Source organism: Halichoeres trimaculatus, unplaced genomic scaffold (genome assembly GCF_033239565.1).
Source record: "Halichoeres trimaculatus isolate MK-OKI-2021-1 unplaced genomic scaffold, fHalTri1.1 fHalTri1_scaffold_8, whole genome shotgun sequence".
Lineage (NCBI taxonomy): Eukaryota > Metazoa > Chordata > Actinopteri > Labriformes > Labridae > Halichoeres > Halichoeres trimaculatus.
The window spans coordinates 24,370,877-24,431,824 of NW_027437186.1; the positions used below are offsets into that span (position 1 = coordinate 24,370,877).

Sequence of the window (60,948 nt, forward strand, 5' to 3'; positions counted from 1 at the left end):
ATCTTAAAGCTGTTTGCTGACCGTGTTACACATCATTAAAAGAAGAATGTTAACTCAACCAAATAGCTATGGAAAAAGAAATAATAAGTGACAGTTGCTGGTAAGAGAACTGAGAGTCAGTAATGGAGAAAACTGAAGAAACAAAACATAGCGTTAGATGTGTTAAAAAAAAAAAGAGAGAGAGAAGTGATGGGAGCAGATTACAGTTGTATGTGAAAACATGCTTCAAAAAGAAAGATTAAAGAGCAAATAAATAATCAGCCACACGTAAGATAAAGTGTAACCAAAGCTACCCATGATAAAAATCTCGGTAGTAATTAATACATGCGATAAACTTCAATTAACTGATAAGCCTGTAATTCACTTGATTCATTTTTTAACGTCTTGATTGCACTGGTTGCATAAAATATGCTCCTTTTATAAAATTCATAAGATTAATTTAAAATCCAGCTAAAATCTCTGTTAACAGATAAGAATGTAATTTATTTATTGAACCACCTAAGTGCGACAAGCATACTTATACCACCACAGTGATAAGTGAGGCCCAGTGAGAGTCACTCCAACCAACAAAACTATGAACCTCAACCCACTTTGGAGTTTATCTTGCTTCACCATGTCAAGAGAAGTCAATTATAACCACAGATCATGTCATTTATTTTTAACTGGTTTAATATGTGTACTCTTTTACCTTTAAACAGCAGAGTTGCAACATGTTGATCTAACTCTGCGGCTCCTCCACACATGCATTGTTACAGCAGAAGCAGCAGGAGTAGTAAACTCTGAATGTTCTCTTCCAGTGCTGCTCTCAGCTCTGGACTCTGACAGTCCAGTTGAAATATGGATTCCACTCCACAGGGACAGAAAAGGGAAGTATTCTCTGTCTATCCCAGCATCAGTCTGCGCTAATACTGATGGGCATCCTGCTATGGTGCATAATGGATACCACACACCTTTACCAACTCCCCCTATAGCTTTGACTAATGATCCACCTTGTGCTCTGTCTGTTTATTCAGCATGTGGGTGGTTCAGCTGGGGTTGTGTGTGTGTGTGTGTCCATTCGTGTGTGGTGGTATGTGGACACCATAAATACAAAGACAGATAGCAAATGCTGAAAATGGTCATGCTCTGTATCCACAGTGTTCACTCTTTGTTTTCTGTCCCTCTTGACATGTACCATATGTTAGAAGTATGACCACAAGCCAAACGGGTTCTCACTTGTCTGAAGTGTCATCTTCAGGTACAGTGGATTACAACATAGACTGATAAATTGGCTGTCAGAATGTGTCACACCTCTCATTCCTCAGCAAAGTCACAGCTTCCACAACTGAGATAGAAACTGTTTCAGTCATAATAACTCAATTTTAAAGGGCCAAGCAACAAAATAATCTGAGCTAACCAATATGTGTTGAATAATGCAGTATATTTCTTAAATTTTAATGAATGCTTGGCCTAGAGGCCTAAACTTTTTTAAATAGTAAATTTAAAACATATTTATTATTGATGCAATACACAAAAACAAGATCCAAAAGTGCTGCTTAAAAATATGCAAGTCTTATTTTGATTCCTCTTGTAATTAAGGATAGAGGGGGCTGCTGCATATTGACCACTACCCCACTGCTTCTTTTTTTTGCTACCTTTGCGGGCATGAATATATCCTCCACTGTCATTACAAATCATTTTCATAACCAGCTAAGAGACAGGCTATGTGAAAAGATGGAGTCTGACTTGCGACAAAAGACCATTTACAGGGAGTGAAAGTAACTACCAGCCTCACATATGTGAGCCCTTCAGCATCACATATTTGCTGTCTCTGGACTTTTTTTTATACATGATGGTGAGGCAGGAGAGAGCAAAATTATTTATCAAGTTAGTTATTTAATCAAGTTAAGTCTGTGCCCATGGCTCAGTCATTAGATGACTTATTAGAGTGGAAGCGCTAAGCTAGCAAGCCAGGTATAATGAATGCATATATTGTTACCTGCTCATCTGTGCTAACATGTAAATGGAAAATAGATTACTTGTTACACTGGGGATGTAAAAGTACCTCACAGGAAATTTAAAAATCTGTACTCCTAGGAGTCAAATCAACCCTGAACCCTGGCAACAGCAGATGAAGATTTTTCTCACTCACCATTTGCCAAGAGCTGTTAAAGATTAAGTTGTTGTACAGGTGAAATGAAAGAAAAATAGGGAAAAAGTAGAAGTGACAGTTGATCTAGAGCAGGATATTTGGGCCAGTTAAGGGCAGGAAACAGCGGACACTGTACAAAAACCACGATAGCTATGAGAAAAAGGATTGTACGGTGAGCATCCCAAGACTCTGATGAAAACAATTTTTACATGTCTTTAATATAGCAAAGATGTGACTGGGGGGGTTAAAAGTGGTTAGGAATAGTAGCAGCGATTTCTTATCAGAGAAAACATTTCAGTCAATCCGAGCAAAGACAGGGTTTGTTCTACAGTTGGCCGTATACTGTGAGACAGCTTAATCTAGGCGTTTCAGATGTCGATTGGGCTGTTTTCAACAATGTGCACAAGCCTCACACCAACATAATTAAAAAAAAAAACTTTTTAGCCTTTTTTTTTTTAAGTAAGTAACAAAATGATTCTATTATAATACAATACAATTATATTAAATTATAATATATTTTATTATAATATATAATAAAAATATATTTTTTATGCTTTCTTTTTTTGTCCATTTTTTTAATCATTCAGTGATCTCTAAAAACAAATGCTTTTATTTAAAATAACCACGTCCCACAGACTCATATAATTGTCCTGGTTAGTTATCAAAACGGTCTGCACATAGAATGGGATTATTTGACACCCTACCTCTTAATACTTTTTGTGAACAGAATCTTTCAGCCGACCCAATATAGACCCAATTAACTGTTGTCCTGCATGCAGCTCTAAACCTCAGGTTGTTCTCAAAGGCTTTCTCAAGATACAGAGAATTTGAAACTTAGCCAGTTAATACATAATGATTAAGAATCAAAACAACTCACATTAGTTATCCCATGCATAGTTCATGGTGGAACCAGTGATGGAACCAGTGATGTCGAATTGGAGACAGCACAATGTGAAATAACGAACAAGAGCAACAATTTTACACTTTTGAAGATTTGAAGAACACAGAAATACAAAGGGGAGATAGCAATAAAGCTGTGTTACAAGAAAAAAATATGTATTTTAACATTTTCCATTTTACAAGCCTATTTTTTGATGATTTACACTTTCAACTGTCCTTAGTGGGTTGATATGCCCAATGAAGTAGAAATATTTCAGTAAAATTGCGTAACAAATTCTGCTTGCCCAGCAAATTAACCAGACATAACCCACCAGAGCATCTCATGAGGATGTAAATATCCTTAACTGTTTGGCCAGACTACAAACAGATTCACTGTATGAGTACAATAACTGCTGTTTGAGTCCATGTAAGTTTACAACAGGGCACTGACAGTGTCAGGTGAATTTATTGCAGATAAGCGGGTGTGTTGATGTCATGCTGTGTTGCAATCTTTCACTGCTTTCCTGTACATCGCCCTTACAGCATTTGCCAGAATTGTGTAATAACCTGATACACAACAGGACTTTGTGCTTTTCCTTTCGTTTCCTGAAAAAAAAGAAGAAAAACAGAAGTCCATGCATAATAATGATTCAAAAAAGTGCCTGACTGATGTTTAGTTCTAATGTTAAGTTATTGTTAATTTGCAATTAGTTGAATTGCCAAAATATTTTTCTGGTAAATTTAAGTATTAATTATAATCATCATGATAGGATATGGTTTAAATTATTAAATAAATAAATAAATAAATAAATAAATAAATAAATAAATAAATAAAAAGTGTTAAAAGTATTTCCGGTGCGTGAGAGGAGGAGAAAGTGAGCGGCTGAACGACGCAGGTGTGACGCCGCCCATCTGCCACGCTGGGTCGTGCAACATTAATTCCAAAAGTTGCTAGTTTCTCTTCTGTATTGGACAGCAAACTTTCCGCCCTTGATCACACTTCTGACTACGTGATTTTGACTGTTTTCTGCTGACGGAACGTGTGTTTTTGCACTCTAAACTGTAAATCTAAAGCTGCCGCGTCGCTGGGAGTGATGCCGGGGCCAGCATTTGGACACCGCGAAGCTCCACCGGACAACAGGTGTGGGAATGTCCGTTTCTGCACCTGGCGGTTTAGACCTGGCTGGTTATCATTGCAGTGCTACTGCGCGCTGAGGATCATCTGAACAAGGTAGGAGCTGTTCAAGTTTTACCTAAAGGAGGTACTGTTGCTTCGTCATGTGCATGAGCTCAAAGCGCGTCAACGCTTTTGTGTTTCGTAACAAGGCAATAAAAGGGTTCATATAGTCGTATTTACGTTACGTAGAAGTTGGTTTACCAGTTTCCTATTAGACTCTAAGTAGTTATGAAATTAATATTTACCCTTGATAAATATAACATAAATATTTTGTTTCCACATCAGATGCTATTTAAGTTGCCATGAGTTTCAAGCCCCATTCAGGCCTGCATTATAACCCGGAAAGGGTTATGATTGCAAAAAGTCATCATGAAGTCCCAGACAAACTTAACCCAGATACCTGATACCTGCTGGCACAGGCCATTCTTAACATCCAAAGTTTTCAGGGGATGACATCATTTTTCTGAGTGCTTCTCTTTCTATCAGTATATGTTGAAGTTGGACATCACTCTTTTCCTCAGACAATGTGAATGTGATAGTGGTTGGGGAGCAGCGGACTGTGAGTGAAGAAAAAAAAAACAAAAATGAAAGATGAGGGACTGAGACAGAGCACAAATCCACAAGATGAACAGCAGCTCTTGGTATTCCCCTTCCTCTCCTTGAAGTACAACATTGCACTGGTGCTGTCCTGATTTCAAGTCTCCTTTGAACAATTTATCCACTTCACTTCTTGCAGAGTAAATTTACTGTCCCTGTGCACCCCCTGTGTGTGATGACTGGGTAGGTGGTCTTGAAATTAATTTGAGCACCGCAGCTTTCATCCCTCCTGCTCACCTCTCCTCGCTGTCTGTTCCTTCTGCTGCTTCGGAGGGTTAAATGGTTTTAAGAGATTGCTGCCAGTGGCAGTAAAGTATGCTGACACTGGGAAGCAGGCATGGAGGGCTTGCATGACAGGGAAAGGAAGGCCTTTGCTTTGCTAACACTGGAATGATGCATCTGTTTGTGGTCCTAACTCCAGAGATGATCACACTTCAAAGAATTAAGTCAGCACCTCCTGCTGCGAAAGAGTAAAGCTGCATCTACACTGTATCAACTGTGAACTGAGTTTTCAGAAACATATATGCTTATTGGAACTCTTCACCTGCTGTTCTTGCGTGTTTATATCTTGAGTATCTGTGCACCCCTCCCTGATTTGGAGAGGGTAGTCTAACTTCATATCAGGTCTTAAGTTAGCAGACTTTACATATCTTATTTCACAGAAGTATTTTGGAATGAGGTTTTCTGTTGATTCGAACGATTTGTTCAAAATAAACAAATCATCTAGGTGAACTGAACTGAATCACTTAATGAAAAGAGTCGTACATTTCTCAACTCCAGTTGCGCTCTCCTCTCTCCTATCTTGTGTCGGACTTTCTAGGCCATGAGACTCTCCTAAGCCCAACTAACAAGACAGAGTCGGTCTGGAGCCCTGTATTGCTCCAGCCTGCCCCTACATCTTCCTCTCATGTCTCATGTTCACTCACTGAACAGGAGCTCAAACACAACTCACTCCCTCACTTCCCTCACTGAACGTATTGAACAGGAGCTTCACCTATGAGTGTCTCTTACTCTCAGTCAGACAGTCAGTGATTGATTTGTGTACTGAATGTAACAAACAGAATGGTCGGGGAAAATATATGGGATTGTTTTAGCAATTTTCAGTTTGCAAACTGGAGCTTTATCCAACTAAATTCTCAGCTCATTAGCCTATTATTTACCACTGGTCATTCTCAGCACAATTGGGCCTCTTTTCAGCTTATGAAATTCTTAGTGGGGGAGAAAAAAATCGATATGGGATATACCAGGATTTTTTTGCTTGACAATATCAAAATCAAGATTCTTTAAATCAAATAGACACCCCAACACCTGTAGCATATCGTCTCAGCCCTGTTAAATTCTGATTCGCAGGCAGAAGTTATGGAGAAATACTGAACTATTCAGTGAACACATCTTTCAAATGAATCACTTTACTAAGCTGATTCTGCTGATTCAGTACACTGAAATGAACTGCTTTTCCCATCACTTGTCTGTTCCCCTTGAGCATCATGCAAAGGAAAGAAATGATGGTTTTTGGTTACATCTGATCACATGAGGATCATCCATTGTGCAGGTTAAACAGCTGATTGTGTCTGCACATGTTCATTGAACTTTTGTTTGGTAGTGCTCATTTCTGAAATCTATATCACCAATAAGGTTACATGTGACATGAGCCATGCATCCTAACGCTAGCATGAATAAAACCATGGGCATGTACATGATTGCAGTCTGTTAAGCCTGAAATAGCAGAGAAGGAAGCTGTTTCTGATGCCTGTTCCTGTTTTTAACAAACAGCTGTCCCTGCATCATTATCTATAACTAATGCTGCAGCATGCACCCTCATAATGCTCCTCTGCTTCCCCCTGGAGATTTCATTCCCCTCCTCTTGTGCCTGTGCTTTTGGATGCATGTATTTGTTTTGGATCTGTTTTTTTTTCTTGTGGTGTTCATGAAGCCAAGTTTTAAAGTGCCCAGTGAAAAAAAGTTGTATCGGGTACAGATTGTTTTGTTAACAGCGTCCCTCTCCAGCAAAAACCAAAGTCGTGTCTCGCAAGGTAGACAAGCGCTTGAAAAGCATTTTATCAACTCGGAAGAAGTGATCTGATTAAGTGTTTACCTAGCTTTTAATCTGAATTACAGTCAGCATAAATTTCTTTACGAGAAGGCCTGTCGTTCTTCAGTCTCTGGTTAGGATGTTTACATGAAGCATTTTCATTCTGATCAGGTTATTAATCTGAGTAGTTTATATAAACAGAGCTGTAAATATCAGTCTCAGAGCAGGGCTGCTCACTCTTCAAAATTTCACCCACCAAACAATCACCTGCAAATTAAGAACAATTTACTCTCCATATTTGTTTTATAATGTGTGCTGAGTGCTCCTCAGAGGAACACTGTGAATATGTTACTTTTTATTATTATTTGTGTCTGTTTATATGCACTCTAATTGTTATAACCACAATTTAGGAGCTATCACTCTCATGTGTGACTTATTTCTGTTATTATAATGTTTGAAGAATATAATTGTTATCCAAAGCTTATTTTTGTAATTAAAGAAGACAGTTGTGTAAGGTTATGCCATCCAGACCTGTAGTAAAAACATCTTTAATGAGATGGTGATTAAAAAAAAATCAAATTACTACTAACCATTACCCTGGTCTTATCACCAGCTGTAAAATACAGAAGCTTTCCCGTCATTCCCTTTCAGACTGACACAAATAAGTTTATGCTGAGCTTATAAGGCCTGTTTCCTTCTTTCCCAATATGAGTGCCAAGTTCCAGTAAATGATGAGTCAAATGTGATCATCTGCGAGATCTTCTCTGACACTGATATCCAACAGAAAGGGGGTGTGTCTGCTGGTAAACACTTTCAGAGAAGATTCCACTGTGGCATAAGTATCCTTGGACTTTGCTCCTCAGTGATATCTCCTCACTTCCTGGAGTACTTTAGGTCAGCTTACAAGATGATTTGGTGATATTAAATGCAAATTTGAGACACACCTGCTTTGCACTGTTAGGCACTCAAGTGCAGCTCTCTTGTTCTTTTTCAAATTTATTGATCTTTCTCTTGATTTTCCCTGTGAGCCGCTGAAGTTGGACTTTGGGTGTTTGCCTGCATCAAGGATTTGTTTGTCATTACCTGTTTTATCTCTAAACTAACAGAATCAAAAATATGTCCTTTGTGGAATTCTTTGAAGAATAACACAAAATTACAGTTGTTCCTGTATTACAGATATAGGAACAGAAAGTAATAAATGGGTGTACGGAAAGGAGAACAGAGACACTTCTCTCTGTGTAACGTCATCAGTGTCATTACCCACAGTGACTCACTTTGACCTTTCAGATGAATCACATGAACTTTTGTAAAAGAAGCTGGCAGGGTAAAGTTAGGTACAACATGATATTAAAGTCTTCATTTACACAACCAAATGACTGGACAAGTTCAGGATTTTAGTGAATGAGTGACAGAGTCTGGATATGAGTCCCATCCTCTGTATACACAAAAAAGGACCCACAGATTCCTCTCACCTCACTTGATCTCACCTGTAAAGTGTAAAAACCTCAGGAAAACTCAACCTGTTTGTTGACACGCTTCCACTGCTGACACCTTGTATTTGCACTCACATCACATTTGTGATGTACCGCTGCAGATGAGATGTGACACTGAGACACGTTTCTCCCCAAAATCCTTCTGTCGTGCCAGTTGACAACCTTCAAAACAAGGAGAACAAAACTGCATACATTACTGTTTGATTTCTGGAAGCACTCCATTCTCACATAATGAGCTGGAGGGATTACTTTGGCTGAGTTATCTGGTTGTGGTCATTTTACGATAACTGTCTACCTCTAGGGTTGTCAGTGAGGATAAGTATCTGCACTTTTGTTACTAAAACATGTTATTTGTGACAAATTCATATTTACTACTGAACGAAAGTTTTTTTTTTCTCCTACAAAGTAGTACCTGTTAATAATTAAATAACCTATATGTGCAGATGTGTGGCTAAGTGATAACAATTCACTGGCATTTCCAGCTTTTGTTTTGATGTTATGTAACACCTCTAAGTGCAGCCTAAGCAGTTTTTATGAATTATTCAACAGTGTACTTTTAGTTTTACTTTCAGGTTGGTATTTGTGTCTATTACCTATACAGCTGTCATCAACACTGTTTGGAAATCCAAGTCACACAAACATGATATTTTAGTAGTTTGTTTAGTGGAATATGAATTTTGCAGCAGCTTTTGTTTCACTGCTGACAGAATTGGTGAGATTTTATTTACATTGCATACAAAAGAGGGGATTTCCATTCAGTACTGTGAAGTCTGTGACATTACTGCACAGAGACTCTGATTGGCTCTCAGTTGTAGCAGATAGTAAAAGGGATGTGGCAAAGGAGGGGAATTAGGACACAGTTCCAATAAATATTTGTGTAGGGTAACCTCATAGCAATTCTTCTTTCAAAGCTACATCTACTAGGACTAAATCCACTACTCCAGCACAGTATGGATATGTGCAGCAGAGGAACACTGCAGGCAGATTGTGATACTTTTGATGTTTCTGAGGAGCTCGGATTTTTGCTTGAAGAACCTCTGGTAAGTTTCCTTGTCATCTTTTCTTGTCTCATAAAACAGAAATTCCCTGTCTTCAAGATTTTCTTTTTGACATATTACACAGATGAAACAAGACTATGTTGTAGATGTTAGTATTATTTTGAAGAAACAGTTTATATGATTCAGACTCAGAGCCTCTTGGCTGACTCAGGTTATTATTGTCTGTGTGGAGTAATGTCATGAAGGGTTATTGATGCAATGAAGGCCTGTATTTCTATGTTTATTTTGAGTTGTTTACATGACTAAACCTACTTGCTCTCAAGCTCTGTACACTTTATATTTTGTTGAATGTCGAATCACAATATTCATATATCTGAAACTCCCAAAGGTTCAGGGAGATGTGTTATGAAACAATGATAGGTCTCAAAGATGACATCTTTAACTTATATACATATCAAAAATAATCTAATAACAACCTGTGAGTTAAAGTTTATGTTAACACTTATGAAATTAAGAAACATTATTAAACATTTGCGTTAAACACAGCCCAAACATATGCTTATACTGTGATTCCACTTCAGGGCATTCCCTGTTTTTCTGCTTGGGTAATTTTCTTCGTTTTCTTCTGCCTCCTTATTTTAAATTGCTTTCTGTCTGTGATTGATGGCAGCAATCATTCTCTGACATGCAGGTCAGGCACCACGGTAAACATGAGCTGATGATGTTACTGATTACACTCTGCAAGAAAACCCCCCATGCAAAATAAATTAATAAATAAATCTAATAAATGAGAAAGTACTTTTTACACTTATTACCCTTTATTCTGATTATCTTCCAGACTGATCTTCCAGACTATTACCGGGTATGGCTAGACCTGGCGAATAATCTCCATCATCTGATAGAGTCTCGTAAACTGCGAGATCTGGTTCATAAGGTGAGGATGATACTGAGCGCTGGCAGTGTTTGAACCTCTTGCAAACGAATGTCGACATGACAGCATAAATATAAACAGAAAAATCTCATCCCCAGATGCCGGTGTTGAGCACTCATCTCCTGAGTAACCATCAGGAGCTCAGGCTGGCTCATCTAGCTCTGGGATTTATCAGCATGGGATATGTGTGGCAGGAAGGGCAACATGCACCTGCAGAGGTAAAACACAGACATTTTATTCTAAGGTGGGATAGAAATGCTAATAAAATGTTGCTGAAATGTTGATGCTGGGAATGTGACTTTCTAAGAAGCAAAATGTTTGGCCGGTGGGAAAGTAATTTGCTTTACAGGTTTTGGTCAAAAGTTTAAGAAATTGGGACTTTGAAATTGTTAGGTGCAAGTTAGTGATTAAGCAAAACTCAATGAAATAATAACAGAAAAAAATCATACTCAATTAAATGCCAATCTAAGCCAGGGATGTTCTAACTTCTTGGTGGTTTAAGCAGAAGTTTAAATTCTGCACAATTTACATTACACTGTTTAATACAGGATCACAGACTCTGGCTTGCATTAGCAGAATTAGCATCACCAGCATCGAGTACTCTTCCAGATTTATGGCCCCTTGCCTGTGATAGTTACCTGTTATCATAGCTACCACAGCTGACATACAGCTAAAACTGTATCTGCCACCTTTGCATTCTCACATCCGGTTGCTGAGGCACAATAGCATTACTGCACTAGCACTAGCAAACAACCACATCCTAGCAGGTGGCTTCTGTGCAGCTAGGGCACAAACATGGCTTTCAGGGTATCTAAAAAAAACCTATGAACAACCAGAAATGCTGCAAGGGAAGTCAGGGGACTCCTTGATGTCAGTTGGAGTTAAGTATCCGGCTAACAGCCATGACCGGTACCAGGGATGTTGCATTAGCAAGTCTAAACCCCCCAGAAATGTCAATAAGGCATCACTACTTGATTTAAAATATACCTCTTTGGTTGTTTGACAGATTCTCCCAAAAGCCCTGGCCTGGCCTTTTTGGCTGATATCTCGCAGGCTTGGCCTTCCACCCATCCTGACCTATGCTGACTCTGTTTTGGCCAACTGGAAATTGAGGGATCCTTCAGGGTGAGTGTGCTGTCTGACTTCATGTTTCTTGGTCCACAGACATGCTGCTCAAATAATAGAAATGTTACAATCTAAGTTTGTGTTAGAAAACTCCAAAGAAAAATAACAGATTTTCTTCCTCCCAAAACATGTTTAACTCTTGTCTTTGTTTCCATTTCAGAGAAATGGAAATTGGGTGAGTAGAAGAGAAAGCAAAATCATTTTCTCTGTTGTGCTCAGCTGCACTTTCACATGATTTGTGTGCTCTCCTCTTCACATGATGCTTAGCTCATTTATTTCCAAAACCTTCCTTTTTGAAAAAATAAAAACAGGAACATGGACTTGATATTTTCCTTTCCTGGTGGAGAGAGTTGCCGGGGATTTTTCATAGTGTCACAGTTGGTTGAGATGGCTGCCAATTCAGGCATAACGGTTAGTACTGGCGGCAGTTACTCTTCCTCTTAGGCATGTTAACTCTTTCTGAACCTTAGTCTGAGCCCTTCCTTTTCTATCTGTCTACTCTCTTTCTGTTTTAATCCACACACTGTGACTATGTGTACCTTGTCATTCAGTACTAAAACTTATACTTACAACTCTATCCAGGGATCTCTGGAGGTGATGCATGCTATGAAAATCTCAGACCTCATCAACATTCAGAAAGGTCTCGCCAAAGTGACTCAGTCTTTGAAGAAGATGAGGGAAACTTTCAAACTTATGCACAGTGAGTTTTGAATTACAACTTACCAATTTGAATTAAATCAATTTACATGCTGTGCAGTGTATAAAGGCAGAGAAATTCAAGGTAATTGGAGTGACTGAATTTGTTCTCTCTGCAGAATATGTGGATCCAACAGTGTTCCATGGAAAATTAAGAATATTTCTTTCAGGGTGAGTTTTAGTGTCATTACAATGTCCAAGTTATTAATTATTGTAATATAAAATGTATCTGGTGAACATAAATGTCTCTGTCAGGCATCAAAGTTCCCCTCTGCTTCTCCTCTGCTGCATATAATTGTTCCTCCGGCTGATCTGGATGACTATTTTGTGAAACAGTACTGTGTGTATCTGATTGCTTGTGAATGTATAAAGAGTAAGGTTTTAGGAATGTGTATGTTTGACCTGCTTTAGGTGGCGGGATAATCCCATGCTTCCAAATGGGCTGTTATACGAAGGTGTGAGTGATGAGCCAATTTTTTTATCTGGTGGCAGCGCGGCCCAAAGCTCAGCCATTCAATGTTTTGATGCTCTGCTGTGCATCCAGCATGAGGATGAGACAGGTAAAGATGCATCTTTTTCCACCTTTGACCCCCCTGATGTTTCTCATGAATTAATCACTCCGTTAGAGCAGTCACTTGATTGCTCTGACAGAAAATGTTTCCAGGAAAGGTTGTTATTTGCTTCCTCTCTCTTCATTGATTCACCCAATCTAGGTGCCTTCCTGACACGCATGAGAGATTACATGCCGCCCGCCCACCGGCATCTGATAGAAACTCTCTCTGTCGGTCCGTATCTGCGAGACTTCATTCAATCTCACCCAAGTCCTGACCTCTGCCAGGCCTACAAATCCTGTGTCTCAGCTCTGGTGGATTTACGTAACTATCACCTCAATACTGTGACCAAATACATTGTTGTGCCTGGAAATAAGGCCCGCGCTGCAGGCTGCCCGTTCAGAGGCATGTGTACTGCATTGGACAAGACTGGGGCCGGAGGATCTGTACCAATGGTCTTTCTTAAGAGTGTCCGTAACACCACCCAAAAAGCACTAGATTTTGGGAGGACAGCAATGTCAAGAGAAGCTGAAATGTAACTTCTTATATTATAATATGCACTGCATTCAACAGATACAGGACGATCTTGTATGCGAGAAATAACAAAGCCTTTACCAAGTTATTTCTTCTTTATACTTACTTATTATGCTGCATTGATATTGAAGCATACTTGAAGGTGACTTCACTGTTTGGTGGGGTCAGACATTTTTACTTTAAAGTAGCATCTACCATAACTTGAAAGCCAACCGTAAACAAAATTTAAAGATCTATATACTTGTGGCATTTGGATGCCAATTCTAATGCAGCATCTTGATTAGCTTTCTAGATAGTGGGAGAACCCTATTGATTGTTTTATTCATCACCTGGGAAGAAATGCAATCAACAGGTCATTCAGAAAGGGACAAAATGACTTCAAATTACAATATTCTTGATCCACTTCTGACAAATGACCTTGTCTACTGTGCGGTAGGTGAATCTTTATCAAGTGTCTGCTCCGATACAGGGGGACTCTTGCTGAGGTCAAGTGAGTAGCAGTTGTGTGTTGTGCAAAGTCAAAGTTTGTCACATGTAGAAACTTCCACATGCTAAATATGTTTTCATGAGTAAAGTTACATCTAAAGGACAGGAAAGTAAAGAGTTAAAAACTGACTTCTTTGAAGCACAACTTGCATTTAAACGTGCTTATGTTTTAGGGGGACCCCACTGCAGTAATGGCGGATTGTCAGTGTCGGGTACATTTGTTGGATTAATCTGTAGGTAATAGCATACTATAAGTAATGTGTGATGTAAGTGCAAGATTACTCGCTTTTACTATATTAATCTTTATTTTCTCTGTGATCAGTAAATCAGGATTAACTCAAAGATTCAAGATCAAATCAGAAAAACATGTAGCCTTATCAGCTACCTGGCACAAAAGCAGTTTTACATCGGCATGAAGAGAGCTCCATACAAAATTTCCCTGTTTTGACTTTAACTGCTCTTTACTCAAATACACCATTATTTATCATTTGATATGAGTGTATACACACCATGGCAAAGCAAATAAGTATATTTTCATGTTAAATATTTATTAAACTTTTAAAATAATAATTTATATTTATATATAAATTAAACATTCTATTTTTTGTTTGTAAAGTATATAATTTGCAAAATTAAATTTTTTTGTCTTTCTTTTGCACATGAATTAAATTAATTCTTTTCTAAAGTTCGATAAATATTTTGTCTTTTTTGCATTTTGTCTGATTACGTTGTGAATAATCTTTGGTGAACTGTTAAAGATTTTGTATGAGTACATGTAGTCATCCAAATAAAGCCAAACTTGAAAGAAAAAAAATGAGTAGAATAAGCTATTTTGGCTTGGCGAACCGATATTGAAAATGGATCATTTCCATACTTGACAGTAAGAAGCAGATGGCGGAGAAGGAAGATAAATGTAGAAAGAACCATAAGCAGAGGAAAAAATAGAGAAAGGAAATGCTGAAAGAATGAGACGATACAGAACATTAGTAAAATAAAGCACAGGAGAATCAGCTGAGGAGAATGAAAAAGACGGACACAGCAGGGGTAATCTAAGGAGACGGATGGATGGACGGGGGATCAGGTCACTCAGTTTGATGGACTGGAACTCCCACTCTCTTCCTGGTCCCGACTTGAAGGTTGTGTCTCTTCTCGCTATTGAAGACTAATCACATTAGAAAGGGAAGGAGGGAGCTGAACCGCACTGCTGTGGAGCCCTGGTCATGGTCCAAGTCTGCTTCACTAAAGCACAAAAGATGTAAAATGTGGGCTGTTTGACAGCTGGTGAATGCAACTCTGGCTGTGACTACAGCCGGTCCTGGTGTAGTTCTCTGCTGTCACATCAAGATGGGATGGGGTAGAGAGCTGTTTTAACCTCTCCTGAATTCTCATTTCTGTCTCCATTCAACTACAAACTCTATGTTTCTAATCATAGGAAGATCCTGAGTTATGTAATAACCAAGTAGGTGTATGTTATTACAGCCAATGTAAAATACTCTTTTGTTTTCAGAAATGTCAATATTACCAAGACAGACAACGAAGGGAAAGTTTTCATTACCAAAAGTAAAGACAGATTTCCTAAAATGCACAGCACTGTACAGAGCAATAAAGGTGTGGAAGTCCCTACCACTGCTATTGACTTAATTAACACAAAAATGTATTTTTAGAAATCACATTAAAATCACATTGGCACATCATATTTGTAAAACAATAGGCACATAGTGGTGGCATTCTTCTTGTCCTAACCTTGAATCAATGTTTTGTGGATTACATCATTTTTTTTTCTTTCTTTTTTTTTTAAATTAATTTATATTTTTAAGAAGTTATTATAAGGTTTCGATTTGTGTGTTGTATGTTTTTATTTCTCTTTCCAAAATGTGATTGATTGTGCAGACTATGCTGTGTTCTTGTAACTTTAGATGTATATATTTTATTCTTGTAAATATTTTTGTTTTAAGCCTGAACCCCAGGAGGACTAGCTGTGCTCCAGTGTTGAGCTAATGGGGATCCAAAATAAATAAATAAATAAATTAATTAATTAATAAATAACAAGGATGCCTGCAAGTAGTGCAAAAATAGCCTACAAGCCCTAGCTTCTGTCATGAACTATCCTTTCAGGGACTAAAACCCAACCAGTTGAGAATTCATAATAAATGTAATTGGTAAAGTATCAAAAAAATCCCACAGTAGCTAAATCTAACCATTATTAGCTTATCTTAACAGAAGTTCCCAGCCTGAATTCAAGCCCTTGTTGTCACGCCACTGAAACTTAAAACTCAGAAACCTTTGGATACCTGTTGACAATCTCTTAAAGAGAAAGACAACCTTTTAAGGTCTTTGGGTACGGCCAACAGCTGGTAATGGATGACTTCCATTCAAGATTCCTCTTTATACCATCCCATCCAGGACCTAACTTCTGTGATAAACATTGCGTGATAAGCTCTACCCATTTTGCTGCTGTGTTCTCTCTCTGTAAACATAGTAGCACACCAAATCACCTTCAGTTGAAAATGATTTAATAGTGATGTAGAAACAGTAGAAAAATGCATAATATTGCACATATTCATTGAATTGCACTTTCTCAGGGTACAGATCCTTGCATGGACATAGGTGACTTAGTAAATGAGTTCTGTCTGATGGTGGGAGGCTAGTTTCAGTCATCCTGACAGTTCTTGATCATTTAACAGTAAAATAACCTACATAAGAGCCGCTGTAATAAAATAACTTCAAGTATTCAGCAAATACCTGCTTTGTAACAGCGTGCAAGTTCAGTGTCATTGCTACATGATCTTATTTTTCATCTGTTTCTGCACTTGTCCAAAGCTGGAGGCTACAAGTCATCTCTGCTGTGAGACTGCTACCACACTCCTTAAGCACTGTATATAGCCCTTCTACTCTTGCAAGTTCAGTGCACAGTCATTTGTGTTGGTTGGTAGACAGATGTTTGGTGTCATACACTTGTCTACTGTGAGAGGAAAAGAAGCTTCATTTTACAAGAAACTTTTAGTGAGATGAGAAAAATACATAGATATAAAACAACAGTTCAAGTGTTAGCCAACAAAAAAATAAAAGAAACGTCTAATGAGTAGATTTAAGCTTAAATGTGACACAATAAGTGACTGAGAAGCAAGGCAGACTCTTAACTGACACCAAGAGAAATGTGAAAATAGCCTTTACTTTCTGTTGGAAATTCAAAACCAAGAACCCAAACACTGTATAAGTTCTAATAGAAAATATTCTGCCTTTGAAGTAGTCAAAACATTACATATGCTGTTAAAAAATCTGACCAAGCCCAGAGGACTCTGTTTTCAACAATTGTACCTGCTTCAGAAAGAGAGACCAAACACACGTTTGAAATGTTCATTTCACAGTACTTTGTTTAAAAAGACGCAGATTCTTTAAAATATATTTTCTGAACATTATGTGTCAGTGTAGCCAACAGAAGGAGACAGGACGGCTGAGGCAAAGTTGGCTGGCTAGTTGGTTGCTTGCACAGTGAGCCAAATGGAGAGAGATAGCAAGAGAGAAAGAGAGAAAGAGGGAGATAAAAGGACAGAGTTACAAAGAGAGGGAGGAGACAGGGGTTATTAACAAAGGCAGGCAGCAGACGTTCAGTCACACAGACAAACTGAGCAGGATGTTAACAGATAAGGAGGAAGAGGAGAGAATAAAGGAGGTTATAAGAACGGCGCTGACACACTGCCATGTACTGTACTGGAGTTCAGTCTTTTTACGTGTGTTCCTCTCAAAAGTCAAATGTTTGTGCTTTGCCGCAGGTGGGGCTGATGTCCATTCAAAGATTATCGCTTCGGTCATAAAAGGCCCTCCACATGGCGCCTCCTCTTGTTGCCAAGCAATATTCTCTAAGGGGGCAAAGGACCAAAAAGAACATTGAATTGAAGAGTACAATAAGAGCACATAGATATAACTGAAAAGTGCATTTATGCAGAATAAAACCCCCACAACCTTCCTCAGAAATACAGAAATCTATCCCACAGCTCACCTTGTATCTGGAGGTGCGTGTGTCATCCCTCTTCAGCAAACATGCCAGAAAAAGGTTTGACAGAATTTTAAATGTTTTTTTTTTGTCTCTGCTTTCTCCTTGTGCAGTCTCCACTCAGGGCCCCACATGAACTGATTTCTATCATTATCCATCCTCTTATGTTGATTTCTCCTTCTGAGTACTCCTTCATCCATCTTTTTGGGATAACAGAGTATTAATACGCCCAAGAAAAAGGCTTTCTCCAAAGCCTCATGTTAAATTCAAAGGAACCAGAGTTTCCAACGAGCATGCTTTTTGGACTCAGTCTTGGACTTGCGTTTGGGGGTGGAAGTGAACACCTCATTGGAGTAAGGCAGAGCAGGGCATTGTCGACTGTCCAGAGGGCAAAGTCTCTTCATGAGGGGCTGGAGCTTGTCCTCCTGCAGCTTGAAGTCCAGCTCAACACTGAAAGACAGAAATAGAAATAAAGTTTTCAAAATTGTTGGTACTTTGTTGCTTTTCACTACCCCATACTTTAAAATGATAGTATCAAAAACAGATCTGAAGTAATTTTTTCAACTCAAAGCTTCTGGAGCGGGAGACAGTGGGTTGGTCAATCGATATAGAGATACACAAAGAAAGAGGGAGCTTATCTAAAGACATAGTGTTCTAAAAGACAATTATAGTGTCATATCTCATCTTTCTATGTGCAGGAAGAAGCCAGATTTCACTTGTTATCTTCCTTCCTCCAACATCCTGTGTGTGACTCTGCCCCAGCTTAAGTCACAGTCCCTACGCCTTGCGCGGTTTGACTTTCCCTTGATATAAAATGAAAGTTGCAAATTCTGGTATTCTGAAACTCTTAAGAAGAATTTCAGAACATCCTCATTTCACTAAAAAATATTTGATTTGTCTTGTGTACAAATCAGCACCTGTAGCCTCTTTTCTGTTTGTTCTGTTGTTTTAGGGTGTATTCACACTTGTGGCTTGTTTGCTTTGTTCCGATTCAGGGGCAAAAATGATAAAATTGTTGTGATTGCCCCTTGGTTAATTTGTGTTCACGAGGCAAGTCTCTTGCGGTCCAAGGTTGTAAACAAATGCCTCATGCAATTGATTTTTTTTCTCTTATTGGTCAGAAATCATACCCGGAAGACTGGGAGTTTCCCTATCTTCTTTCATGTTCTTACCCACTTACCCACAGGGAAGAACAGCCATGGAGCACCAACAACGTGTGTGGCTTGTTTGCGTTATCGCGTTTATCTGGCTCATGTACCAGTGTGCGCTATATGACCAATACATGTAGTTTTTTCAAGAGTCCCGACCTGTTAAGGCACTTCGATAAGTCACACTTCTTCAGTTCTTCAGCCTTTCTTTTCTTCTACTGCCGTGGTTGATTCTTCCACTCCTTCTTCTTCTACTGTTTCAACTGTACAGTTGTCAACTGGGCTCATTGCTGCACCCATCACTACAGTGTGAGCCAAAGTTATGAGTCAGTTGTGCCAGTTGCTGAGGCAGTTGTGTTTTCGCTGCACGGGAAATGCTACAGGGCTCAAATAGAAGTGAGCCGAGACCACCTATTTTCGTTGATCTTGACCCGCTTGTTTTGTCACGCATCCAAGCGCGATTGCTGTGTTCACATATGCCCAAACGAACCAGGCTGCTCACTGTTTTTGAACAACTGTCTCAAATGATCCAGGTGTGAATACACCCTTAGACTAACATACTGAGTTTGCTCCAACAAACAAGACTTGTGCAGTAGAATGTATCACCTTTTGTGTATATTGTGGACATCAACCCAGGGGTAGCAGTGGAAGGCTTTAAAATCACCGTTTCAGAGGAAGTCAGTCCTTTAGCTGATAGTCCCACACAACCAAGGCCATATAGACACATTGGTACTAAAACCCATTGCACTAGCTCTACAACACAAAAAAAAAAATTCAACACCAGATTGATAACTAGAAAAATCTGGTTTATTCATTTGAAGTGAGTATTTTTTTTATTTTTATTTTTTTGCCTTATTTTTCTGTGTTAACAGTCCACTGATGTCCAGATGGAGACTGGGAGGAAGGCACACATTCAAATGCACCGGCAGACACCCTGGCAGCACATATCTCTTGCGGCACATATCCATATTTCAGAGACTCCTCCGAGTAATAGAGTTCGTTTGCATCATCTCTATATTTTTTACTCCCTCCATGCAGTCAAAGGGCTTTTCCTGCATAGATTATACTCCTATCCAAAAAAAAAGTGAGAATGAGGGCTGCCTGACATCAGACTAAACACATGCGCCAGCATAATCCCAGGGCTGGTCACCGTCTGATTTAGTTCCCGCATTGTAGTTGAACTCTCTCCCCGATTAAATCTCGCAAGCATGGGAGAATTGTGGGGCTTAATCCCATCCAAATGAAACCATGGAGAGGCCAAACAGACTCTGATTAACTGCCTGTTTTCAAGTAAAGGATAAATGCATTATCATACACCATCTCCCCTCACTTTATTACTATTGATTTGTAGTGCGCTGTTAATGTATTTATTCCAGAGTGGTCAATACATTTTGAGAGCATCACAGTGGAAATAAAGGAGAGTGAATCATATGCTATTTGTGCCACAGTGACATTTCCTGCAACTTGTATTTGGGCATTTTTGATTCATCCTCATTATTTTATTTGAAAGCCAACATTACTCAACACATTTAGAAAGCACAGAGAGTGCTACATGTTACCAGCCTCAACCCTGCCATTCAAAGTCAAGAGGATTAAAGGTTGAAGGGAGCACCAGCGCTGACAAAAGAGTCAGCATCTGACACGCCAAGGTCAAACATGCCTGTTCCGTCCTTGTCTGCCAACGCACAGACGTTAAGACACAAAAGCTTGACCTGATAGGGGGAAGCTGTTCTGATGGGCAGCGTAATTAGCTCGCTGAAGGATATGCTATACTCAAAGTGACATAATGAATCCTAGGAACTGTCCTCACCCTTAAGATAAGTGTCAGCTAAGAACAGAGCTCCATTAAAGCCTTCAGGGCAGAAACATGGATGGAGGGCACGATAGGAATTTGTCAGGACCAGACTTCCAATGAATCAACTGAAGATGAAATGAAAGGCAGGAGAGGGGGTTGGTGGCTGCTTGGAAAGCTAGCATAGTTTTTGATGTGAAATAAGATTTTAAAGCATGTTCTGTTGAATAAAAGGAAAGCCTCTTCTTGAGCTCTGCTGTTCACGTTTTCCCTTTTTTCCCTTGTTACTCTGGCAGGTTTAGTACGCTGCATGCCTGAAAATGAGGAACTCAGATGGCAGCTTTTATCTTGACAGAACTGCTGTTTCTTGCACTATTTGATGCACTTGTTTTACTACATCCCTTATTCATATCATCCATTGTTTAATTCCCTCCTGCTTTTATCTCTATTTGTATCTTTTGTTTTATGTTGAATTGTGTCTTTTACGGCTGCTGTGTAAAGAATGTTGAGTTGACAGAAAGCATAGAGCAGAATCGCAGCGCCATGCAGAATAGCCTCGGCAATTATTAAGCAATTAATCACTTGGAAGATCACTTCAATTACAGTGTGCTGTGGACAAATGCCTCAGTGGGAAGCTCGAGGCGGCGATGTGCAATGCAGGTGGCAACCTGGCACCAGGTGCTTCAGCAAACAAAAGCCCTATATCTAAGATCATCTCAGCACACAAACAGATTGAAGCGGCTGGAGACAGGGAGGCTTTTCTGGGGCATTCAGCAAAGCAGATTAATCACCTCTTTAGCTATGCAGTGTGAGTAGCTGGGTGCTGTGATCAGTGGCGAGCAGTTTGTTTGTCTGCCGTCGTGGTGTGCTGAACGCCATTCAATGATTGTTGCTCCTGGGAGGGATTCTGCTGCTGTGAGACGTCTTTTTAGCACCGCATACTCAATTCACCCCATAGCGCGTACCTGCTCACGACTACTCTCTGTTCTCTCTACTGTGAATTTCCCTTCGGCCATTCACAGTTCGATCCTTCACTTGTCGAGTGGTTCAGGCCTCAGAATAGTGTAACATCTTCAGAACTACATGAGGGGGCACAGTAGATGAAATCACCAGAGAGTGACACTTATTTCCTTCACTGACAGGCAACAGTTGAAGCAGAAGCTCCCCACAGGTTATGTAAATGTGATGCAGAACTTCTCTCCCTGTCATGTATATCAGATTTAAAAGCCATTGCTTCTGCCTATTACACGGCTTTCTGCTCCAGACACACAGAAAAAATACCAATCTTATTAATGAGAACAAAATAAAAAAAGGCAATCTTGACAGTCGTTCACCAACTACAGCTTTGCCATTGCAGTGGGACAAAAGTGCTAATTAGCTGCCAGGGTCTCATCATATTACATAACTGTTGTCTTTCCCTGAACTTAACTGTTTTTCAAAGTCATTGTTAGCTCCAAATTGGAAACACAACATTGTGCACTCTGATTCGAATACTGGCTCTTATTCAACACAGCATGATGGGAATAAAAGCCTCTAATGCTTTGATCAGAGCATGTTGTTAAACTGGGCTCCCTGCTGTACACTAGGTGGACTCAGTGGTAGGCCAAATATACAGTAATTTGCAAATGATGCTATTATCAACATGAGCCTGAATCAAAAGCTTCCTTCTTTTTGGACTTTCTGAGTTGTCTTTTTTTCCACTATTGCTGAGATGACCACCATTGAAGCCATTTTGATATAACATTGTGAATGACCAGATGCATCTTTTTGCAGAACTGCAAGCCTTTTTCATTTTTTACAATGATGGTTGGACATAACGTTTCAAGTCTTTGTTCTGTTTTTCCAGGCCTGTAATTCCTGAAATATCCTAAAAACAAACATTGACACCTCATAAGTATCTAGTTGTTTGTTGAAAGGCTGAAGTTACAAGGATGTGTACAAAAGAGAGTGAAACAGGGATATGAGGAATGTCCTGATCAGCAACTATTACTCCTGATATGATATTATTTTCTGACTTAGCAGTTTACAAGATACTAACATCACAAGTTCGTCCAATCAGAGGCACAGCACAGCTCACGTGACTAGCGCTGGTGTGTCTGTCAGGCGCCCTATAGCTGTTACTTAGGATGCTCAAAATCTGCCTCTTGAATCAGCATTTCCAAAATGGCCTAGTGTTTCCCTTTTCACTAAAATGTTTTGTTTTTCTTTTCCCTACAAACCAGATTTAATTTAAACTGACCTGAATAATTAGAACTGGATAGCAGAACAATATGACGTAAAATATTTGTCGACGAACTTTATTCCTGTACAAAAAATAAATAAAGACAACATAAAAAGTTAGGCATTATAACGATAACTGTGACAAGATATATTATGGACACTTGCGTCAACAAAAAATGATGAGACGAAAATTTTCTGGTGGGACGAAGGCCTGGAGTAGCACTGGGCTAAAATGTACCACAGAAGCTGATAAAATGGTCACGTGCAGCACTGCTTGTCAGAGGATCATGAGAATGAGTGCAAACCTTTATCACACAGTTTATGGTACAATAACAAGCATATGGACAGTAAGAAGAGCAAGAGTGGTGCTGAAAAGGCAATAAATAACAGAAGAAAAGCACCTGACGCCACCACATGTCAAACCTAGCCACTTTTTCAACAAGACGAGCTGAGGGTTGGAAAGAACTCCAGATGGAGAGGATAAAATAGGCAAGGCAAGATGTAAGAGAAAATATAGCGCTGCTTGCAAACCATCGTCCAAGTTTATGTACCCTTATAACATAACGCTAAATTATCTAAGAATAGTATTATAGTGTCCATCTCAACACTGCAGGGATGACACCGATTTGTAATAAAACACTTTATCAAAGTGTTCACTGTCGGCCGTGACCACGCCAACAGAGTACAAGAAAAAGGGCAAATTTAAAAGTGAATGGCTCATAACAACTTAAACTGTTAAGTTGTCCTCTCAATCACAGGGAAACAAAATGAAAGATATGACGTAGACTGGATAACAGGGATGTCATAAACCTGTGTCCTATCTTTTTCTCAGAGCTTTTTGGAGGCTCACTTTCTCCATGGATATTTAGCCTTTCTTTGAAAGCCCCCTGTTTGTGAACACTGTGTGTTTTAGGATGTTATGTTCATATTGGAACACCCTGCAGAAAATCATAGTGCAAAGATGTTTTCACGTTTCACTTGTGAACTGTTTCCATGTTCTAGTTTGATATGTCCCACACTACTGACGTTTGAGCCATGGAGTCAACTTTTGAACCATGTGTCCCAGGAGGGTTACCATAGGGTGCTGTATAGAAAATGTTTAAGCCGTCATGTGTCTGGCTGTGCATGCATATGTGTTCTGTAATAAAGCCAAATGTGGCCACTGTTGCACATCAATGTACCATACCTAATTTTATTATTCCTCATCATATTACAAGGTTAGGTGCACTCAGAGCACTTGGTTATGCTTTTGCTCAGTGATGGCTAACATGAATGATGGATTGAGAAGATGGGCTAAAATTATCAATCACCGATAAATCAGCAAATGCCTAAATTAGCCCAGATCTGATACCAGAGATCAGATCAGGACATTACTAATAGACATAGCAGGGCCCATGCTCACAGGTGCTCCACAAGTACATGCTCCTTTCAAATGTTGCACCATTTAAATTGAAATAAACAGGCTTCCCAAAGGTTTAAAATGGATTACCAAGAAGCATTGTTACAACAAAGAAGTAGTCTACCAAACACAAATTGCCTTTTTGCGGTGTATTTCTACAAAAAAGAAACCTAAAACTCTACATTCTGTTTTGCCTTGAATAAAGAGTGTTGAGTTGTGTTTAAACCTTATTGGATTTCACACAAGACTAATGTGCACAAAAATGTTTTTAGTGGTCAAGTAAGTCTAAAAACAAACAACATGTCTTTACTCAAAACTGAGAAGTGGGGCCATTAACATCTTTAAACAGGGTTATTAAATTACTGGGAGAGTCCAATGTTTCCCTGGCAGGTAATGCTAAAATTCAAAATCCCTCCCCCTCTGCAGCTTTTGTACAACTGTGGTTTTTATTTTTAATTTTTTGTTAAAGATTGGAATCACAACTTGAAATAAGTGATGCTGATGGCACTTTGTTATTAAACATATTCTTTTTTGGTACTTTAAATCATGACACTAGATATGCACCCTCCTACACCCTCTTTTGAGTTGTTAAAGAATCAAGATCAGAGGGTTTATATATGCTATTTCTTATGGTCTTCTTTTAAATTAACAAAAAATGTGAGACAGTATATGCAATACTTTGATATATTTAGTCACAGTTAAAATGTTAAATAGATGAAAGAGCTCTTTATGGAAGTGATGCTACCATAGCTTTAGTTGGTTTCCTCATAAGCTACCTGATAAAAGTTTTTAAAACTTTAAATTTCTAAAAACGTTATACCCCAAAATTGTAAGAGACCATGTAGTCCTCATGAAATGAATGTGAAACAACCCATCATGAGATTTTCTTTATCCCTGTATGTGGCGGGCAGCATAAATACAGGTATTCCCGGATTTATCACCAAAAGATCCAGCTTCTCCTTCCCTCACTTTCACTTGCTATATGCATGCCCTATTTGTTACAGTGATGTATTAGATGCTGCAGTGTACAGGGGGTGGGTGGAGACTGTCAGGGGAGAGCCGAAGTCTGGATAAGACCAATAGATTGACTACCTTAGCTCAGCAGCTGCTCTAGTCCTGAATTTATCGGACACACTGAAGAGCCTGGACTGCTTTGAAATTAAGGGCTACATCTCAGGGGCTGCTAATCTTGGTTAAAGCTGCAACATGCAGTTGTTGTGTAACTCTGAAGGGTAATTGGTCTTCAGGTCGTATCCTGCTTTTATTTTCTCATTTTATTTTGCTTCACTGTACTCATGGCCCTCTCATTAAGGTGTCACACAGGATGGTGTGTCTGTCAAGGTGATTACTGCTGCCCTGTCTACAGTTTAAACTCTCTGGATTAACAGTCTATTATAGCAACATGGATGCTAGAGGAAGCATCGTGCAGCAGTCTATGCTGTCAGGTGATTTACATGACAGGAGAAAGTACATCTGCAGATCAGCAGACTGAAACAATAATGAAACACTTTTTATCTCGTTTCTAAAACTTTTGCAGCTGGGTTTTTTTTCCCCTGAAAATATATTAAGCAGCATTTGCTAAATTTAAGATATTTATTACAGTTGCTTTGGCAGCAATAGATAGGACTGGGATGGATTACAAACCAAGCTTGCCAACTGCAATTCTGCTCTATTCAGTCACTGTAAAGAAGCAGTTGGATGAACTGAAATAAATGGCTATTTAATGATACAGAGCACAGATGAAATGATAATCTTCCACATTATTAGCACTCTGCAGAGTGCATCTTTTTATTAGCATACCACATGCTCTGGTTTAGTTACAATGGACTGAAAGCACGTCTTTCGCCTTTAAAATTCCTCAGAGTTTGCTAATTAAGCCGAGCTGCTTTGCTGATACACAGAATTGGCAGACTTTGTCTTATCAATTCAGTCTGCTTCTTGCTTCTGTCATACAAATTATGTTGCTGTTACATCTGTGATGTCAGATGAAACAAAAATACACTACATCGCCCCATTTATCTGCAGCAAGACATGAATAAACAATAAGTTCAGGCAAAATTACACAACAAGGATAATGTGCTGCACAGGCACTCATTTACATAGTTCTATATATTTACTGACTATGCTTAAAATATCAGCACTGAAAGCAGCACTACACCAACTACATGATTTTAGGCCTGATTTACCACCCTCAATGATCAGGGGGCGTGACCTGATTTAAGGCTTGTTGCAGCTGATTATTTCTCCAATTAATCCTCATGAGTGTGTGGTGTCAATGGGGCTGTTATCTTCTCCTGACCAGTCAGAGCCTCCTCAACCAGGGATCATGAATATCAAATATGTTTGATTTGAATAACAATTGAGAGCAGAGGAAGCATCACCTATCAGATGTAGCATACTAAAACAGCTCAAAACATGGCAGCGAACGCAAATACAACTGTACCTGTAAGCCAGGTGGAATACTAATAAAAGGAGATCAGCTTGTGGAATCATTCACTCATTTTCTTTTCCATAGTTTTTTTGGGGGAAAACAGAACATGTGCCAGTACAGCCCGCTGAGAACGATAGACCTCCATGTTTGTTTTCTGAAGTCACGTTTGATCACTCATTTTCCTGAGATCTCATGTCTGTGGAATCAACACTGTTAAGTCCTAACCACATTTGTTAGGTGTGTCAACTTCTATGGTCTATGGAATTGTGTAGTGCGTGTGTTAAAAGGATTGCCTGGTAAAAAATATCAGTCACATTTGTCGTTACGCATGTGTTCTGATCAATGTGGACACAGCTAGACATGTAAGACACCACTATACTGAGAGAAGAGTACTGTTCACACAAAAGAGAAGATGACACAAGATTAAGTATACCAATAAGTTTAAATAAACACACCTGTCTTGCAGATTATACCCTTACTGAGTTGCTTTCTACAATGAGATTACTTAGTGCATGGTATTATTAACATCTAGAGGTCATAATCTCCTTCTTCTGGAACCATTATATACTTCCTTGCAGTGAAAACTTCCTTATCCAGCCGTGCAAATCTCAGAGAAATTATACTGTAGGTGTATTGTGGGCTGAATGTTTTCTAATATTAAGCTCTACAAAAGTATTTAACATTCGGAGCGATTGGCTCTGATACACACTGCAATATTTTCAGGGTAGGGTTATTTAAGTTCATTAACTCTTAGAAGTCCTTGGTTGGACAAGAAAGTACCTCTATGTTGACAATGATGTCAAGTTTATAGTTGTCTTAACTGTTACTCAGCCTTAGTGATATTCTCTTAAGAGCTCTTTTTCACCCCTATCATTCTTATCTAACTGCTGAATTTGTCCTAGACATGTGTAAGCATTTTAAAGGAAAAAAAAATCACTTCCCGTTATTTAAACACTCAAACATATCACTGATTGAGAATGTCTGCTGCTTTCAGTCTGCCAGACACCTACCCCTGCCAACGACTTAAGACATTAAAAATAACTGAACAGAAATAGTCCCTGTTCATGCTCCTTTGCTTACACAGGTCAAAGAGAGGCATCAGTATTGATTTTAGTCTGTTTCATAACAATCTAAAAACTCCTCTAAGGAGGTTCAAAGTTGCGTATCCATTAATATGGGTAACAGTGGTAGTAGGCCATGTCCGAATAATGAGTACCCTGAGAAAAGAATGAGGCCCAGGGTTGAGTCTTGAGGCACACCAGAAGCAAAGGGAAAACAAATCAGCCTAAACTGCTCTGAATGCAGAAAAAAGAACAAGCAGTACTAAAATAGATTTCTCTTTAAGGTATTCAGATTTATTCTGAAGTTGTTTACTGGTTTGGGGAGAGCTGTCTTTAAAGGGGTTTGCCTCAACTCCTTCCTCCTCTCTGATTTTCTGGCTCAGTAAAGTCCTTGGGAATAAGATTGGAAAGAAAGCATTTGGAAAATTGACGCAGAGGAAGAACATTTCCATGGAGATAATAACAGTTATTGGTCCGGGGTGTCAATTTGTCTGAGAGACCAGGGTTTTTCTTTTTTAATTACAAACCGTATCCTTGTTTACTTCAACATCTGTAGGAGTGGTAAGAACAGCTGGGCAAAGGATTATTTCAGGTTAAAGTCCATCTGTTGTAATTACATCATTTAGCACATTTAGTCTCTCCAGATTGTTTGGGAGATAGGATTTGGGGGATCTTTTTAGGTTAGGTGAGGCATCGGGTCATCCGGAAAGCAATTGCCTGACATCTGTCACTGCTGACTGCAGAATCAGATTTAGGTCCAGTGATTTGGTGATGCTGGTCGTGTGTGTTTGATGATCCTTGCTAAAAAAAAAAAGTCTTGCTAAGGAGCAGTGATCTGCCGTTTGCTTTAGAGTCTTAGGTAGCAGAATCTTATTCTCTGATGGCAACTCAGCCTCATTCTGTGGAGGCTAAAACTGTTTTCCACTTTTATTGACTACAGCTCACAGCTGCTCTCTGTTTTGAAACGGTGTGGAGGAGTGAGACTGCCTGTTGTCTATAGCATTGTCTCAGTTATATTGTTGTGTTTAAAGAGAGACATCAAGAGGAAAAGACTTTGTTTCTTCTTTTGCTTCTTTCAACACAAAGGATTGGATTTACATGGAGTTCAACATAGTAAAGTCTTTAGTCTTAACCCTGAGGCATATGGAAAGCTGTTTTATAATTTGACAGCTCTGCTGCATATGCAGTACATTACAGGTATTCATTACTCAAAAATTCCCAGTCAAAATGAGCACTACAGATTTTCACAGTGATATTCATCCTCCTCACAACTGTCAGTTTAGACATCTTAGATTGTTGTTCTCCTAAACAGCGTGTCCCAACAGCATGCGGGCCTCAAATATTGCCTCACATCACATTGTGACAGATGCTTTTCTGTCAGTGAATATGCCTAATATGCACCTTCATTATGCAATGTTAACAAACCATATTGCTATCAGCTGTGTTAAGGAGACCAGCTGGACATGTAAGAGTATTTTCCTAACTACCTACTTATGAAAAGAAAAGCCGGACAGCCCTCGGTGTTAACATAAGAGGCCCAACACTGCAATTAAGAATATGGATGTTATTAATGTACCACAGTGTCCACTTTGTTCAACAAACTAACAAGCTCTAAAATCAATAAACAGCTTACAGGACACTCCTGGTGTCTTTGTGATCCCCCTCCAGCTAGCTGCTGCAGGCTGTTGTGAAATGAGGACACAGACAGGTAACTTTTCATCTGACCCTCATGAATTAACAGTCCCTCGGCATGCTGCTTGTAGCCAGTTAGGACTCTAAAAAAATCAATGTTATCTAGTTTATTTTGTTCGTGGTGCTCACTCACGTCATGTGCGGTTGGGACAGTCTAAGGCTAATGATCTTAGCTCTCTCCTTTTGCTTTTTGTTCCTTGAGAGCTTTCTCTTTTCGATATCAACATTGTTCTTCATATGAAGTGAATATTATGTAAATCTGAGTTAGGATCTTCTCCAGGAAAATCACAACCAACACATTACTTATACAACAGCTTATGAGAGCCAACAAAAGGCATCAAGATGTCACAACCTGCAGGGTTTTCAAAGTTGTTAAGGTTATCCTAACAATGAAAACATGGGACATCTGTTTCTGTAACATACTGTATCAGAAGTTAAGAATACTAACGTGAAGATAGCAGAAAAAAAACAGGAGTCTCTCCAGAACAAGCAGGTCTTCACCTTTCTTTGAGGTGGTTAAGGCAATATGTTTTCTATGCAATATCAATTTAATTTCCCTGTGGAAAGAGAAGAAAATCTGTGCATGACTTGTCTGAGAGACTTATTCCTTTCGGGAATTTGAGGAAACTGAAAAAAGAAACAAATAAAAAATGCTGAGTAAGCAACTTTTCCACGCCCCTCAAAAATCAATCTGTTTGTATAAGTGGTTCTTGTGTGAGACTCTGTGATTTAGCCTCCCCCCCTGGATCTGATATGAAATGTAGATCCTGCTTTTTCATTTTCCACAATGGTCTTACACCACAATCTAGGTCAGCCTGACACAATGCACTTGTCAAGGGAGGAGAGGGAGAGGCCTCTTCAAAATGTTATATAAAGCAAAAATCCTGAAAACAGTGTCCTTGTCCTGGACATGCTTTTCAGGGTTTTTTTGTCCGCACTTTGCAGTAAAAATGTGTACAGCTTTGTACCAAGAGGCATTAGAAATAACCTTTTCAGAATCAACAAAATCATAAAAAAGACAGCCCTTAGTCCTGTTCTGTAAAAACAGAAGGCATTCTGTAAGAAGAGAAACAGAAAGCAGAAGTTCTGTGGAAGATCCCTCTATCATCAGACCATTTTCAGGAAGAAAATCTGGAAAGCATCTGGAAACCCCCTACACTGAGAATGCTCAGTGTTTTTGGTTGTTTCCAATCAGCTGCTTGTTTCTATTTAGAAAATAAAGGTTACAAGAAGGGTTCAGCATCCGAGCGTCAAATGGCACAAGGTTACAGCTTGAGTGGATTTCCTCACCTGCTTCAGAGCCACATATAAAAACACTTACACAACAAAAAAAAAAAAAAACCATCTCACAGATCAAAGCTTTTTTTAAGTGCAGAGTTAATCCAGCTTTTCTCTTTCTCAGTAATTCAACATGCTTAATCATTTTTTAAAACATCTCTAGGCTGTTGAAAATGAGCCAGCTAGCTTACGCAGACCCATTTGCAGAAACGTTAATTAATGCTGGTTATCCTTATAAATAAAAGAACACATGAAATAGCACTCGATAAAATTCTAGGTCCTCACATACTCTGAGACTCGGTCAGCTGTTTTTCCTATCATATCTAATTCACTTTTCCCAGCTGTGTGTGATTACTTATTCATGAGGAGGAGGCCATACATCCCTGAGAATCCTTGCAAAATGAAACTGGGGGTGTTATTTATTCCTTTATCTATTGTACAAAAACATGCTATAGGGCAAGATTTCATACTATACAGTCCTGCTAGAAGCTGTGCTTATGTATCTTGAGTTATTCTGTCCACATTCCTGATGCTTACTTCATTAACATTCTTCTTTTGAATCCACTCACTGCAGCATACAAAGCTCTTACCTTCATTTTATTCATATTTCTGTCCTTATTAAACAAGCTGTCTTACTCTAGAGTAAAAGCTCTTGCTTTGTCTCCTGCATTTTCTTTACATGCATCACTGCAGCCAACACCTCCATCTGCAGCAGAACCGATTAATCACACAGAAAACAGCATTAAATGCAGCATTAATGACACACTGGCAGTGAAAAGGAGCCCACCTGTAAATGATGCATGCGCTGTTTCGACAAGTGTCACAATTTGCTGTGTCTTGCCCTGTTCGGTAGGAGAGCCTGTGAACAGAGAGATGAAAAGATATATGTGATCTCCAGTGGCATGCTTCAGCTTCCTATTCCAACACCTGTGGGCATCAGCTATCAGCCAAATTTGTTCAGCTCGTTTTTTTCTTACCCTGTGTTGTTTATCCCCCTCAGTTGAGAATGCAGCAGGAGCTCTGATCCTGCAGTTCCCTCAGATCCGGTTAATAAAGTGTGCAGACTTGCCGACTTCACATAATGGGATTACTTTTGCTTTGCCATGACTTACTTTGAAAATATGTTCAGAGTCTCTATTCTATAGGAAATAGTAGGTAAGTAGTGACTAAATGCTGCATAAGTCATGTGAAATGAAAGATCAATACCTCTACATGCAACCCTTCTATTAGGGTTTTCTTATTTCTCATACAAACTTAATTTGCTACAGACACAATGAGCATCGAGGGTTTAAATAAGTGAATCAACAAGACAAATTGCAGTTGCTCTGTTTATAGCATAGGTACAAAAGCCTAAGGGTCTGCTGTCTTTAAAGGAGTTGTAATTTGTTATGTTGAAAGACCTCAGCAAAGGACCAACTTAAACAGTCTCCTGGGGTGAAGCAGCAGCTTATGTGTGCATATGTCAAAGAGGACACATTAATTAAACTCTGGGTTTTGTCACTTCTTTCAGTCTCAGTCTTGTGTTTTGCAGTTTTCATGCACTTCCTCTGCATCAGCTTACATAAACATGCAGGTGTGTGTTTTGTTATTCAGGCTATACATCCCCGCATGCAGTGGCATACTGCAGTACTGTGAGGATGACAGGAGGGGCTGTGTTTGCGCCTGCACATGTAATTGCTTGCTGTCACGGTAGCCTTTCGCCCTGTAAGATGTCATGTGGAGGGGTCGCACCTTGACTGTTCCCTGTGACATGAGAGGTGACCTCATTGGGGAGGGGGGTAACAGAACAGCCACCGTGTGGATCGAAAATGCTGATGGGAGCTCAAGGTCAGGGAGTTCATCCATCCTGCCCTGCTCTCAAATGAAGTCTCTTTGAACAGCTGTGAGCAAGGACAGTAACTCACTGCACAGACAAGGTCTACGCTAGTGCTGCTGCTGCATGGCTTTTCATGTACAACCTTTTTAAAGCCTCGCTCTAATAATCAAAGCGTATTAACCTAAATTTATAATCACTGCATATACTCGGCTTCAAAAGCACTTCTTTCCCCATACAGGGTAAAAAAAAAACGTTCATGACCCGATATAGAGGTAATGTATTGAAGAGAATAATTTCCAGGCTCCTCACAGGAATAAAAAAAAAAAACTCTGAAAGACGTTCCCTCGGCTAAATGTTTGTTGGCAGGGATTCAGTGTTGTGTTGTTTGCCCACGTCAGCTGTCCTGGGATATGTCCTGCCCTCAACAGTCCTGCCTCACCATCCACACACACACCCCCTGCCTACGTGACCATTTCTCTGCCTGCCTGAGCTGATGTTGGATATTACTTATTGATGACCTGTGAGCAAAAGCTACAGCCAGATCCTGCTATGTGATACACATGTTTTCATGTTTCTTCTGTGTAGTGTACAGACTATGCATCAATCTGCTCATACGGTGATGAATTAGTGCCATGATCACAACATTTAAGTATTTTCATTATGTGTGTCTTATGGTTATCTTAAAATTTGGAATCTGTTTAGTCAATCTTATGATGAAACATTACATCCCATTGCTGGTTGGCACCATGAAACTGATTGGTTTAAGTTTAAGTTGGAGGTACTTTTTGTATTGTAAGCCCAAACTACTGTTCAAACTTTGTGCCCAATCTATAGCCCAGCCACTAACCGGGGCTGTAGCTCCAGTTAGCAGCTACTGCACTTAGTTCTTTATTGCTGTATTACCCAGATAGAAACAAGCACAGCTAACATCTCGTACAGCAGCTCAGCTTGGATCTGAAACACTAATTTTGCTATTGGCACACATTGTATGAAGGGTGATTTTTTTTCTAACTCTGCAGTTTAGAAGATATTAAGATCATCTGATTTGGACCTGATTGTCCAATCAGAGACACAGCTCAGCTCACATGACTGATGGGCATGCTGTAACTGTTAGAAAGGAAGCTCAAAGCCCGGGTCATATCCAGTGTGGCTGCATCTGCGTATTGCCTTCATTTCACTGTTCCAGGAACAGATGGATGGCGTCACATAGACTACATCCATGTTTTTTACAGTCTATATGAGGCCGACTGAAGGTTGGTGATACTAGCTCTATTTATGTTTGCCAGACTCTGCAATCTACTTTGCCTAGCCGTGTTAAATAAATTGTCAGTTCTGTCGGTTTTTGCTGAGTGTTTTCCCATCTTCAGACAAGTCAGTTTGTTGGAGCTTATATTAAAGTTTTAATGGCTTGCAAATTGGTGACTCTGGGACATCATTAGTTGGAATGCATCACACTAATGTCAACTGTTAAAGGTGAGGCCTTAACAAAGCCTGCCTTCTGATTGGAGATCCATCATGATCGTATTGCACAAGAAATCAGAACACCTATTATCCTTGATCAAGTTCCTCAGTGCTTCCACAAACCAAGATCAAGTGTCACTGACCTCATTTATTGTTTTACTCATGCTGGAAACCACAAGAGAAGTGAAATAGAATGTGAACTCATATATTGTTAGAAGTTCCTGTTTTTCAGTTCTGTGGTGACAACAATGAAACATTTATCGTGACTTCAAGAGTCTCAAGGAGAGGTGAAACTGATCACAATGACAGACGTAGTTTGAGTTCCCCTCAGACTTTTTCACGAATTTTTTTTTGTCATGTTTAAACCAACTCATGCAGGCACATGAGGGAAAGCAAGTAAAACTCATTTGCAGAAGTATGTGTACATTATTTCCAACAAAAATGTAAATGAGATAGCTGTGAATAAAGTGCTTCTTAAAATCAGTGTGCATGTAGTACCCTGACTGGACCAAAAGCTTACCCTCTTTTGTCAATACATTTTTTTTTATTATTATCAGTAGCTTCCAAAATCCCTGAACAACATATTTGCTCCCTATAAGAACAAGGGGGCTGTCAGTTTGTATCAAAGAGCAGTTCATAGGAGGATATCCGACAGTCCGACCGTGCAATAAAAGGAAGAGTATTTTGGAGAAAGCAGGCATTGCATCCTTTCTCTGCACTTCACTAATAATGCAGATGGAACACAATAGAGTGGAGGCACTATAGCAGCCCCAGCTTTGCAGAGATGAAAGGCAAAGTGTTATGAGGCTGCACTAATTGGGCCTTTAAAACAAAGTTCCACCGAGCCACACGAGGGTGCCTTGTTCTCCACTGGATATGGATAAGACTTAAACACAATTTGCTTCGTGCTGCAGTGGGTTTTTGCATTGAGTCTTCCATTTGAAGCATTGTGGGAGTCTGAGTGTAGACTTTGCTTGAGGACTTTTTTCAAGCCAGCATATTTTATACAGAGATACATATCCATATCCTCAGAAATATGGCACAATTTAAATTTAATGGGCTTACATTTGCTCTTATATTTCAGCAGATTTGCTCTTGAATTTAAATCGTTTTGGAGAAACACATTTATTGTTGCATAAAAAAGACCTTCTGGACCTCAATCAGTGATATCCTCAAACACACCATTACTTTTATTTTTCTCTTGCACATTCTCATGGTCAGACTAAGTTGAATAATTCCATCAAATAGTGTAAAGAAAGGATGGTATGTCATTTTCCTTTGGGATGTAGAACAGATAAAGGAATATTTTATCACTTTTTATTGTTGCCTCAATATAATTTTATTGTGTAACATCAAACAAAACTTTTTCTCATTTACTTAATAACAAGCTTACATATTCTAATACAGACGGCCTGCATGCATTGTAGTATTAAATATGGTATTGTATGTGGTATGATTTTCACTTTTTTAGAGGGGGATGAGATGGATACACATTGCAAAACATAAACTGAGAGGAACTTAAACTATGCCTGTCAAGAGGATGAAAAAGTGTCAAGAGTCAGCTGAAATGTTGCCATCACAGTGAAGATTGAAAACATATAAAGCAGCAGTAGCCACAGCTAGCAAACACTTACCCTAACACTAAGGCAATTAATGACAGAATTACAAGATTTGGAGTTCCTGACCATCCACCTTTATCTACGTTACAAGAAGGGTCTTGCCATCTTATGGCTTATTTTGAGCCCAGGTATAGTCTCCGTGGCTGCCCTAACTTCTGATTTTACTAGAGTGAATAGGCTTAATTTAGTAGCCCAGTGGCTGGATGAAGACTTCCCAACATTAAAAATGCATTATTGCATGCACAGCAGTGCTTAAGCTTGTAGTTAAAATAATATGACAATTGAGGCATCAGAGCTTTTCTTTGTTCTGTGTGTTTAAAATAGTGATGGATTTGGTCAGTATACAGCATAAATATAAACATTAATCCCTTGACCTTTTATCTACCTATTATGTCTTCAGTTTTGTGATCCCAACACCTCAGTTTGTGTAAAAATACCAGCAATACTCATGAAATTACCATCAGTTGTTTTTGGTAATATTAAGCATACAAGTTGCAGACAATCTCAAACTTGCCAAACTTTTTAACAACCTAGCCTTTTCAGGTTGAGCATGTCAGTATGGTTAGTAACTCCCTGTGCATAAGCACAGCCAAAAATGCCTCCTCTGGTTGTTGTTTCTCTGGACACCAAGAAAAGAATCTTTGCCTTTTTTCCAAATTTAAAAAAAAAAAAAAAGAATTGTAAAGTCACACCTGTAAGTCTCAAAGCAACACACCATTTAACCTGTCGATGAATTTCGTTATGCAGTGGCATTACCAAGCAGAGAATTGATGAGGCAGAATACGGAATTGTGCTTTGTTAGGAGTAAATTTAGGAAGCTATAAAAATGTAGTTCTGTGAGAAATAATTAAAAAGTACTCATAGAAACATCCATCAGAGTTCAAAGACTCAACTCCAAGGTTCAGCTCTGACATTTTATGCTAGCTGTTTTTTCTAGCATTTTTTTCTCTTTTGGTTTTAATGTCAAATGGAACATTTTCAGAACTTTTGGCTTGTTGACCAATAGTTTAACTGGCATTTCTTGGTTTTGAACTCAGCTGATGCTCATCCTGCCAGTTCCCAGATCTTAGTAATTTCACTGAAGGGCACAGAGTTGTCGTGGCCAGTGAAAATTATGGCAAGGATCTAAAACTAAGAGTCAGAATCAAGGTTACTTCAGTTATGCATTAGCTTCTTTTCACAGCTGCGTAAATACATGAACAGTGTATTGTATATATATATATATATATATATATATATATATATATATATATATATATATATATATATATATATATATATATATATATATATATATATATATATATATTAGTTATGCTTGTTATGTCTATACTGTAAGGGTTACTGTACTCACCCTTCTCTTTGTGCTTCACCTTTCTCCAGCTCCTGAATAACTCCAAGTAGGACCTTGATGGTCTCCTGGCTTGAGTTTATGAGGCTCTCCATGGCCTGCAGCTGTGCTTTGATATCCTTGTCTCCAGATAAGGGCATTATCTGCTGGCTGCTCCCCATGCCTGGGGCTACTTTGTCTCTTGGAGGAAAGCCCTCGTCCCCCCCGACTGTTTGCTGGAGTTTAGAGGAAGCCGAGACATGCCTTGTCCGACATTGCCCTTGTGACTGTACAGAACATTTGGCACTATGGGGAAGTGTCTGTGACTGCTGTTCGTTAAGCTGCGTACCCTTTTTCCGTTTACAGCTCACAGAGGGACTTCCTAATGAATCCACCTGCGTCAAAGAGTTCCACGCAACAGGACCAGTCCCCTTTGACTTGTCCTGTGAAAACTCTGAGTTAGCCAGCTGGCGCTTTGAGGAGGTGCCAGCGTCCTTGTCATCTTTGGGTAATCCTTTGTGTTTGGTCCGAGTCCCACAAACTTGGTACTCCGGTTCTCTTTTGGACGGAGGGCTGCATGGATGGCACTCTTCAGAGAAATGCGAAGAGTCTGGACAAGAGGGCCCATCCACGCAGTTGGCACTGGAAAGCAAATCCTCTGTATCACTGCTGTCATCAGTGTGGTGAAGCAGAGCTTTTGTCTGCCCCACAATCTTCCCCTTGTACTTTGAGGACTCCCCAGCAGGTTGTCCGTCCTCTCCTCCGGCTTTGATATCACTCAAAAAACCATTATTCTGTCCTTTGTAATCTTCCACCAGAGCAGTATGTTTGAAAGTATGTCCCTTTTTTCTCTCAAAAGGAAAAGTTTTGTATCTCTTAGTGAGGTCTGGCGATGTCTGGACACCAGTACTCTTGGTGACGTTTGGAATTGAGCGTCTGGCAGGCATGGTCATATATTTTCTGTGTGTCACTTTACAGGAAATGGATCTGGCATGTCTCCCTCGAAACTCATTCTGAGCTTCACAGATATCCTTAAAGCGAACTTGTAAGGCCTTGTTTCTCTTCTTCACCTGCTGCTTGCCTGATTCTGTGTCAAGGCTGTGTGACTGGCCTGTATCTGAATCTGAATCATCGGAATTTGAGAGAATTATGCATTTGGTGTCCTCTTTGCTCACCATATTTCCTGAAAAAGATAATAGAGAAAGAGGTTGGAGCATTAGCGTCACTCTGTTATCTAGCAGGGGAGGAATATGATCAATAATCATGCAAGGGATGTGCTACAGAAGATAATCTGATTCGTCTTCCCTACTGGGATTGTGGTTTTACATTTTAGGAACCCATTACAAGCCACTTTTTTCATTATAGAGTGTGATCCCAAATGCAAACTGAAAGCTTGATGTTTATCTATATGATCAGTGAAATGTATCAAAGTATTCAAGAAAAAAATTTATTCAACACAGATAAAAACAATCATTTTACAGACAAACTTTGCAATTTTGTATATCACAACACTTTTATCATCTCACACAAATATATTGATCATGACATCTGAGAGGGTTTCCTCACATCATGCCAAATTTTTCATATATCGATGTATCCCATGTATATTTATACACACAACCCTATTTTATGACTGTTTTAGTGACATCCTAGGTGTTATTTTGCATGAAAACAAGACTCTACCTGATATTGTAAAACTATGTTTAACCACTGTTAAATTTTTGTGTATATCATTATGAACAGATAGTTCCAAATACTCCAAGCCCCAGAAACTTTTGCCACCTTTCAATGGAAAAACTGTTGGTCAAACATCAGACTGGAGCAGACAATTCATTAGGTTTTTTACCATTGCAGTTGCGATCAAAACATGCCACCATGTCATAGAATTCAACCAAAGTCGATTTTCCAGCTGCGCAATAATCCCTAGCAACCATGCACCATTGAAAGCATATGTTATATAACTTTTGATTATGATGAGGAAGGTTTCTTGTGAAAAAACCGCTGCTGGGTCTTAGTTATTCTTTCACCAGGAGCTTTATGTACAGACTGCACGACCTTTGACTTTTCGTCAAAGACAGAGAAAATTGAACAGCATTTATTTATTTCTCTACAGATTCAATTCAGAGGTTTTAAGAGTCGTGTTCTATCTTACTTCTTCTTACTGTAACTCCTTTGCAAGTTGTCCTCTTCCTTCCTAAACCACTTGCGCCTGAAATAGCTCCTCCCACATGTGGTCACAACTCTTTACCTTGCCTACTTTTTTTTGCTCTGCTCGTGCTTCTCAGCTTCTTGCTGACTGCCAACACTTGCAACTTCCGGTTACTCACAGTAGTTTCTGTGAGCAAGCTTATACTTTTCTTTGCTTTATCTAGTTCTTCAGAACATGCTTCTGGGTTAAGTATTAAGCTTGCACAAAGCCATTCGCTTCCCCCATTCAGAAACAGTTCAACTATACATCTCAAAGCTTATAGAGCAGTTTTATGGTTGGACTGTGTGGTGTCACTTTGTTAAAATTCACTGCTTTACTTCACCAGGTATTTGTTCTAACATGTACATCATGTCACTTTTTGTTGCTCTGTTGCAGAGATGTTTTGACAGTAAATGCCAAAGCCCCTGGCTGCTCTCCAATAGATGTGTTTGAGAGTGAAAGCAGACTTTATTTCTCTTTTGGCTTTTGTTTCACAAATCCATTAAGACATACAGTATTTATGCTATTGAATTATATAGCTTTGGAATACCTGGCTCAAATTTTGTATCATGGGTGTTTTAACCTGAATTGGTTCTACTTTGTTATTGTCCTCAAGCTTGCGTCATATTTTGGGTTTCCTTTTGGAACACAATGAAACCAGGATAATTCATATTCATGTTAGCTTTAGTGATTTAAACTCTAATGCTGCCTCCAGCAAAGCCCATTAATTTAACTTCATGGGGAGGTCCCTTGTTGCACATGTATGCGAGTCAAATTTGCATTTTGTCCACACAGATCATATTCAGTTGTACATTGGGGAAATGTTCAAACGGGTTGATGCGACAGCTCGCTTTACTGTTCTTCATATCATAATTACATCTGAAATGCTGAGCTCCCGCTCTCTTTTCTGCACTGACACATTCAGTCACACCCATGGCCAACCTCAAGTTTTCTGTATGAACACCCACTTCAGACCCTTATCAGTGCTACACAACATTTACAAGATATACCTGTGTAAGATTCTGTGCTTTGGTCGCTTGACAATATTTTGCCCACAATGGTTTGAGGCATTTTGTAATGGCTGTGGCATGGTTGGTGGTTTGCCCTTGAGTAGAAAGTGTTTACTCTCTAATGTATTCCCCTTGGTCTACGGCCCCTAGCAAAGAAAAAGCCTACACACACTGGACTCCGCATAATAGCTGGAGTTTGGCTTCTTTACCTGACTCCACCTGTAGGCTCTCAGTCTCTTGAGAGGAAATTTATTATCATCACTCTCCAATCTCTCTGCGGTGCTGAGCAGACTGACGAGGTCAAAGCCAAGACACTGAATGTAAACAGTGGAAACAATCTGCAGTCAGGTCAGGAGTTTGTTCCACGTGAGGTAGCTGACCTTTAACTCTCATATCAATCAATCAGTCAGTCAAAATGTTTTAACCACAAATCACAACAAGAGTTTTCTCAAGCCACTTCACAAACGTGGCTGATACATATCTGAAAGCTGATTTCAAGCTGTGATTAACTGACCAAGACTCAGAAATAACTAATGCCAGTTCCAGATAAAATGGGAATGGTGCTGTGGGATTTAGAACTGGACACTTCTATAGCCATCAAAGGGTGCTTTACTACAGCAGGAATGAGTGACCTTTTGAGGAACTGTGCATTTCCAAATCAGAGACCAGTGTCCAAACTATGTTGCGGGGTAGCTGACCCAACACTTGAAGAGTCTCTGTTCAGGGGATAGTCCTTGTCAAAGGTCCAGAATCTTCTGGGATAAGGGTCTGCACTGCTGAACAGATCTGATAATGTACTTCATATAACGACCACAATAAAATTACACACAGATGTGATTCACTCCAGTTTAGTAACTTCTCAACATTTTTCTTCTCTGACCTGGTAGCCTGAATGTGTCTCTGCCAGCTCCCGGTGTTCCAGTTTAAAGTGACCCTGTAAACTGGCGACTTTCAGCTTAATGTGTCAGTGGGTATTGAGTTCACAACAACCACTGAAACATGGGAGGAGTCCTCGGGGAGGCATCCTAGTTTAGTTTATCATCAAAATGTTAAAACATTCTAATCAGATGTGTACTTTATTATGGTCAAAAAGTAATTTGTGAGGGATGCATGTCTTGTAAGTTTCCAGTTAACAGGGTCACTCTTTAAACAATAACAGCAATAAATCCCTGCCACAGCTTTTAAAATGTCATCTTGCTTTAAGTTGAGTATTAAGTAGTGCTTGTCTCATTTCAAGTGCTAATTTAACAAATTAATTTTCATTGCAAAAAAACATGATCAAAAAAAGCACGACTTAGATATCCTCCATGCTAATACATTAACTGTGGTGTCCCATTCGACAGTGCCTGTCAGTGCCTGTCAGTCTGTCACCTTATAGTGTCTAATTTGCTGTGTAGCCTTTGTCTTTTTTTTACACCCTTCTACTGGACTGGTTCTTTAGTGCAAATACTATTATTGCCTCTCCACACATCACTGGTCGGGAACTTTCTGTGAAAATTTTTAGATATAAACTGGAATTTATTGGGGTGAACTGGGAATTAATGATGAGGAACTTAAATTTGGATAGGGTACATACTGTAGCATAATTTGGGTTAAAACAACCACATTTAAGCAAGTTCACTTGACTATCTTGATGCTGTTCTTTGACCAAATAGCAGCACTTTGCTGACTGCAGGGCTATTGAGGCCACACTTCCTTCATGCACTGTGCATGAAGCCCACAACACAAGATTATGAAAGGTACCACCTGAGTACTACATAATGTCAAGTTAGATTTGGTAACAAGATTCAGAATATTTCCAATTTCTCAAGTTTAACTCCCCCCTTTTGAAAGTCTCTGGAAATTTACCAGAAATGTTCCACTCCTTTGCAACCTCATTTGCCTGACGTGAAGTGGAGCGTAGAGAACAATGGGTCACAGGAACCACTTAGTTTTTTGAACAGAAGTTCCTGGAACAAATGTTTCGTACTTCTGGTCAAAAAAGGACCCAAAGAGCTCGGTGTGAAACTTCTTTTAAAGGAATAAATTTGAATGAGGTTAAGTGACAGCTTTAACAGGTACAACTAGCAAACCTGACAAGCACATTTGTTACACAGCCATCTAACTCAGCTGAGTTGACAAGAAAGTTGGTACAGAGGATAGGATAGGGATATCACGACAAAGCAAAGTTAGTCTTCTTTTGAGTAAGCTGGTTTAACAAAGCCTGAAGCTCCAGTTAGAGAAATATTAGTTATCACAAAGGTGGTTATGAGCTATCTCTATGAATGCAGGCTTTCTGCTTCACGCTCTGCGTGCCCTCACTTTAAAGTGGTGTTTAGCATGTTATTTAACACCTCTTCAATGCAAAAAGAGCCATCACTAGTCGTCTACTCTAGACTGATGCAATAAGAAGAGATAATAAATATATAAAAGTTATAACAGTAAAAATCCACACTACTGCTGCTGTAAAGGAAAAAGAGGAATGCTGCAGGAAATCATTGTGTTGGTTCATAAATATGGTTATTGGTTTTACAGCAGGACACACCCCTGGTGTCTTCTGTTTATTTCTAATGGGATAATTAGACACAGAACAACTCTAAAACTTTCACAGTATACAATTTTTTTCAGCAGAAGGCTGTAGTCAGGAACCATAAAGAGGCAGAAAATGGAATAAGTGGAAATAATTGATGTGTTTGGCCGAATGGGAGAAAATTAATAATACAGTTCATTTCACTGTAAATCAAGAAAGTTAAACTTTCATAAGTGTTTTGTCAAAACTGTTAAGCCAGTAGTTAACAAACACACATTTGTGCTATAGTATTGTGATATGTATTGAAAAAATGTGCAGAGCATTTTGAGACCCTCCATAAAATTCTGTCGGTTGTTTTTCCAATTATTGCACAAGGATGAGCCGAAATTGATCAATGACTTATTCTGATAGACTCCTCTCATAGTGATGTTGCGGCAATAAACACCTCTCATCTAGTTAGTAACTTTTATGGTTCATTCATCATAATCAATGTCATCATTATTGATGTTATTATTACAAAGTCCTTTCTTCATTCCTACACATTTCCAATGGCACAGCTTGATTGATTCTGTAATAAATCGCAAACTGCTCTAAACACAAAGAAGCTTAAAATTACTCTCAGAGTATGTCACAGTGCTCCCTGTTTAAAGTCAGTCCTCACGCAGGGTCTGAAATTAGAGTATATGAGATGAAATGGGAAATATTGCATTTTCTGTTTCATCCAGGATGAAACAAATTTCATAGCTAGAGCATGAAATATATCAAGCAGCACGAGGAAATGAAATGATGTCAGATATGGTTGAAAGGAAACATCAGAAAGAGCTGGTTAATCATTTTCATATGACAAGACACCACGCGATAAATAAACTCAGATGAATCATTTATTAGAACACAAAAAGCAAGCTATTCACAGTGTCGCAGCTTCTCTGAAAGTAATCATGTTTTATCAGCTGGAGACATTGTAAATCCATCAATGTAATTGTTCTAGTGGGGAAATTTATACTGAAGAGACATTTCCTTACTGCCAGTTTCACGGCTCCCAAGAAATTTGTAAGAGGAAAAGCATGGTTAGATTAGATTAATGTTAATTTCTGATCAGCAGATGATCTACTGCTGCAGTGCATGGAGAGTTCCTGTGACGCAACCACTGACTGTGTAATAACTGAGAAAGAATGCACTAATGATACATCCCTTTCCCATCACAGTGTCAGTGCGCCCATGTGCATGCTACATCAATCTGATGACCTGAAACACATCTTATTTGTTGCATTAAGCAAACAAAAACTAGCACCGTGCCTTCAGAGACAACTGTTCAAGAAAAGTCTGTCAAAACCGATGACTGTGGCTCCCCAGCACTCACAGAGAACTGACCATGGTGCATGCAGAGCCTGTCAAGCACCTGTCTGTAGAAAGGAACATAAGCAGCTGTCTTCACAGATAATGTTGGCAGGATCTTCAAGCAGATGTTCTTCAAGTGAGATGGTTTTAGAGTGGGCGTATTTCAGTAACTAGCATAACCTTCTTCCATGCTCTCCATGGCCATACTACTGTGTAAACAATTCACAGAACTAACATGCCACGGCATGTTTCACAGAGTGGCTGATTTTTTTCTACCCACTAGTTGTCTCATCCCTCTTCCGGAGCTGTCGACTTGCAGGAGTAGTAAAAATTGGAAAGGGTTTTTGTTTGTTTAAAGAAAAGAGAGGGGCAATAGCTGAATAAAGGTGCTAAAGAGACATTTTTTGTACTCCATGTTGTGGGTAGAACATGATAAATGCCCTCTCTGTTGCCCTTCTAGTAGGTATACATGATGAGGTGGGGTTGGTGGCAAAATGAATAAGGAGAAAACTCATCAGCAAGGTAGAAAACCACTGATTCTGTAATAATCCCTGGCTGTCCTCAGTCTCGTTCCTCCAGCTACATGCACTGAAAACGTAGCCAACGTGTGTTTTCACGGATGAGAGTGCAAGGAACTAAATAGGATGGAGCCTGAATGCATCAAACGCAGATCTGGCGGAAGTCCAGCGTAAGATACTTATAAATTTCCTAAGGTGCGATGCCCAGACATTCCACTTCTTACCCCAGTATGTTTAAATATGAACTGTTCACTGTGGGTATCAGAGGGTTAAGACCCTAGCATCACAGCAGCATGTTGGACATGCTGACTCAACTTAACCATTGATTAACCCAACCACAGAAGAACAGGTGGAGTTGAATCAGGCCTTAAGCCACCTGGCTAATCACTAGAAAACACCCACATCATCCACTCAGCCCTGCTGTTATTGCAAATTTATAAAAACACCTACCCTATGACGTCAAAATGTATCCATCAAGGAAAAAACACTCCCTAGTAGAGTGGCCATGATCTTGAGCATGAGGTGCATAACAAAAAAGAACATGTGTAAGACAAAAAGCTTGTTTAATTTTGGTGTATAAAAATGCATTTTTATATGGGTCCTACCCAGGATACCTTGACTTTTGCAGACAGCCTCAAGTGGACACGGAGGGAATTGCAGTTATTTTTTTAAAGTCCTTTATCAGGCTTTTTATGCTTTTAATTGGAGAGGATAGGGCAGTGTATAGATTAGGAAACAAGGTGGGAGTGGGGAATGTTATGTGGGAAACAGGCCACAGGCTGGATTCTAACCTGAGCCACGTACTCAAGGGCAAACTTCATAGGGCGCAACCATCTGCACCTCAAGAATTGCAGTTTTTTGCGTACTTGCACACTAGTTTCATCTTGCTTGGTTTGCATTTAAGTGCCTCCACAGTAATGACAAATTTTTGTAATAAACCTATTTTTTCAGGCTTTTTAAGTCTCAATCAGAGGATAGGAAAGTTGATTGACTTTAAAGTTGTGAAGAGAGCATGAGGGATCAGTAAGGTAGCAGATCAGATTGGACCATGGGATGCCTGCCTCTTGGGGCGTAAGATTTTACCGCTGCGTTAAACTTGCTGGCATTATTATCTGTTGTGGCATGTCTTCATATCCACCTTAGTGTGTGGATAGGCTTTGGACCATGTGTGCCTTGCTGACGCCTCAGAGTTTATTTCCAGCATATACTGTGTGTGCGCTCAATCATACACACATGATGATAAAAGTATGAAGTTGTATTTTTCAGGAGTCCTGTGTATTTCACCTTGCAGTTTGTCCACTGCTATGCTACCTTACCCTTGACTCAAACAGTTGATAAAGCTGAACATCCAGAGGCAGCTTCTTCCTCCTTCCTATAATTCTCAGAAACATTAATACAAAACCGCATGCCAACAGCTTCTGGTGTCACTTCAGTCACTGCACTGCATTCGCTGCCAGATGAGGGAAAAAAAAAACAAAACAGGCAAGTAGCTCAATCTCATTATACGCAAACAATATGGTGTGCTGTGTCATGAATTTACACACAGTTGTTTTGGAATTTGGAGCAGAAGAATTTTATCGGGGGTGGTATTTGTTCTGAAACATAGCTTAGTATGCACTTTGATTTAGCGTAAGTTGTTTGTCGGAAGCAGTTGCAGGGATAAAAAGAATTTGTTCGAGGCTGATTCACACGGGATCATACTATTTCACACTCAGAAATAGCAATCTCACACCACTGAAAAGGTAATCACATCTGCAGGAAGTCTCCCTCTAAGCGCATACAATTTCTCATGCAGCCATGTAAGGCATGTAAAGCAGCTAAATGATAATTCACACAAAGGGAATCAAGAAAAGCTCCTCAATGACTCGTTGGAAGTCAGAGAGTGAGAGCGAGCCTGATGCGACACATGGATATATTCAGATAGTTGAGAGAGAATCTCCTTTGCCTTGTCGTCTCCTTTCTCCTCCTCCTCCTCTTCTCAAAAGCAAGCTATATCTCTGCTAATGACCTGAGGTCCTTCCCTGATTTGGCCTCAGCTATCCAAAGGATTATGAATAATGCATTGACTCTAAAATTGCAAAAGTAATCCTCTGAAATCTCCTTATGTACCCTGGCAGACCACGTTGTCTGTTCCAATTGCCCTTCAGTTCTTCACGCTGGAAATGCCGCGTGCATGAGCAAATAAAAATAAAAAAGAATCACTGTTAGCTACAGTATCGTGATTGATTTATTACTACCACAATAATGCAGGAATGTAGCTGTTTGTTAAGAATGTTAATAGAGGGGCTGGATCCATTTTCCTTGCAATAGCAGGTCCACAACACTGCTGACTCATGATTTATGCCCCTTGCATAGCAGGGAGGAAAGAGACGGCTTTGCTCGGATTGCCTTACATCCTTGTCAGCTCGCGTCAACGCCATAATTACCGAAGTGCATCTGCAGGATATTTACATAGGATAACACTGTCTAGCCACTCTCATTAATGCCTCAGTAATGTTATTATGGCATCCTCCCACTCCTCAAATACAGTTATCTCCGCTGCACCATCAATACAAAGTGACTGCATCATAAACATGGCATGTTGTGTAATGCAACGGCTCATTTTTCACTGCTTAAATCAGGCTGTACAACAAGGTCAAGATACACAGGCTGATGATGTGCTCCTTATACCATGTACCTTCTCCTGTATGCATTGTCAACACTTAAGATTTTATTTTAAGTTCCTGCAAATAAGCTCTTAGGAAGATGTAGATCATTTAGCTTTCTTACAATGAGTTTTTTTTTCGTGTGTGTGTGTATGTTTTGCATTCCTACAGCGCAGAAAAACTTCAGCCTCTACACACTCCATATTGCGGTAATCTTTTTCTCTCCAACACCATCAACCTTTTCCTCCTCCTCCTGACTGTAAACCCCTCTGGTCAGAGATTTTATATTGTCTCTCCTTCAGTTTTTGAAAACAATCCCAGGCACTTTTGAGAGCTTCACTGTCACACATGCACACCATCTTTTTTCTGCTGTCGTCCACAGCTATCTGTATCCATCCTGGGCTGCTGGCTTCACCTGTGAAAGTTTGCTTTATGACCTTGGCTTAAGAGATTTATCACTCAGCAGCACTTACTGTTATGTGGAATAGTTGGAAGTTTTTAAAAACCCCTGTATCTCCTCCTTCATGAGAGCACTGGCTGTGAAATGGATCTTTTGGATGAGCAACTATGGGGAGGCTGATACGGAACAAGCATTTAGATTTTTTTTTTCTGTTCTTTTGGTGATAACATGCTGTCCTGCCAGCACTTGTTCTGTATTTTATATGAAATAATGGTGCAGACAGGCTGGTTCAGCCTTCAACACTCTAGAGATTACATCCATAGTGCATCACGCTGATGAGTTCATTGATTAATAAGGGGTTGGGCTAGAGGCATACATGTGTACTCCAGTTTTACTGATGATTAACCTCGGTGTAATGTAGGAGATGATATCTACAGCCTGTGAAAAAGATGCTGAGATGGACATGTTGGAGTGTGTTAGGCACCTTTGAGCTGTGCCCTGTGTGTGTTTCCTGTAAATTCAGGTAGTGAAGAGATGACGTGTTGAAAATAGGGGGACAGAAAGAGAGGGAGAGGGAGCAATAGAAGTGCGGCTCTCTATGTGATGCAGTACTCTAGAGCTTCTCAGATCGCACATGCCATTAGTCATGATAAGTCCAAAATCCATCGCTCATCAAATTCAGCCTTGAGGAGAACATCAGCCCCCCCGCATACAAATCTGTCACATAATCTACGCCACTTTATACGCAAGTTGTTTTCCAACACATCACCATCATTCAGACAGCACCCTATACAACAGTCCATTAGCGATCACTCATCAATATTCTTCACTATGTAGCCCGGACAATTCACAAGTATGAAATGATCCCCGTGCCTCATCTGATAAACACTGCATGACTGTCACACGCTGCAAAGGCACGCATTATGATGAAGTGCATAAATCAAAGTCATACATTATCATCTTCTTTTTTGTTTTGCTATAAATAAAGAATAAATTCTGTGACATGTCCCGATTAGTCTTTAAACCTTTCAGTGCGTGGATGCAGAGATGCCCCCTCCCTCTTGTCTTATATCCATATCTTATGCATTGCACACAGGGATCATCATACACATGCATGCATCACTTATCCAAAGACTTTAATTAGTATTTAAGCCAAATGTATGCATGCTTCAGACTGATTGAGATAACATTTTTAAAGGAAATTTACACAATTTTCCACTTTTACTGCAATACCTGTGCGCAACTCCAAAAACAGGGAGCATACTTCTTACCTTGAGAAACAGATCAGAGGTGCAAAGGACGAGAAAGCACAGATCCCCTGTAGAGCCGGTGTTCATCCATGTATTCAGTGGGCACCAGGGGACCGTCCAGCCACTGGAGCAGCTCTCACAGGCTGCAGGAGGACAGAGTGAGAGGCAGCCGGTGCGGTGACAGCTGGAGGAGTTGTGACACATCCGGCAAAGATTCAGGTTATCGGGATGGAGAGAAGCAGAAAGACATTGCCTCAAAACCTCATCAGGTCCTCACTGATACCCCCCTCCTGCTTTGTGCTCACCCCCCTTGTCTCCCCCTCTACACCTCATTCAAAGCATCACTGACACTCATTCGCTCTTGTCCCCTGCACTCACCGGGAATAGGCACTCACACATGCAGGGGAGATCTCCATCTCGCGGTGCTGCTACTGCTGCTGTTGCTGCAATCCCTGTGCATTCGTGATTGAGTGTATGTGTGTATGTGTGCGTAAGAGAGAGGCAGGGAGAGGGTGGGCTGGTGGGTGGATGGGTGGGTGGATATGGCAGGAGGATATGGCAGGGAGGAAGGATGAAGAGGAGGAGGAAAAAGAGGAGGAGGAGGAGTGAGGGGCAGTACGCAAGCTGCCGGGGAAAGTCCAGAGTCGCTGAGCTGCATCATCGCAGAAAGAAGACCCCCTCAACTTGTCCTCCACGGGCTGGCTGGCCGTGTTGACACCAAGCTGTTATATAATCTGAAGGGCTTCTGGAGACGGCAGAGAGGGGGAGCAGTGAAATAATCATGCTTTGTGCTGTTAATTGGATGTCTCCTACCCCCCGTTACTTTCATACATCTTTCACATTGTTTATGAGAGGTGATGAAGGGGGATGAATGGAGCAAAGGAAGGGAGAAGTAATGTGTGGCTGTACACACTGGGAGGAACAGAGGAGGCGAAAGAGCCAACAGGGCAGCCGTTCTAATGAGAATCTGAGACGAGAGAAATGAAATGACGAGAGAGAGAGTAATAGAGAGTATGAGAAGAGAGGCAGAGGAATGTACTTCACTGGAAACTGAGAATATTGATTTTGCCAGTGTCCTCTGTTTCATTGATTTTTTTAAAAAAAATCTCTTTGAACTTTATGTTTGAATGCTGTATAAGGTGCTGTTAAGTCAGGGCATTTATAGTTCACAGTTAAAATCAAAGGTCTGCAACAAAAATTACAATTATTTAGAGTTGAACTGGACACAGTTCAGGAAAAACCCAAAGTTCACTGATGAATAATCAAAGTAATGGTGTGAGGAGATTTGAGTTAAACCAGTGTGATCGTTGTTGCAACAAAATCTGGCATCTTGGAAGAAAAGAAACATTTTTTTCCGTTAGAGGCCAATATAAATTTATTCATTTAAAAGTTGCTAAAACTGCATAAACACTGTTACAGATGGAGGTAGTTTGTAGACAATTGGACTCGAGTCATAGAGACTCAACTCGAGTCAGACTCAAGTTGTAAATTTGATGACTTGCAACCCAACTCAATTTGAGGATAAAAAACTTGAGACTTGACTTGACTTGAAAATCATTGACTTCAGACTTGACTTGAGACAAGCTGAGTTGGATGACCTGTAGCATGTTCACCACGCTATAGGTTCACACTTTTTTTGATTGTTTGATTGATTGACCGGAGACAGGTGTGTAGTGAGATCACAAACTTGCAAGCAGCCAATGGGCACACACAACACAGTGTGGTTGTTTGCTAATGACAGTGACCGCCCCCGAGCTTGTCGCCAGTTCTGCTGCTCCAATGTAGTGCAGTTTGCGTTTAGAAACTTTCATTCCAATGAAAAAAGGAGGGACGTGCAATGCAAGATATGCAACGCTAAAATAAACAAAAAAGAGGAAACAACGTCCAGCTTTATCCGCCATTTAAAGACTGCACATGAAGCCAAGGAAGTGAAACCAAGCTCACACTATTAGAAGTGTGTGCACGTGTGTGTGTGTTGGTGATAAGTTTGTCGATTGTGTTTTGAACATTGTTGCTAATCATAAGACCAACAGTTTCACTCACCACTGTCGCTAACGTTGATATGGGCTACTGTAGCCCATGTGACTGTATAAATAATATCCATCCATGGTAGCAAGCCCCTGTCTTTCAACACTTTTCATAACATACATCCAGTTGTGACTTGTCATCAGTGTAAATAACTCCCATGCAAACCTGTATTCCTTCTCATTTAGCCTCCAAAAATGTTTTCCTCTAGCTATAGTTGCATTCAGTCCACTCTGTTATTCTTTTGGGAGGTGGATAAAGGACCCTATGCCAGCAAAACAAATGCACATGGCCAGGCACTATAGGCAGCTAAATCTTTGCCTGATGATAAATGAAATTAATATATAATTGTACCTCTCCATTATGATATTAAAATATATGTTTTATGCAATGCAGGGTTGCAGATTAATCTGCATGGTATTTTTTGACATTTACTTTAGGGAGATAAGGTTTCTCTCTTCAAAATATAAACTTGAGATAAAACCAGTGACTCGACTTGACAACCTTGTGACTGGAGTCGACTTGAATTGACAACCTTGTGACTTGACTGGACTTGACTTGACAAACTTTGTGACTCAACTTGACTTGACTTGCCCTCAATAGAAAAACTTGAGACTTGCTTGAGACTCGGACCAAATGACTTGCTACTCGCTTGGGACTTGGATCGCAGGGACTCTTACAGGTAGTTTCTGACCTCCAGCACTCCCTACGAGCCTCTCACTCAGCTCACCTGTCTTCATTGCACCCAGCTGGTGCCCATCAGCCTTGGTAGTCTATAAAAGGAGGCTCTTTCCCTCAGTTGGGTGTTTGACACCAATTGATCTTTAAGGAGATTTTTGCACTTAGTGTTTTCTCCCCACCAAGTGACTCCACCTTTGTTTGAGGCCTTTTTCCTTTAGTTTTTCTACTCTCTTAGTAGATTTAGTGGGGGGCTGTGGAGAGTCATACCTCTACTCCACCTTTTAGAACCCAAAGATATTATTCTGTTTTGAACACTGGCGCAGATTTTCTTTTTGTTAGTTTCCCTGTCCTTCACATCACGCAACTTGCAGAAACGTAACAACACATAACTTTAATATTCATGGTGTTTTTGCTTCAAAGTACTTAGAGTGTTTCAGTAATAAAGATTAAATAAATGTTTCCTTCAAAAAAGTGAAAAAAATTAAAAGTTTTATGTATCGTTTGACAGGAAAATAACATAAAAGTCACCTATTTGACTTCATCGTGGCAATATGGAACTGCTAAAATCTGCAGTTTGTGGAGTGAGGTTGGCTCTGGTACCAGAAACCACATACACACCAGGCCAAAAGACGATTTTCACAGCAGAAATAAACATGTTTACAGCCTGGTCCCAAAAAATTGACTTCAGTCTGTATAACGTAATCCTCTGTCGGCACACTGCATGGTGGGGTAAAAATTTTTTCTCACTTGGCATCTTAGAATATATAAAGATAATAAGTTTGCCCAATCAGGGGCAGGGCTTACCTGACTGACTGGCAAAGACCCTGTAGCAGTTAGTGCTGAGGTTCAAAGCCCTCCTCATTTTTAATACAGCTGCCGTTAATGATTTGCTTCAAAATGCCGCATCAGAAACAGATGGGTGACATCACAGAGATTACGTGCAAATATTATACAGTCTATGGATTTCAGAGCCCATCATGGACTACCGGCCAGCTTGGAGTAATGGGTCAAAGAATTTTCTGCTCTTGCATATTTTGTGGTTTTCTACCTTCATGATGACTTCAGTGGCTTCTAACCCGTCGAGTCAAGGCGGAGCTCTGCTGATTTTGATAGTTGTTGTTAAAGTTAAGTAAATTATATTCTGGGCTCATATGCATGTTCATTCAATATGAAATGTCCTGTTTGGCCGTAGCATTAGCTGCTTCCATGGTTCTCAAAAATTTGCCAATTAATTAATTGCACCTCTAAAGCGAGGCAGGTGCCGAATGACATGGCTGTGGAACTTCCTGGAAAACTCCTATCTGACAAATTCAAATTGCCCATGTGTACTCTGCATCAACAGTGATAAAATGAAAAATTGTGTCTCCTAAATCTTAATTTGTTGTATATCTTTACACTATCATACTTTTCCAAAGGATTCAATCAACCCCTAAATATCTGTTCTCTTTGCACATTTTGTCTTAAATAGCAACACATGGGCACAATGTCCCCTATCTTTAGAACAGCCCAACAGGTGCAGTAATCCTGCTGTTTGTGCCTGTAATGGTTGGGTCTACCGCCATTAAATTTAATGCTCTGCTCAGGCTTTAACCTGGCTCATGCATATCTCTAAGCCTTTTTTTACTCACCATTAGTTGATAAGGGTAAAGTTTCAATGTGTGGGACTCTGCTTGGTTAGACTGGCCCAGGAACTGAAGATGAAATTTTCACAGTTAAAGTCTGTTCAGTTGCAAATTGGTTTTTGCAGGTGTAAGATCATAGAGCTCTGAAGCCTCAAGATGTTCAAAACTCAACTTGTCTTTTTTTTTCAAGCACTCTTTGTTTCATTTTTCCCTTTGGTGTATTTATGATCATTTAAAAGGGTGAAAGATCCCACATGAAATAACCACAGCGCCAAACCTTTTTTTAAATTATTTTTTTAAAATTTTATTTTATTTTTTTTGGTCTGTTTATAAAAGGGACCTGAAGCAGATTGGGGGATTTTTTTTTCCTCTAACATCTTTCCAGAGCAGTAGATAGCGTGGTGATCTGTGGACTGCTGAGTTATCGATTTAATTGTCTGTTCTCCTCCTGGCCTTGTCTGTTCATATGTCTATGAAGAGCTCCTGACTACGCTCACCTCATGAATACTGATCCAAAACAACACTAACCACAGCTCCCCCTCAGTCTCAACACCAGCGTAATCTCACAATGCTTAATGAGTGGAACAACAGAGTTGACATGTGAGGAAAATCCCCCTCCTTCGCCACTTTCCTCGATCCGTTCACGACTGCGCCGTTTATTGACCCGCCAAAGGCTGTGTTAGGAGTGTCCAGATTTATGCAAAAAAAGCCCTCATGCTCGCAGATGACTGTCAGCTTAACCATCCATTATGCTTGGATCCCTGAGGACAGCTTGAGCCTCTGGGCCACTGTACATGCAGAGACTGTAAAGCAGTCATACTTCCTTGAAACTGAATGAAGGCTCTGTAAAGTGAGAATGTGTGAACAGGAAAAAACAGCAGATGTTGCATAAAAAATTCAGAGAAAATGTTGGAGTTCTGACACAAACACTGTTCTATTTCTTCTGGTTGATTTCTGAAGTCTCCATTGAGTTCTGGGAAGTCTCATAGGTGGGGAAAGTGTGCTCTGTCAAATGATTCTCTCAGATCTGCAGAGCATCCCAAGGTGAAAGAGAAATGTTTGCATTAGCATATGAGACAGCTGAAGTAGTAAACATACATTTTTATCTTTTATCTAAATTATTCACAAGTATTTTCCCACTGTATGCTGCAAGCACATGGGGATGAGCACAAGTGAGATCACTGTGAATTAGCACAGAATTCTCACTATGAGAGGGCGCCTCAACACTTGTGACTGAAGCCGCTAAAAAAAAGTTTGTGGAGAATGATTTGAAGCCTTTAGGACAAGATGAAAAGCAATGTACAAACACTTATGTCTCAAAGATATTAAGGATGGCAAGGTCAGTTGCTCAGCCGGCTGGTCAGTCTACCATTTTGTTACAGCCTGAAATGTATCAAAGACTATTAGATCAACTGTCATAAAGGTTTGTACAGATGTCCCCAAAGGATGCGTCTTATGACTTTAGTGACCTCTTTTCTTCCCCCTTGCGTCACTAGGCAGTCTGCTTTCTGTTTATTTTCTCAATATCTCAGTGTTTTCAGGACGGGCTGGCTCCGACCTTTTGTAAGTTGCAGACATGTTTTGCTTTGAGATACTAATCCTCCATTAGGCTTTTTTGTAAACCAAAATAACAAAGTGATTTTAGAATTATATCTCAATGGAATTATTGAGCTGTATCTTCACTTAAGTAGGGACATGTCCAAAGCTTCGGATACTGGGCAACTGAGAAAGTCAGGGAATAAAATTTAAACATTGGACCACAATTTGTATAATTGCCATTTACTGTGCAACAACAGCTGTATTTGCCAATCGTGACAATCAAAAAGAAGGCAAATTGCAGGATGTCTCCCATAGTTGCTCTTTGTTTACTGTGTCTCCTTTGTCTTCTTCATTTTTTTGATTTATTGGCGGGGTATAGTGTGTTGCGCTGCTATGGTGTCACACTGTTATTTAACTGATGCGGCTATCTGCAGCCGGCTTATACATCGCCTTCCACGAGAGGCCACGGTTGGCTGTGGAAACGCAAACAGGACCATAACCGAGCCAACCTGCACCAAACTGTACTGATCCTTGGTGAAAACAGGGCTTTAGATTCCAGGAGAACAACCGGCAAACATAGAAGCTCCAGATGTTGAAGTTGAAATACATCATTTAACTATGTAGTTAAAATTTGCACATTGTAGAGTTCAGACTGAGCATTGTTAGAAAAAGGTTTGATTGTAAACTGTGGCTGAATTTGAAGTTTTGAATCAGATGGTAAAATTGGTCGGGGTGGGGGTTATTGTGTCTTTGTTAAACAGCTGCCAAAGCTAACTGCTTTTATCAGTTCTTTTTTTTTTTGTTTTGTGTAACTCATTAAATGGGATGAAGATTCTTGAGATTCTTCATTACATTGCTTGTGTTGTACTCCCCTATCTTATCACCAGGCCTTGAAACATGAAGTCTGCACATATTGCAAGCTGTTATTACAGCAGTTGGGGTCAGAAATGAGGGGCTGTTTGCACGACAATGGTTTTAGGGTGAAACGCAAAAGTATTGTTCGTTTCAGCCTTGTGTTTACACGGAAACAGCGTTTTAGTCAACCTAAAATGGCCTCAAGAGTGGAATTTTTCTGAAACGCTGCCGACACTGTTGCTGTGTAAACAGTAAGCCCGTATTTTTAGTGGAAATGCTGAGGTCATGCTCTGCTTGGTGCAAGCGCTTACAGCAGTGAAATAGTACCATTGTTGCGACCGTGGTGGACTACCATGTTGTGCTTGTGCTGCTAAATCTGAGGCCACGTTTACACGACCCCCAAAACAGTCTAATCCAATAACATTTTTATTGCGTTTTGATGAGACCATGTTGCGTTTTGTCAGAAAACGGAAACTTTTGGAAACGCTCTCCAGGGTGGAGAGTTTTCAAAATACTCCTCCAGCCGTGTTTCAGAGCGTTTCACAGCCACAACTTCCAGGTAAGCCATTCCGTTCCAGTTGGTGGGGGTAATGCACCTCAAGGTTGGATTGCCAAAAGTCTCACACAATAAAATGGCAGAAAAAGAAAGAACAACCACAACAATAATGGCTTATTTCCGAGTAGCATATATACACACATATATCCACATCGCCAACTACTGGCTTGGCATTGCCATTACATCGTTGTGACTTGTCCTCTTGTAGTCATATGAACGTGGATCGTTTTTACGCCGTACTTATATAAACGTGGGTGGCTTTTGGAAACACAAAGGAAGAATCTTTGCTTGAGTCTCCGTGTAAACCTGGCCTTAAGCTGCTGACTGTCTTTCAACAAAATGTGCATCTGTTGCTCCACTTCTGCTCTTAGCATTCACCAATACATCAGATGATTGGCCCAACTCTACTTCAGTGAAGATCTACCAGAAGCTGCTTCTGGACAGACAGTTATAGCACAACTACAGGCCTGGCATGCTTACAATCGTGTTTTCAGTCTCCCAGCATTTCCGTATAAACACAGATTTTTTTTCTACTGTGTTTTCACAGGGTTTCGGCGTTTTCGGTTAAAACATTTTTGTGCGAACAGGACCTGAGTATGACATGCCTCCAAACTAATGAGCCTCTGAAGTTACGTTCATCATCACATACATGTTGATCACATAGTACAAGCAATTTTGTTTTTTAATAGAATACCAAATAACTGACTTGAATGATCTGTTTTATGGATCGGTCCTTTGTCATTGATACTTGGTCAAGCTTTCTGAGTCAGTATCTGATCAGAACTGGATTCTGGGATCTGATCCTGACCCTTGAGACACTCATAACCTGTCTATACTATACTTTAGTGTTAACAGTTCAAATACTTTTGTTAAGGATCAAATGTGTGCTTCTCTAATATTTCCCAAAACTCTGTAGCATTTCCTGTATTCCATTACAAGGTGATCACCTTTGCCAAATTTCCTATATAATCTTTGTACTTGTCAGACTTTCAGCAGTGTTTTCTTGAACAAAGCAGACAGAGTCATGATCCATTTCTGGCCATGCTGTGGGCATGTGACATGCTGCCAAAAAAAGAGCGACAGGTGTGAGTGTTCCTACCAACCATTATGTCTAAGAATTTAAATACAGTATAAAGTCTTCAAATGCATTTTCAGCCTTGGAGGGATCATTTAAAGGAGACAGCTGTTGTCTCTTCTTTCTTTGAAGAAGAAATGTATTCACTTCACTAATAGACCAGGAGAAGCACCAAACAACATGATCAAATGTCCTGTTTTCATTTCACATCTGCACCCATGACCATGTTTGGATCCGTCTTTGTCAGTTTGTCTCCTTTTCTCTTTTTTTTCTCTCTTCTCTTTTTTTTTCTTGCTCTTTCTGGCACTGTGAGTATAATACATTTGATTATTGTTTAATCAGTATTCAGTGCCCTCCTGTCTTTGTTGCAATGTGTTGGCGTGTTATTAAAAAGCTCAGACATGCACAAGTAATGTCAAAGAATGAATAGTAGTAATAAATTGAAGAAAACAAAGTAAAAATGTGTTGTTGCCACAAGAAGTCAACAAGGAAGAGACACAAAGCTGATGGTTCACTATTAATGAGGACATGATTAATTCATGATTAATTAGTTTGTAAAAATTAACCAGAATACAAGAAAAACCTGAGAACTCAGAAGATGTTGTTCTTTAACAAAGTATTAGCTTAAATGCTGTATTGATTTTAATTTGATTATTTTTACATTAAAAAGTTGTGATGTCAGCCTTGTACCTTCTGTGATTACACTTCCTTGTAATAAGGGGATTGCTGTCCACACACAGGGTTCACACAGGGTAATGAGGGAACCACCTCTGCTTCAGTTCGAGTGCGGAAACCCCCTGTAGTGGACTAATGTGTTCAGTGTAAGTTAGAAAATGTGTCCCAAAGGGCTGATCATTTTAAATACCACTGGCAATAGGAGAGTTTCAACATTATCGGCCTTCAATACAGCCCAAAATGAGGTATTGGTGAGGACACTGATCAATTCGCCAATCAGATAACTATTGACCTCAAAGAATCAAGTGGTTCTATGTGAATTATTGTGTGACAGTAACGTACAACAGTCTGAGTAGTCAAAGCTACCACTAAAAACAAAAAAAACAGCAACAAAAAAAACTGAATATCTCAATGCAAAGTATAAAAAAGGTTTATATTGTCGTGGTGGTGTTGGCCCAAAGCACTGCCGAATACACTGCTCAGAGCAGTGTAGCAGAGCCACTAGCAGGGACTTCATGCACTCAGATGATCCATCACCCCTCATCACTGAATTCCCATCCAGCCCATGGTAATCTCATTAAATGTGAACACAGGCAATTATGGACACACACATATACATGCTTCATCTACCTTTGCCTCTGAACACATAATAGAAGACAAACATTAACATGTGACCCCTGCCTTGTCAAACACAGATAATGGTCATTCCCCAAACTGTCATAACGTTAAATGACACTGTCCTTGTTCAGCAGATTAAGGGTCATAATCCACTGACTCCTGCTCTTTTTTAGGAGTGTTTTCATCAAACTGCCACTCCTGTATTATTCCAACAAATAGCATTAAAAACACAGCACGATTAATCATTCTTAATGTCTCTGGAAAATTGGCTTAACTATCTGTAAAAACTCCCACAGAGAAGCCAACGCTAATGCTGTTAAACTCATTTCCATTATACAACACAGACACGTAAACAAGGAAAAAATAATCAATTTAATGTTGAAGTATTACACAACACGTAATTTCCCTGTTGGCAGAAATTGATAACTATTCTTTATTGTGCTTAAACACGATGACAAATTCTGTAAGTCATAGTGTTGTAGTCTTAGTGTGTTCCTTTGAGCCACACCAGTCAAACTACTCAGAATATAATCCAATACATGATCTTATTCTTACTGTCTTCAACTCTATATGCCTCCACCGTTCTGAAATGACAGGTCTCTCCTCTGCAGCCCACTCTTGTTTGAAGAGTTTTCAGTGTAATTGCTCGTCTGTAAATCTATTTGCATATGCACTGTGTGCCCAGTCCTCCAGAGACTACTTTCAAACACAGCTAATCTGGCGTTGGGGACTCCAAGCTGCACACAACTGCATGGTTTCCCTAGATCAACAAATGACAGAGAACAAAGCTCTGTTTTCTTTTTAAAAGTTTCTTTATTTTACTTCTTATGTGGACTTTTGTTATAGTGACCCTTAGAGACAGTTAAATGTTTTGTGTGGGTTAAAACTGATCTTGATGTTCCACTTGAAGATTTTGTGTACTTTAGGATGGTTTCAGCAGTTTTCTGGAATATCATCGACATGAATATGCATGGTTGATACTAAAAATTGAATCAGTGGGCTTAGCAGTACCAAACTACAAATTACATGACTGCTATTCCTTTCAGTGTCAATTTATGAAACCAAATGAAAAGTATACAGCACTGCTAGCAGCACTGTGCCAGTTTATGTAAAGCAAAGTTACACCCCAAGTGACCCAAGTGGAAAAATCAAATGCTGAAATGTTTTAGATCATACAACAAGCATCACTTTAACCATGTCAAATGTATTTCATCAAAGGTTTTCCTCAAAGGATTAAATAAAAAGTGTAGGACAATGTGAAATTTTATGAAACAGAAACTTGGACCAATTTGCAATTCAGAGTTTTCAGTAATATCCTCTTTGGACCATGAACAGCATCACCAAATCAGCAACATCAAAGTCAGTCCAATCGTTTTTGTGATAAGTCAGCCTCATGGTGGCACCAGAAGTCAGTCATATTGATGTTTCATAAAGGAAACATGAATGTTTTCCAAAATTTTGTGATATCCCCAAGAGATTTCTTATTTCACTTTATCTCATTTCATTGAATTAGCAATTGTTTTGATCAGCTGGGGATGCTGAATGGAGGAATCATGGATTATATCCACTGGAGACCTTGAGTGACTAAAAAACTTCCATGGCAATCTATCTGATTGATATCACATTGTAAGTCAAAGCTGACCCAATAATAATACTGTTGCAAAGTCATAGTATCACTTATGTTTTATGATTTTATACCACAGTGTTACACAAACAGGTCTTAAGCCTTACTACTGCACAGGGAATAACTTTCAGCGTTAAGTCAGATGTAAGGTTACACCTAGGTGTATGCCAAACACTTGCACTCAAGTGGTCATCAAATACTTATGACAAATGAAGAAGCTGTAAGCTTAGGTAGCATTAGCATCAGTAAGTGCTGATTCAACATGCATTTAAGAACTGCAGAAACTTTCACAAACACAACACAAAGCAATATTTACAAAATATCTAAGTTCAAAGGACTTAATGACTCACCTTTAAGGTAGAAGGGGCTAGCTAATGATCTACTTGTGACATTATACTAAGTCACTACTACTTGACAGACATATCCCTACCTACCCTGTTAGGTGTAATCTCTCACAGCTTGATTGATACCAAAATAAGTGATTCAGAAACTTGTCATGAGAAAAGTGAATACACTCCACTATAATGGCCAAGCTGCTGGATAAATAAGAAAGACAGTGTTGCATACAGTATCTGAGTGCTCAGGTTTATGGTAAAATTCATGAATCAATGACAATTAAAGACTGTGCTTTCTTTTTGTGTGCGTTATAAATACATCTGTTACCACTAATACCACTACCACTAAATAGCTATATTTTTTGACTGTCTTTTCTTATAAAATTTGTATCCCTTTGTATAACGGCTCAAATATTTCAACATACAATGTACTTTTGTGTTGGTTTAAACTCATTTTCAAGTTTTATTTATCTCATATTTGCATTACTTGTGAGGGACATTTTGGACTGATATGATTAATTTTAGTTTTCTTGGCTTGATGCCCTCCTTAGAAGTTTGAACTAAACCTGACCTAAAAATCAAACACAGTGAGGCAATTTAACTCATACGAACAG

The 60,948-nt window shown here is 39.6% G+C and overlaps 2 protein-coding genes across 3 annotated transcripts; one reads left to right on the forward strand and one right to left on the reverse strand.

Annotated features, from left to right (window-relative positions):
- The first annotated feature begins 3,900 nt into the window (after nt 1-3,900).
- LOC141795308 (indoleamine 2,3-dioxygenase 2-like) lies at nt 3,901-14,140 on the forward strand. Its single transcript, XM_074676140.1, has 11 exons — nt 3,901-4,241; nt 9,221-9,349; nt 10,146-10,241; nt 10,337-10,456; nt 11,245-11,363; nt 11,524-11,538; nt 11,675-11,774; nt 11,946-12,063; nt 12,179-12,230; nt 12,471-12,619; nt 12,773-14,140. Exons 2-11 carry the CDS (start codon nt 9,260-9,262, stop codon nt 13,147-13,149), a joined length of 1,236 nt encoding a protein of 411 aa, XP_074532241.1. The 5' UTR covers nt 3,901-4,241; nt 9,221-9,259; the 3' UTR covers nt 13,150-14,140.
- A 2,014-nt stretch (nt 14,141-16,154) lies between these two features.
- insyn2ab (inhibitory synaptic factor 2Ab) lies at nt 16,155-49,364 on the reverse strand. Of its 2 annotated transcripts, none has more exons than XM_074675896.1 (6): nt 49,125-49,364; nt 48,751-48,913; nt 36,896-38,054; nt 31,433-31,504; nt 17,631-18,074; nt 16,155-17,490 (listed from the first exon to the last, which is right to left on the reverse strand). In XM_074675896.1, exons 3-5 carry the CDS (start codon nt 38,047-38,049, stop codon nt 17,891-17,893), a joined length of 1,410 nt encoding a protein of 469 aa, XP_074531997.1. In that variant the 5' UTR covers nt 38,050-38,054; nt 48,751-48,913; nt 49,125-49,364; the 3' UTR covers nt 16,155-17,490; nt 17,631-17,890. The 2 variants fall into 2 exon arrangements, with proteins under 2 accessions (XP_074531997.1, XP_074531996.1); XM_074675895.1 differs by having other exon boundaries at nt 49,108-49,364.
- Nucleotides 49,365-60,948: the final 11,584 nt, after the last annotated feature.

Coding starts and splice junctions, on each gene's coding strand:
- LOC141795308 (XM_074676140.1), top strand. CDS start 9,260: ATGGATATGTGCAGCAGAGGAACACTGCAGGCAGATTGTGATACTTTT. Junction 10,242..10,336: donor TGCGAGATCTGGTTCATAAG/GTGAGGATGATA, acceptor TCTCATCCCCAG/ATGCCGGTGTTGAGCACTCA. Junction 12,231..12,470: donor TTAAGAATATTTCTTTCAGG/GTGAGTTTTAGT, acceptor GACCTGCTTTAG/GTGGCGGGATAATCCCATGC.
- insyn2ab (XM_074675896.1), bottom strand. CDS start 38,049: ATGGTGAGCAAAGAGGACACCAAATGCATAATTCTCTCAAATTCCGAT. Junction 31,505..36,895: donor GGTGAAGCACAAAGAGAAGG/GTGAGTACAGTA, acceptor CTCTGTTCACAG/GCTCTCCTACCGAACAGGGC. Junction 18,075..31,432: donor AGCGCATGCATCATTTACAG/GTGGGCTCCTTT, acceptor TCTGTCTTTCAG/TGTTGAGCTGGACTTCAAGC.